At 39.8% G+C, this 71832-nt stretch overlaps 2 protein-coding genes across 4 annotated transcripts; one reads left to right on the top strand and one right to left on the bottom strand.

Annotated features, from left to right (window-relative positions):
• The first annotated feature begins 16705 nt into the window (after positions 1-16705).
• EPX (eosinophil peroxidase) lies at positions 16706-29940 on the top strand. 2 transcript variants are annotated; one of them, XM_074220525.1, is made up of 14 exons: positions 16706-16751; positions 17050-17130; positions 17305-17392; positions 18029-18204; positions 18432-18555; positions 19270-19399; positions 21653-21859; positions 24779-25097; positions 26319-26479; positions 26769-27024; positions 27363-27533; positions 28560-28797; positions 29039-29251; positions 29537-29940. In XM_074220525.1, the coding sequence occupies exons 2-13, from the start codon at positions 17052-17054 to the stop codon at positions 29238-29240; spliced, it is 2151 nt and encodes a 716-aa protein (XP_074076626.1). In that variant the 5' UTR covers positions 16706-16751; positions 17050-17051; the 3' UTR covers positions 29241-29251; positions 29537-29940. The 2 variants fall into 2 exon arrangements, with proteins under 2 accessions (XP_074076626.1, XP_074076627.1); XM_074220526.1 differs by lacking the exons at positions 16706-16751; positions 17050-17130; positions 17305-17392; positions 18029-18204 and adding an exon at positions 18229-18287.
• A 509-nt stretch (positions 29941-30449) lies between these two features.
• Positions 30450-44886, bottom strand: MKS1 (MKS transition zone complex subunit 1). Of its 2 annotated transcripts, none has more exons than XM_074223626.1 (18): positions 44761-44886; positions 43576-43685; positions 41503-41573; positions 39436-39591; positions 37980-38077; positions 37156-37284; positions 36765-36869; positions 36021-36129; positions 35721-35777; positions 34667-34709; positions 34141-34203; positions 33385-33455; positions 32963-33032; positions 32589-32696; positions 31851-31984; positions 31343-31425; positions 31155-31252; positions 30450-31066 (listed from the first exon to the last, which is right to left on the bottom strand). In XM_074223626.1, exons 1-18 carry the CDS (start codon positions 44838-44840, stop codon positions 30984-30986), a joined length of 1668 nt encoding a protein of 555 aa, XP_074079727.1. In that variant the 5' UTR covers positions 44841-44886; the 3' UTR covers positions 30450-30983. The 2 variants fall into 2 exon arrangements, with proteins under 2 accessions (XP_074079727.1, XP_074079729.1); XM_074223628.1 differs by lacking the exons at positions 43576-43685; positions 44761-44886 and adding exons at positions 42169-42220; positions 42322-43459.
• Between the last annotated feature and the right edge of the window lie 26946 nt (positions 44887-71832).

Raw genomic sequence — 71832 nt, 5'->3', positions numbered from 1 at the left:
TATGGAACTAATACATATTCCCTTACACTGGACTTTGTGGGGGAAACTCAGAGGAGACACCTGGTCCTTTACCTTTTGGCAGTTCTCATTGTGATGGAGGCCAACATGATTTTTGCTTTAGGGAAACTCTTGATCTGATGGAGGAGGCAAGACATTCCCTTGGGAACTAGCAATAAAACCCAAGAACATAGGTTCAAATATGGATAAAGTCAGTGCAAATGTTGGCTGAGTTAACATTTTCCCATTAGGTATTGCCAGAATGGGAAAAAGTTAGAGGAGGGCTGCACATGGTAGAAGAAAGTGCTGGACTAGGGAATCACAAGATCTGGGTTCAAGTCCTGTCTCCAAGAAAAGTAGAACAGCGCTATCAAGGAGGTTACATGTGACCTGCAATACTTTCAAGTTTTGAACTGCCAAATTAAAACAGCAAATATTTCATAAATAAATATTTAACAAAATGAATAAAAAAATAAGATATAGAAAATATTAAAATATAGCTTTCTAAATCAGTATGCATTGGCAGGGAGTGTTTTGTGAGTTTAGAGGCCCTTATTTCTAATTGAGTTTGACACCACCAAAGTAGAAATCTAAACTCAATTAAATATGAAATTGAATCCCAACTCTGCAACTTAGCATCTATATGACCCTTAGCCCCTTCCTGCACTTTAGTTTCTTTATGAGGAGTTTGGTTAAAATGGTCTTTATTCATTCTCCTCATTCTAAATCTTATGATTTACCAAGTCTCATGACTTTGGGCAAGCTCATTCAAGCCTCAATTTCCCCTTTCTGTTAAATAGTAATTATCTGCTCTTACAGAACAAATAGAATTGCTGAAAGTTACCAGAAAGTCTTGGGATATAAAAGCATACAAAGTATTATAATTGTTTTTGCTGTTTTTTTCTGTCTTCTCTAGGATGTCTTGTGCTAGACTTTCTATTGATTCTCATAATTCTGCTTAGCCCTGCCCTGGGCTAGAGACTCTTGGCTCCACTCTTTCCTCCTTAGTCTTTTTGACCTTTCTACTTTGTTTTGCAACTCATTGAGAAGTGTTCTAAGCTAAGCTAAGGAATTGGGCAGTGGGTGCTAAGGCATGAAGGTCAAACTGAGACTGAAATACAGCACTGGGAAGGGCCTGTCCCTCATGGCCTATAAAGGGAACCCTTGATCCCTTGCTTGGCACTAGTCCTACCTGATCTGCCCCATTAGCTTCCTCCTCCCTATATTATCTACTTGTACTACATCAGACTGACTTTATCTGTAATTTCCCCTCCCAGATTCTAATCCTTTACATTTATTACAACACTTTAAAGAGTTTTCTTAGCTATCTAATTTTATCTAACAAGTCTGTGAAGTAAATAGACATCCCTTCTTTATGGGAAAGGTAGCTAAGACCTAAAAGAATGAAAGATCAGTGGTAGAACCAGGAAGCAATTAGTACCCAGGACTCCTGCCCAGGTCTCCACACAGAGGATCTTTACGTCATTTGAGTCCTTAGAAAGTCGAAAGTCCAATTCTCTCAATGAGTGATTCAGGAAATTGAGCTGTAGATATTTCTAAGAGCCCACAGGTAGCAAGAAGCAGAGCCAGAATGAGCATGCATCCCAAATTCAAAGCATTTTTCATTATGCCACATGGTCCACCTCTCAAGTCGGAAACACATCCTCAGTTCTGGGGAACACAGACATGTACAAACATCCCTTGGCAACCAAGAGGGTCAACGCTCTCTCTTTAAGTCAAATTTCTCTTTGTGGCCCTTGTTTTCTCCATTTTTAGTTTCCCAGCTCAACTCTCAACTCATTGCTTTGTCCTCTACACCATATCATCTACCCACTCTACCTCCTTTCTTCCTTTTTTTCTTTTCTTCTTTTCTTTTTTTAGATTTTTGCAAGGCAAATGGGGTTAAGTGGCTTGCCCAAGGCCACACAGCTAGGTAATTATTAAGTGTCTGAGACTGGATTTGAACCCAGGTACTTTTGACTCCAGGGCCAGTGCTTTATCCACTGCGCCACCCAGCCACCCAGCCGCCCCTCCTTTCTTCCTTTTACAAGCTCTCCTTCATATGTTGTCTTTTTCTATAAGAATATAAGCCCATTGAGCACAGGGACCATCTTTTTTTTGGCTCATCTTTGTATCCTCAGAGCTGGCGCATGGGAAACACTCAATTAATGTTCTCTCTATTGTCAGAGACCCTGCTTGGCAACAAGGCATCATGAGAAAAAGACTTGTCAGGGTCATTTTTTTATGCTCCACTGGCATGTACTGTTAAAGCTTGACAATATCCAATTCACATTCCCTTCAACCCTAGAGAACCTAGGCCGTTGACAGTGGGGAGATAAAGAGATTCAATCAGCTCTGTGGCCAGCTGACTACTCCGTTAGTGACAAATCATTCTTGTGAAAGAACATTGCAGAAACCAAGGTTTCCCAATTACTTGCGTTGGCCAGTTGGGGTTGTGGGGGTTGTGGAGGAGGGTGATGATTTTCAAGAATGGTGAGGGACATGAGGAAATAGGGAGTTTTCTAATTACAAATGGTCTTGTCTTTCCTTTCAAGGTTATGGGATGATATATTTAGAGTTAGATGACCCTTTCTCCCTTTCTTTCTTCCTCTCCTTTCCCCTTATGTCTTTTCTCCATTTTTCTTTTTTTCTTTTCTTTTTAAAAATCTCTATTACTACCTCCTAACTCTCCTTCCCTAACACAATCTCTCCCTTTTAAAAATAATAAGTGAATTGCTAAAGGTAAAAAATGTTAGATAGGAAGTAAGTGTGAGAGGCAGAATACGAACCTGGGTCCTCTAACTTCAGAGTTAGTCCATTTTTCCACTGTACTTTCTTCTATATGTAAGAGTAGAAAGAAGAACTTTAGAGCTAGGAGACTAAATCATGAGTAGAGAAGAAAGTGTGAATTAGATATGGAATCAAAAGCCATGGTATCAAATTTCAGCTTTTTTTTTTTTTACTACTGTGTGATCTTACATGGGTCATTTAATCTTCTTAGGTCTTAGTTTCTTCATCTGTAAAATGAGAGATTTAGACTAGATGTGACCTAAGGTGCTCTTTGTTTTGTTTTGTTTTGTTTTGTTTAGCTCTAAATCCTATGAAATGTTATAGGTCTCCCAAGACTCTTGGGGGAGTTAATTTTGGGCACTACCCCTTTTCCCCTTTTAACTTTGTACTCAGACAACATTAATTGAATAACTATTACCATTTACTTGCATAGGGCATGACAATCTATTGACCTATGATTCCACTCACAGTTCCTATGGCTCTGTTCCCTATCCTCAGTTCTCCACATTTGTCTATCTAGATCTAGCACAGGCTGGTGTATTAGTATGTTGAGTGTTGGTTCATCATTTCAATTTATCAAATAGTGGGAGAACCAGGAAGGACTAATGTTCTTAGCAAATACTTATTATGGGTAACCTCTACCTCACTGTGCTATGGAGGTGACATTGAACACCTGAAAGGCTATGTCAATAAACTATAGACTTTTTTGAGACATAGAAGAGGTTTATATTCTAACTCTGCTGTCATGGGAGATGTCCTTCACAGAGTTCAATGAAAAAAGAGAGTCCCCTTAAGATAATGAGTTTATCCAGAGGATCCTACTTGCTGATAACACTGAATTGATTTCACCAAGCCTTAAAACTATTACAAGGCCTCTTCATTGAGATGTATCATTGAAGGGAGTAATCCTAGTAGAGATCCCTACATCCCCACAGCCAATATCAACTGTTGACCAACCACTACCAATGGATAGGTAAACCCATCATTCCCCAGACCAACCCTGCTACCAGTGTGACTCCCTCAAACTTGGTTAGTTGGTTGGATCTTGTCCTTCATTATCAAAGAAGACCAAAATGACATCACTATGTTTGATGTCCAACTGTGCTGATCCAACTGTATCCAACTATGGTTGATCAGATCAATACAAGCTTGTAATGCTCTACCACAAGTCAGGCACAAATAGCCCATGTGAACACATGGGGTGGGCACTCTAAACTTACATTTAGAGTCACGTTTCCTTTGAACTACTTCAATTCTACCATCCTCTTAAGAGTGCAGCACCCTCATTGATGAGGGCACACTATGCTGGGAGGTCCTGTGCCAGTGTCTCCCATGTTGTATGATCAATTCTAAAGTTCTTCAATGAGACCTTCAAGGTAGCTTGGTATTACTTCTTCTAACTCCCCTGTGAGCGCTTGCCCTATGTGAGTTCTTCATAAAATAATTTTTTGGGCAAGTGTACATCTGGCATTCTAATAACATGTCCAGCTCATCATAGTCACACTCTCTGTAGTAATGTAAGAATGTTATGTAGTTTAGCTCAAGAAAGGACCTCAGTGTCTGGTATCTTCTCCTGCCAGGTGATCTTCAGAATCTTCCTAAGACAATTTAAATGGAAGTGATTCAGTTTCCTGACATGTGCTGGTTGACTGTCCAGGTTTCACAGGCATAAACAATGAGGTCAGCATAATGGCTCTGTAGACCTTCAGTTTGGTCTCAGTCTAACATCTCTTCTCTCCCATATTTTCTTTTGGAGGCTCCCAAATACTGAATTAGCTCTGGCAATGCAAGTGTCAACCTCATTGCCAACGTGTAGTTCCTTAGAAAGAACACTGCCATGTAAGTGAAGTTGTCCACAGTACTCAAAACATCTCCATTTGCTGAAATTGATGGTTTAACATATGGATGGTGTGGTGCCAACTGATAGAGCACCTGTGTTTTCTTCTTGTTAATTGTTAGACCAAAACTAGCACAAGTAACAGAGAAGCAATCCATACTTCGTGGCATCTCAGCTTCAGAGACTGCATTAAGAGTACAATCATCTGCAAACAGATCATGCATCAACACTCCTTCCACTTTCGTCTTGGCTGGTAGTCTTTTCAAGTTGAAGAATTTGCTATCAGTTCAGTAGCTGACCCTGAGGCCAATCCTAAGTGAAGGCATTTAATAACATGGCAGAAATATCATGCTAAAAAGCATGGGAGCAAGGACACTTGTTTCACTCCATTGGTGACTAGGAAATCTTGAGAACTTCGTTCACTATCCAGAACCTGGGCATGCATGCTATCCTGAAAGTGTTGTACTATACTGATAAACTTCTCCAGGCAACCAAATTTTGACATAATTTTTCATAAGTCCTCATGAGTGATGGTATCAAAGGCCTTGGTAAGATCTACAAATGTTGTATACAGACCTCTATTCTGTTACTGACATTTTTCCTGGAGTTGTCAGGCAATAAACACCATATCGTCTGTTCCTTTAACCTTTCTGAAGCTCTAGGGAGTTGACCATCTTTCAGGTGAAGGATCAGCCTATTGAGGACTCTGGCAAGAATCTTACTAATATATTTTCTAAATACCCTTGTGATTGTCACAGAACAATTTATTCCCTTTACCTTTATACAGATGAACAATAGAGGCATTTTTGAATTCTTGGGGGATAACCTCTCATGCCTTCATCCAGGGAACAAACCTTGTAGAGATTCTAACTAGGAATTTCCTAAATAAGTGCTGTAGTCCCAACTCCCCAACTTCTCAGTAGATAAGACTACTGAAGACCAAGAGAAGAAAGTTCTCACATTCAAAGTGCTTTAGATATTATTTTATCAATGGAAATGGCATTAAAGAAGCAACATTTGTTGCTATAACCTACAGACCATGGGACCTTTCCATCTGACTTATAGTTGAAACCTGTCTCCCAAATTAGAATGTAAGCAGCTATTATCTATTGTGTTCCTAGTGCTTACAAATATTAAGTTCTTAATAAATGTTTTATTCAGTAAACTTTTAATAATTGGTTTTTATTCATTCATTCAAAAGAGATTGGATATCCATCACACACACACAAAAAATGTGGATAGTTCCACTGTTTAAACTATGAAATATAGTTCAATGAGCCACCGGATTGGTTAATGACTGCATTAATTCATTAACACATAGATCTTAGAGAGACACTGAAGATGATTAACAATCCCAAAGTTGAACAGAAAGAAGAAAGAGAATTAGATATAATCTGAGAAACTGTACAGCACTTTTGGTGGTCCCCAAACACTCCCAGAACCAAGACACCCACTTATTAACATGGATATTTTTTCAGTGATTCCACGTGATTGCAGACATGATACACTTCAATATTCAAAAAATAAAAATTATGAGTGACACAAAATGGCAATAAGAGTCTATAGTAGGCACAAGTAGACTAAAGCATATTGCCATTAAAAGTGACATAAAATGATTGAATAAGTGAAAAGCATATATTAAGTAATAATAATGTGACAAGTCTCAAACACAGTATTATTATAAATGTGATCACAAGTCTATTAGAAGTATAATCACCAAAGCACCAATGAAACAGTGTATGGCCCATCACCTGAAAGACTGGTAATGGATTCCAGGGGGTGGAGACACATTTTTTTGAATACAACTTATGTGGGGATCTCTTTTGTTTGATTATGCACATTTGTTAACAGGGTTTTCTTTTATATTTGTCAAGGGGACATGTCAGGGGGAAGAAAAGAAAATAGATCTTTTTTCATTGAAAGAAAAATAAAATTTAATTTTAAAAAGAAACTATAAGCAAATCTGATGTTTCCATTGAATTCTATATAGTTATATATAGAGGCAGGGGAGGTTTGTTTTTCTTTATCTATATTTTTTATTAGAAATTTGATAATCATTAACAAATATGAAAATTTTGATATGCAGAGAACAAAAAAGAAGATTGTCTATGAAATCATGAACTTCAATTGTATGGTTCATTTTTATTATGTTATTTTATTTCACTTTTTCCAGTTATATGCAAAAATAGTTTTTCAACATCAATCTTTCTGTAAGCTTTTGAGTTCCACAAATACCCTCTCTTCCCTCCTTCCATGGCAGTGAGTAATTTGATATAGGTTAAACATATTCAATCATGTTTAAGATATTTCCATATTAGTCACATACAGTCCATTTATCTATTTATTTTGGGGTTTTTGCAAGGCAAATGGGGTTAAGTGGTTTGACCAAGGCCACACAGTTAGATAATTATTAAGTGTCTGAGGTTGGATTTGAACTCAGGTACTCCTGACTCCAGGGCCGGTGCCACTGCGCCACCTAGCCACCCCCTATGCAGTTCATTTTTGATGAACATTTTAAATTAAATAAGGTAGTAACAAATTGCCCTGTTTCTTTTGTCCCCTGTTGATTTTTTCTATATATATATTTTAAAAACACACCTTTGATGATCCTTTTTTCCTCTCCTCTCCTCTCCTGTCTTCTCTCTAGTCTTTTTATTTTTTCCTTTTTTTCTCATCTCTATTATTACCTAACTCTCCTTCCCTCATACAATTCCTCCTTTTAAAAAAAATAAGTAAAGAAAAACAAATCAGCATTCATTCCAAATCATAGGATGATCTATCTATCTATCTATCTATCTATCTATCTATCTATCTATCTATCTATCATCTATCTATCTAAAACTGGAAATTCAACTGGAAAAGAACTTCGAGGTCAACCAGTCTAATCACCTTATTGTATAGATGAAAAAACTAAGAGCAAAGGAAGGTAAAGAACTTGTCCAATGTCACATTGATAGTAAGCATTGTGGACAGGTGGATTTGAAGCCAGGCCCTCTGATTTGTGAATCAGTATTCTTTCCGCTGGGAAGTCTAATTTCTCCATAAACCCTGATAATTCTCTTAAACTGACTGATCTTTCAGGTAGTTGGTATGGGGAGCCCCTTCACCCATCCATCAGGCTCTGTTTTGATTTTTGTAGCAGGGAAGATTGATTCACCATGCTTGTAATGATGACAACTTATGTTCTGAGGCTACTAATCCAATTTACATTCACACTGATGAATTAGGTACCCCAAAGAATGACTAATATATCCCTAACTGAACTCAGATCTTCCTGACTCTAAGGCAGCTAGGTTGTGCAGTGGACCTAGAATCAGGAAGACTTCCTTAGGAGTTCAAATCCAGCCTCAGGACACTTCCTAGTTATATGACCCTGGGCAAGTCAGTTAATCCTCTTTGTCTCAGTTTTCTCATCTATAAAATAAACCAGAGAAAGAAATGGCAAATCACTTCCGTATCATTGCCAAGAAAACCCCAAATGGAATCATGAAGAAGTGGACATGAATGAACAATTGTAATTTCCGTACTCTAAGTCTGGCACTTCTCCCACCTCACTACCCAGGATCAAATGAGTTAATATTTATAAAGTACTTACAAATGTTAGCTATTATTAATTACATTTATTTTCTCTTGTTAGCAATGCAGGTTGAACCCATAGCTGGTTACTGATGCCACCCATCTCTGGCTAAACAGCATCTAACTTAGTATAATGGTCAGAATACATTGGTAACTCATTGTCCAGTCATATTTTGAATTGAGTTATCACATACATGATCTCAGAGATGGTCCTAGATAGCCTACTTCAATTTGTGGATGAGACAGTGAGTCTCATTACTCATTTTGGCAGGTGTAAAAAGACCTTCTTCTTCTCCTCCTCCTCCTCCTCCTCCTCCTCCTCCTCCTCTCCTCCTCCTCTTTCTTCTCTGGATCATCATTCTCCTGGCAAAACAGAAATCCCAAGCCTTCTAGACTGGTATCATGAAGCAAAGAAATGTAAGGCTCTCAAATGGCAGTACATGAATATAACAGGTGATCAGGTCCTTGAGGGCCTAATCACATTTCTCATCCCAACAATTTGTCAAAGAGTGTCAAAGGATACTAACCACTTTTCTTTTTTGATCCTTTTGTTTCTCCTTTTTTTTCCCCATACACTTTAAACCCACGAATGAGATTATGCTAAAGGCTTAGCAATGATGTTGCCATTCTTCACAAATTTCCAGTGAAAAACTGCTAAATCCTAGAAAAGACTTGGGCACAGTCATGTGATGAACACTTCTATCTTCTCAGGACCAGAAACTCACCCTTGGCTGAGATGCACTGTTCTGCAGATCTAGTACTTGTCAATTGACAGCTTTGGACCAGTGGCTTCCAGTAAATCTAATCTTCTCAGTGTCCTTTCCCTTTGCTCCTCTAATGCTTTTTCAAATATAAGATTGCTTAGGCAAACTGACACTGCTGAATTATTCCATCCAAAAATTGAAGTGGGCTGTCACTAATAAGCACCAAAAATATTAAAACATGACTTGATAAATTATCTAGCTTTATTCCCTTGTTCAAAGTCTGATGATCTCCTAATATAATATCATCCTCCTGAATGAAGTTCTATGCCTTAAATTGGTCAAGTTAAAATCCAAAGAGAATGAAGGAATTAGAAGAGGGGTATGATTGTTGTTGTTCAGTTGTTTTTTTCAGTTGTGTCCATCTCTTCTTGATCCCTATTTGGTGTTTTCTTGGAGAAGATATCGGAGTGGTTTGCCATTTCCTTCTCCAGTTGATTTTGCAGATAAGGAATCTCAGGCAAACAGGGTTAAGGGACTTGTCCAGGGTCACATAGCTAGTGTCTGAGGCTGGATTTAAACTCAGTCATTCCTGACTCCAGGCCAGTACTTTATGATCTAAGCCTCTTCTAGCTGCCTTCTATTTCCAGAAACCTAGAGTTAATCCTAGGCCCAGGGTGCTCTGTTTGCTTAATCCATTGGAGAAGATGGCAAAACCACCCCTTTATCTTTGCCAAGAAAATCCCAACTCTCTCTCTCTCTCTCTCTCTCTCTCTCTCTCTCTCTCTCTCTCTCTCTCTCTCTCTCTCTCTCATCTCTCACTCTCTGTCTCTGTCTCTGACTCTATCTCTCTATCTGTCTCTGTGTCTCTCTGTGTCTTTCTCTCCCTTCCTCCCCTCCCCCCCAAAGCTTAGAACTAACCACAAAGAATTCATTTACTAGCCTCAATCTCTCCTCATAGTAAGGGTTACAGGTATACACCACCTTACCTGGTTCTCTCTTTTATTTGGAAGTAGATCAGAAGTTTATATAGGTATCTTTTGCATTTCCAAGACTACTGATTAGCTAGAAAATAAAAGCATTTCACTACTGTGAATTTCTAGTACTATATTTTCAATGCACATACAAGGTCAGGTTCTCTTGTAATGGCTTGGGCTTCTTTGCATCAGTCTTGTGCCATCTTTGTAGCTGTGATATCAAGACTTCCTCTCCAGGTAACAAATGGGTTTATAACTTTGATTACATTAAATTAAGTAGCTTCTGTAGGAAGAAAATTAAAACCAAAATATATAACACCTAGATCAGAACTTTGATTATATGAAACCTAAAAGTTTCTGCACAAAATAGGTAACAAGCCCTTGAAAACAGCTTTCATTGTCTATAACTTGCTCCCTCACCCCGAGCTGTACATTGTAAATGATATTATATTTCCCAGTCTGAGCAATGAATGTTTAACCCACCTGGAGCTGTTGCTGGTCATTAGCTTGATCTTATTCAACAATAGAAAAATAAGCATTCGGCAGTCTTACACCTATCAGAAACATGGAATTCCACCCAGGATCATTGGACGTTTCAGGGGAAATTTCCAGACCCTCTTTGCTTCTCAGAGAATGGCTATCTCTATTTCCCAGTTCTGTCTCTTTTTGTGAGTGGTAATCACTGCTGGCTTTAGAGTATGTGGATTTATCCAATTAATCTCCGTTTCAAGTCCCATTCATTAAGTCAGCTTCATCCTACTATCTTTTAATAGACTCTCATCCCTCAATCAGGGAAAAACAGGATTGAACACAAAAGCATGGTCCAACCATTTACTGTTTCTGTCCCAATAACCGAAGAAGTAAAAGAAAAGGAATAAAATAAAATATATGAAAATAGTTACTATCTAGGTAAATGTATCTGTATGCATCTTTATGTATTTATATGTCTCTTTTTATGGATGTCTGTATGTGTATGTAAATATGTAAGTATACATTTAAGTATGTGTGTGTATATCTATCTACCTATCGTCTATTATCTATCTCTTTATCTATCCATCTATGTCTATGCTTAATTATATTCAGCCTGAGGGAAAGTGGGAGAAAAAAAATAAACAGTGCCCAACAGAGAACAGAAAAAAATCTACCTGGAAGCAAAGAAAAGATGGAAAATTTTGAACACAATGTATAATATTTATTATGTAGGCTTTCTTGAAATCAAACTTTATTGCTTTATATTATGAATCCTTTCTTATGTTTTGCTACACATATGACAATATTTTTTAATTTTGTAAAATAAAAATTAGAAAACCAAAAAAAAGAAAAAGAAAATAATTGCTGCTAAGGCTGTACACTCACAGTTCCTCTAAGAGTTAGGTACTACTTATCAAGTTAAAAGCACACTTCAAATTCCAGAGTTAATATATCCATTTCAGGGGCATAGTCTCAGCTCCCCAAAAGTCACTTCCTTGGGCAAATATTTCCAATGTTGTAATGAACAAATGTCTCCAATGCTTTCCTACTCATAGCCTGAGCATCCTCCATCCACTAACAGACTCCAGCAAGTTCAATGTCCTGATCAGGGTGCTGGAGGAAGAGGCTCAAGAATCTGCTCCTGATGCTGTTTCCTGGTTGGCTCATAGGATGAACTTTATGAGATCCTCCTTAATGCAGTAGTAGAGTAAGGTCAAGATTGGGTTAAATTTAGGGAGAAACTCCTCAGGTCACCACTCCTTCCTTTCCAATTTGAATCACTTGTGTGTGAATTTCTTGTATGTTCACATCATTTTTGGAAGTGGATCAGTCACCATTAGTTTTGGACAACCTCAAATTTATGGGCAAGGCTGATCTGAAACATGGGGCCAGCGGCTTTTCAAAATATCTCTACTACGTTTATACTATGATACATACTACGTATGTACATGATACTGCCCAAAGAGGAGGTCATCAATCTTGGGGTCACTGGCTATTGAAAAGCAACTCCTTTAGGAAATGCCACAGTGGATAAAACTCTAGACCCATGGTCAGGAAGTTGAGTTCATGTCTTGCCAGGGCAAGTCACAATCTCTGCCGTGCCTCAGTTTTCTTATTTGTTTTTCTTATATTGTGAGGATCAAATAGTTATAAAGGGCTTAACACAGTGTCTGGCCAAGAGGCAGCTTCTTAAAAAATACCTTTTTCCACTTTCCCATCCCTTCTTCATAACAGGACTAGAGATAAAAGGAAAATTCAGAGGCTATTCATTTAACAGACAAGGACACTAAGACCCAGAGAATTTAAATGGCTTGTCGGTCACCCAGGCAATAGAACATCAGAAGTAGAATTTGAACCCAGGTCCTCTAACTCCAGATATCCAATCAATCAATAAGCATCTACTGAATCAGATACTGTGTTAAACATTGAAGATAATAAAAAAGGAAAAGACAATAGTCCCTTGTCCTCAAGGAGCTTATCTGCTCTTTCCAGGATGCCATAACCTTCCCCACAGCAAGCCTTGTATATCTCTCTTGGTCCATCTAGATCTCAGTTCCCCAGCTACTAATTATTAGCTCTTGGGTCTTAGGAATATATTTTTAAGTTCTCCCCTTGTCAACCATTTCTTTGGGAATCTAGAGTCCTAGCCAAAGTCCTAACCTCTTCCTTAATGCAGGCATTGCTTGGTGTATTATATCCCCTCAAAAGAGTTCACAATTTGAATATATATATATATATATATATATATATATATTTTTTTTTTTTTGTTTTTTTTTTTGCAAGGCAAATGGGGTTAAGTGGCTTGCCCAAGGCCACACAGCTAGGTCATTATTAAGTGTCTGAGACCGGATTTGAACCTAGGTACTCCTGACTCCAGGACTGGTGCTTTATCCACTGTGCCACCTAGCCACCCCTCAATTTTAATATATATATTAAGAATGTTTGTATGTATATAAATGTATGTATGTGTGTAAAATATATTATATATTACATATTTTAAAATTTAAACTAAATTAAAATTTATGAGATAAATTTAAATTTAAATTCATAATTTAACCTGGCATCCATAGATTACTTTATTTAAACTTCACAAAAAATCTGTGATTGTGTGGAAAGCTATGTAAAAGTTGAGGTCTAGGTACATTAAATTCTTTTTTTAATCCCCAAATATCATTTTATTTATTTTTTGAATATTATTTTATTTACATGCAAAGAAAGTTTTTAACATTCATCTTTTTGTAAGCTTTTTTGAGTTTCACATTTTTCTACCTACCTTCTTTCTTTCCCCCTCCTCCAGATTAAGTAATCTAATATAGGTTATACATGTGCAATCATATTTAACGTATTTCCATATTAGTCATGTTATAAAAGAAGAATCAAAACTAAAGGGGAAAAACATGAAAAAAAATAAAAAAACAAGTTTTTAAATTGAAAACAGAATATTTTCATATGCATTCTGACTCCATAGTCAGAATAGTGGATGAATAGTGGATGACTCCATAGTCAGGAATGTGGATGAAATTTTCTACCACAAATCTTGTCCTTGATCACTGAGCTGCTGGGAGGAACTAAGTCCATCATAGTTGATCATCACACTATGTTGCTGTTAAGGTGTTCAATGTTCTCCTAATTCTACTCATTTCTCTCAGCATCAGTGCAAGTTTTGCCAAGCTTTACTGAAGTCTGTCCACCCATGACTTCTTACAGAACATTAGTAATTCATCACATTCATGTACCATAATTTGTTTAGCCATTCCCCAACTGATGGGCATCCCCTCAGATTTTAATCCTTTGCCACTACAAAAAAAGCTGCTATAAATATTTTTGTACTGGTACATTAAATTCTTTGACCAAAGTCACAGAAAAAGTCATTGGCAGATGAGAAATGACTAAATAAATTGTGGCATAATAAAATGGAGCATAATTTTACCAAAAGAAGCAATGACTTGAAGAATCCAGAGTAGTGAAGACATATGATACAGAGGGAAATCTGCTGAATAACAGGACAAAAAAATAAAACTGAATGCTGTGGAATTAAAATGACCAAGAAACTTGGTCTCAGAAAAGAATTGAGAAAGTGTACCTTTGTTCCTTTCTTTCCAGAGATGGGAGTTTATGGGTGTGGAAAAATATATATATATATATATATATATATATATATATATATATATATATATATATATACATATACATATATACTTTCAGATGCTGTTGACAGGTTGTCAGTTTTGTTGAACCATCTTTTTTTTTAATTCTTCATTACAAGGAATGATTCAGTGGGCAGAAAAGGAAGGAGAAATTATTTAGAAAACAATGCTAAGATAAATATGATGATGTTAATAAAAATTTGAAATGAAAAATAAAGAAAATGACAAAAAGAAAAACGTCTTTGGTGGGCTGGGACTAAACCTCTGGGTATCTGATTTTTCATTAAAGTTTCTTTCCCCAGCACCATGATAACCCCCAGGAAAGGGAGAACAAGTTTCTCTCTTGCCATAAACTTCCTTCTGCTGAACAAAGTAGAATGTGAACTTTGAAAGAACTAGAAAAGGAGTCCTGGGCAAGTCATAGGCTGATCATACCTTTTTCCCTTTGAGGTTGGCTGGTTTCTTTAGCTCTATGGACAGTGGGTTGGTATCAGACCTTATTAGTCTATTTTCCTGTTCCTATATGGGGGGGGGGACTAACTGTTCACTCCCTGTCCCCCTCCCCAACTCTAAGACCTCTTTTCCAGGGCAAAGGGCCTGAGGACTGCAGATAAGGAGATAAGATTAGGGCATGCTCTACCCAGTTGGACGTTTCTTGTGAAAGTGGGTTGCAGAAGTGGGTATTTCAAGAGAGAGGCTGAGAAGGCTAGTTGAGTATGTGGGGGTGGAAGGAATAGAGTTTTTTGGGAAATGGAGTGGCAAATAAAACTGGTATCTAGGACAAATTCATTTTGAGGAGTCCACGGAGGTATTGGTTGTGGTCCAGAAGTCCCTTTCCTTAGTCAATACTCAAATACTCATCCTAAGGACTCTTAGCTTTTCTTTCCCTGTGGAGCAGTCATGATCCTGTCTTTGAAGTGGGGTCTAGGCCCCTTCTTTTCCAGGGGACCACGGTCAATGTGCTGCTTGCCAGTCTGTTCCATGTCCTTGTGTCATCTAGTAGCTCAACTTGGTTTAGAGAAGTCACCAGGGGACCCTCTCCTCATCTGTTCCTCATCTCAAGATGAACCCACTGGAGTCTACTCACACCCCAAGGAAAAATCATCCTCTGTCAAAGCCCTGGGTCAAAGCCCCAGTGGCCCCTCCTGATTTCAGAGATGTTCTCCAAGTCACCATATAAAATGAAGCGGAAACATATGGCCAAAGGAAGGAAAGGGTACAAGACCAAGCTCTCCTCCTCCCCACAATTCCTTCTCCCAGTTCTCCAGGTTTTGTCTCCCTAAGAGCTGACTGCCTCCACTACAGGTAACCTGGGAGGGAGGCACAGGGGTTCATGGCTTCAGATGGAAGGGAGAGGCAGAGGAGGGAGGTAAGTGGAGGCATCATCAACAGAATTGGGAAATGCAATGGAAGAAGCATTGGCTATGACATCAGAGAACCTGGGGTCTAAATTCAGTTCAACTAACGACTTGAGCGATCTTGAGTAAGTCACTTCAACAGCTTTGTGCCTCAGTTTCCATCACCGTAAAAGACTTGAATGATCTCTAATGACCCTTCTAGCTCTAATTGTATTATCTTATGATCTCAGTGAGCCTAAGAACAGGGGAATGGGGCCAGGCAACAATTCCAATGAAACCACAAGAAAGGGAAGACCCCAAACTCCACCTCAAAAGGAGGGGCTGCCTCAAACTCCACCCAGAATCTCCTCCCCTTCCCCTCAACCCAGAGGACTTAAAAATCCCTGCTAAGAGACCCCCTCAAGAAGGAGCAGATGGAAGGTGAGTTATGGGAATCTCAGTTTTCTGAGGGGAATTTGGGGTTTGGACAAGAGGTTGGAGGGGATACCCTCCCTAGGAGTGAGGTGAGTGATAGGTCTCCTGGCAGGGCCCTTGATGTATTGGTAAGATCCCAGTTGTTCTTTTGACTAGCTATTTCACTCTACCTAGTGAAATCATTTAATCTCAAAGAGCCTCAGTTTGTTCATCTATTAAGTGGGGATAGTAAAATTTGCACTCTATATCATAAGGTGGTGGTGAAGAGCAAATAAGATAATGTGTATGAAATGCTTCCCAAACCTTAACGGATATCAGGATGGTAAAGTGTTGGATTATTGTTGTTGTTGGTTCAGTTGTGTCCTACTTTTTGTGACTCCAATGGGGATTTTCTTTTTTTAAAATTTTTTTCAATTGAGGTTTTCTTGACAAAGATGTTTGGGTGGTTTGCCATTTCCTTCTCCACAGATGGAGAAACTGAGGCATATGGGGTTAAGTGACTTGTCCAAAATTAAACAGCTAGCAAGTATCTAAGGTCACATTTGAATTTAGATCTTCTTGACAGAGCTCTATCCACAGTGGTCTCATTCTTCTTCTTATTAAAGTATATGTAACCATGCAAAAGTAATATAACATATACTATAACATAATATATGTAACTATATGTAATAATAAATAAATAATATATAATCATGTAAATGTAATATAATATCACATTGCCTTGTAATAGATAATAATATGTAATCTTGAATAAATCATTTATTGCTTCATTATTGTTTTGTTTTTAGTGTTCCAAACTCAGAATCTTAAGAATATTTATAGTTAGGTATTTATAGTTAGGAGAAATGTTCTAATGGCTCATTACTCCAATCAATTTACAGATGTTTTAGTCTCTTGGTAATTTTTTTTTTTACTTTTACTTGTTTTGTAACTTTGCAGAGTAGAAGTAGCCTGACTCTTAAAGAGAAAATACTAGTATTCAGGTAAGGGGAGAAGCAGCCATGGGGTTGGGTATGGCAGGAGGATGGGGTTGGGTGTGGGGTGGCAGGAGGATGGGGTTGGGTGTGGGATGGCAGGAGGAATGGGGTTGGAATTCTAAGTCTAGGGTTAGAATCCCAGCTCAGCTCCATGATCTCGAGTTCTCTTGGTTTCCAAATCTACTCATTTGTAAAAAAGAGGTGATTTCTAAGGTCTCTTCCAGCTTTAGCACCTATTGTCCCTGCTTATCAATGATATCCTCAAATGAGGCATCTGATCCTAGAATGAGCATATCTCTTTCAGATATGAAGCTACTTCTGCCCCTTGTGGGGCTTCTGGTGATGCTGATTCTGTCCCAGGGCTCAGATGGCACTGCCTCCACTGGTAATAGTCACTTGAGTACCAGAATGGGGTGGGGAGGGGGGTGAAGGAGGGCCTGGAGACTTTTCCTAGTCTGTGTCTCACATTGTCTTAGTCAACATCAGAGAATGAAGTGAGGAGCAAGGGCACTGGCTATCTATGGGACCTGACCCCTTTATCCTCTGGGCATTTGGACAGTGGGTAACGTGGAGACCTCAGTGGTCATGAGCTGCATGGAAGAGGCCAAGAGACTTGTGAACAGAGCCTACAAACAGACCCAGGAAAGGTGAATAATACTGTTGCACAAGCATTGGAATCCGAGGGAAGAGGAGAGGAAGGGGTCTGGGGAAGGAATGGAAAGGAGATATGGGAGAAAGACAGAGGTGATGATAACAAGAGTTAGACTGTGGCTCAAGCTGAGACCATCATAATGCCCATCTACTGTCTTTTTTCCAGACAGGATGCCCTCTAACTTGAATGTGTGGGGTCCATTTGTTTTGGGGGAATAAAACCCAAAACCCTCAATCAGAAAGTTCCTGACTTTTGGTTCCATGTCTGTCTGCTTACATCCTGTCTGTCTGTCTATGCCCTTCCTCTAGTCCTGGAGTGTTGCTCTGGCCCTTGCTGCCTATTGCCCTGCTCTCCCCCTTCATCCTCTCCGGGTCTAGAAAAGCTGTGGATAGTGTACAGGGGGAGACCTGAATTCAAATCTTGTCTCAAACACTTCCAAACTGTGTGACCCTGGACAAGTCACTTTATCTCTGCCTGCCTCAACTACAAAAATGGGGATAAGGATAACACCTTTCCATCCTGGTGGCTGTCAGGATCAAATGAGAAATTATTTGTAAAGCAGTTGGTACAAGGAGAAGTTTAATAAAAGTTTATTCCCTCCCTCACTCTCTCTTCTGCTATTTCTGGTCAGCATAAAGCAACGGCTTCAGAGTGGAACTGCGAGCCCCATGGACCTCCTGGCCTACTTTAAGCGACCTGCAGCCGGGACAAGGATGGCTATCAAAGCTGCTGACTATATGCATGTGGCCCTGAATCTGCTGGAGGAGAAGCTTCAGCCCCAACACCCAGGATCCTTCAACCTCACAGGTTCTGCCCTGATCCAGCCCAGCCTCTCCCCTCTCCTCAGGGAACCCCACGGACTCTCCCCCTCATCCCAACACCACCCCAAGGTGACAGCCTGGAGGGAAGAGCCTCAGGAAGACGAGGTCTAGGGAGGGAGGAGCTAGCAGGTGTTGGGGGAACTTAGGGAAGGATTGGCTGGGTGGGAGAGAAGGATCCAGTTCTCCATCCCCTCCTCTCCCTGCCCTCCCCAGATGTGCTGACTCCTTCTCAGATGGATCTGCTAACCAACGCCAGTGGTTGTGCCTCACAGGAGGTAGAAGTGAAATGTGCTCGAAAGAGCAAATACCGCACTATCACCGGGCAATGCAATAACAGGTAAGAGAGGGGAGGGACTAGCAGAAAGCCAACCAGAACCCCCAAGACTGCTCCCTGCAGCACTTTTCTATCTCCCCTTTTTGTTCTACCCACATTAGAATGGAAGCTCCTAGAAGATAGAAGTGGTCTTGATATATTGTATTATATGGAACAGCTAGGTGGTGCCATAGTATATAGAGCCATGAATTCTTCCTAGCTAAGAGGCCAGTCAATTTACTTCTTTTGTTTCAGTTTCCTCATCTGTAAAATGGGAATAATAATCACAGCACCTACCTCCCAAGGTTTTTGTGAGGATCAAATGAGATAAAGAATGGCAAAGCAGGGGGCAGCTAGGTGGCACAGTGCACTGGCCTTGGAGTCAATTCAAATCCTGAGTTCAAATCCAGCCTCAGACACTTGATAATTACCGAGCTGTGTGACCTTGGGCAAGTCACTCAACCCCATTGCCTTACAAAAACAAAAAGGAAAAAAGGAAAAGGAAAAAAATTGTCAAAGCACTGAGTACAAAGCCTGACACATAGTAAATACTTAACAAATGCTCCCTAGCAACTCTCTTTACCCACACAGTTGGTAAAAAAAGTCCTGGCTCTCTTCCTGGCCCTTAATCTTTTTTCTCCCTTTCATTCCCCTCCTGCCCATCTCCCCCCCCCCCATAACACACATGTATACACAATACATATGTGCAAACATACATGCATACATTATTGTTTCCAGGAAGAAACCTTGGCTGGGAGCATCTAACAAAGCCTTGGCCCGTTGGTTGCCTGCAGAGTATGAGGACAGGCTCTCTCTTCCTTTTGGTTGGACTGCTGGCAAGAAGAGGAATGGATTCATTCTCCCACTGGTAAGGCTGGAGGCCAGCTAAAGGCATCTAAATTCTGCATCTAACTTCTTCTCTGGGACACCTGGTAGGTCCAGGTCCAGGCAATGGATTCCATTATATTTATTTCCTTTTTTCTCTTCCTCTTTAGAGCTCAGCCTAGTCATATAACTAAAGCTAGCATTTATAGAGGGCTTTAGAGTTTGTAAAATGCTTTCTTTACAAATACTATCTCATTGGAGCCTCACAATAACCCTGGGAGGTGGGTGACATTATTATCCCTGTTTTACAGATGAGGAAACTAAGGTTGGGAGACCTTAAGTAATTTGCCCAGGGTCATACAACTATGAAATGTTTGAGCCTGGAATGGATCAGTCCAGGGATCACCAGGGACCTATAGTATAAAGAATAAGAACTTTAAAAGGCTTTGACTCCCAGAGTTAGTTTAGGAACTTACCCTTAAGACTTCACCAACTGGACATCTCATTGACATGTCAGAGGTTAGAATAGATAGGATATTTGTTAAATATGAGGATTTCATCCTCATACTCTGCAGCAGTCAATGGGTCAAAGCTTAGTTATATGCTCCCAGCCAAGGTGGTCTCCTGGAAACAAAAATGCATGCATATATATGCATGTATGTATGTATGTGTGTATGTATCAATGCAAGCATGTGGAAAGGGGAGGTAGAGATAGGAAGGAATCCTAAAATTCAGTGAATGGAAGGAAGCTGCTTTTTGCAAGACAAGAATGACAAGCACAGCTGATCATTGAGAATTTTTATATTTCTGGCAAGAGGTAAAAGAAAAAAAATTTTCACTTTCAAGCAAGACGTGGAGAGTGTGTAGGGAAGGGTTCACCTCTGTGGCTCCTCTAGTAATTTCTACTCTAATACATTGCAATAAAATCAAATTCACTGGAATTCAATAAGCCTTTATTAGCCATATATTAGCACCAAGGATATAAATTCAAAAATGAAAAAGAGTCCCTGTTCTCAAGGAGCTTATATTTTAAATTTAGTGATACAGAGGAGAATATCACCCATATCATCTAACATATCAATGGAATGTCCAGTTGATGATGTCTTGCTCCTGTTCTGGTGGTGCAGGTCTAGAACTTGGGAGAAGGACAAGAGTTAAATGGGAAGATATGAGAATTACAGGCAAAGAAATGATCAGGAGCCTGATGAAATTGCAGAGAAACTGGGTGTAGAGAAAGAAGAGGGCCTAGGATATTGCCTTGAGTTATGGCCAGGAGGAGACTGAAAAGGAGTTATTAGACATGCAAGAGGAGGACTGGGAAAAAGAATTGTTACAAAAGCTAAAGGAAGAGAGAGAATCCATGAGGAGGGCAGTGACCCCACAAGTCATCAAGAGGTCAAGAAGAATGAGGATTGGTGTTAGCATTTCAAAGATCCTGGGATAGTTTCAATCAAGAGATGGAGCCAAAATTCAAGGGTTGAGAAGTGATTGGGAAGAAATATAGATTGCTTTTTCTGAGTTCATCTGTGAAAGGGAAGAGACAGGATAATGTTGTTGTTGAGTCATTTTTCAGCCTTATTTGACGCTTTCTGATCCCATCGAGGGTTTTCTTGGCTAAGATACTAGAGTAGTTCACCATTTCCCTCTTTTCTGTAAACTGATACAGATGAGGAAACTGAGACAAACAGGGTTAGATGACCTGTCCAGGATCCCATAGCTAGGAAGTGTATGAGATTGGATTTAAACTCAAGAAATTGAGTCTTCCCAACTTCAGGTTGGCACTCTATCTGCTGTGCCACCTACTTGCCCTGAGCAATAGTTTCTATTTTAATTACTTAATCTTGCTTAAATGGGGGTCTAGGAGGACACCAACATATCTTTTTACACACCTGTTTCTCTTTCCCATCAACAGTATCCTTGTCCCCCTTAATTTGGATTGCATGAGTTACCCTGTTGGAGTCAAAGTTCTCCTTAGACCCTGGAGGGTGGAGCACAGAAGGGAAGAAGGCAGGGAGCAAACAGTATTCACTATTAAGCCCCAAGTGTTGGTGGTCCTAACCATCTTTTTCAGCTTTGTGAGCAACTTGGTACCCTCTAAATTCAGACCCACATGAGGCTTCACCATATTTGCCCCACCCTAGTTATAGCTCTGGGATTAAGCAAAAGACTTCAGATACACAAATTCAGAATCAATGAATTTTGTTTTCTCTACTTCATGCCAGGTCCTACCTTAAATCTTGGGAGGCTCTGAACAAATTATCAACTCCACTGTCCTAACTTGAACTTTTCTGTCTAGGTCCGGGCTGTCTCCAACCAGATTGTCCGCTTCCCTGAAGGAAAGGTCACTTTGGACCGGAATAGGGCACTCATGTTCATGCAATGGGGTCAGTTCATTGACCATGACTTGGATTTCAGCCCTGAGTCTGAAGCCAAGGTGGCTTTCACCAAGGGGATCGACTGTGAGAAGAGTTGTGCCCAGCTACCCCCTTGTTTCCCTATCAAGGTATGGTTCTTGAGAATAATACGATGCAGGGTCCATCCATTGACACTCTTCTGTGGTTAGTGCTTTATGAGACCTTCGGAGAGTTGAGGGTGTTGAGAATATGACATAGCCCTTGCTCTAAGGGAGCTTACAGTCTGTTTTGGGAGACAAGAGATAGAGGTGGAACACTATCTAGGATTCATTCAATGAATCAATTGCCATGTAGACACAGGAAGGACAATGAGAGAGTCAGAAAAATGAAAGTAGCTGGTCTCGAGGAGGAATAGAAATAACATAGAAATATGCATATTCATAATTGAGTGTATGTAAAATGTATAGAAAATAAAAGATAAAAAATGGAAGTAGGGATGGGGAGCACTGGTAGCTGGGGGATAGGAAAAGACTTCATAGAGAAGGTATAGCTTAAGCAGGGTTTTATAGGAAACAAAAGCTCTTCATAGGCAGAGCAGCTTGTCAGCAAACATTTACTAAAGACCTACTATATGTCATATATAGCACAACATCTACTGTAAAGACTGTGCTTAGTGTTAAGGATACAAAAAGGACAGTCCTAACTCTCAAGGAACTCACAGTCTAATAAAAAAACAACTATGTTCAGTTATTTCAGTTATGTGACCCCTCTTCATGACCCATTTGGGATTTTCTTGGCAAAAGTTATTAGAGTAGTTTGCCATTTCTTTATTCAGTTTATTGTATAGATGAGGAAACTGAGGCAAATAGGGGTAAGTGACTTGCCCAGGGTCACATAGCTAATAAGTGTCTGAGGCCAGATTTGAAGATGAATCTTCAGGATCAAACCACCAAGCTGCACCTAAATAACATATATACAGGGCAAATTGAAGATAATCTCCAAGAATAACACTAGCATTAAGATTAGTCCAGAAAGGTTTCTAGCAGAAGGTGGGATTTTAGCTGGAACTTGAAGGAAGTCAGGGAAACCAGATGAGAATGAGGAAAGAAAGTATTTCAGACACAGAACAGTCAGTGAAAATGTACAGAGTCTGGAGATGGGATGAGGATCAGCAAGAAGGCCAGTGTTATTAGGTCACAGAATATCCAGGTGGGGTAAGGTATAAGAAGACTGGAAAGGTAAGATGGGGAAAGAAGACAAAGGGCTTTATGGACCAAACTGAGAATTTTATATTTGATCTTGAAGGTAATGGAGAGCCACTGGGTGTGGGTGAGGTGAAAAGGAGGTGATGAGCAGATCTGCTGAGTGGAGGATATATTGGAGTGGGGAGAGACTTGAAGTGGTAAGACCAAAGGTGTGATCAAGGTATGAGGTGACATGGGTCTGTACTAGGTGATGGCAGCAGCACAGGAGAGAAGGGGACATATCTTAGAGAAGTTTCAAGAATTACAGGTAGGGCAGCTAGGGCGCAGTGGATAGAGCACCGGCCCTGGAGTCAGGAGGACCTGAATTCAAATCTGACCTCAGATACTTAATAATTACCTAGCTGTGTGGTCTTGGGCAAACCATTTAACCCCACTGCCTTGCAAAAACCTAAAAAATAAAAAATAAAAGAATTACAGGTCTAAGTGACAGATCTGTGAAACAGAGTGAAGATTTGAGGATGACACCTAGGATGTAAGTCTGGGTGACCATGAAGATAGTGGTGTCCTTGCAATAATAGGAAAGTCAAGAAGAGGGCAGGGTTTTGGAGGAAAGATAATAAGTTCAGTTTTTGGACATGTTTTTAAAATACCTATGGAACATGCAGTGAAAGATGTCTATTAGTCAGATATGTGTGACCTGAAGACAGAAAAGACCTTAGAGTTGGAGAAATTGATCTGAGAATTATCTCCATAGAGATCATCATTGAATTCATGGAAGCTAATGAGATCAATAAGTGAGATAGTATTGGGGGGAAAAGAGAAGACTAAGGATGAAGCCTTAGGAATAGAGGCATGACCAAGTTGATGATCCAGCATAAGAAACTGAGAGTGAATGATTAGGAGGAAAACCAAGAAAATGCAGAGTTGCAAAAATCTAGAGAAAATGGAGTATCAAGGAGACAGGTAAAGAAGACAGAGATGGAGAGACAGAGCCAAAGAGAGAAAGAGATAGCAGATATTCTCATCTCCATGTGAATTTTGATAATTGATAGTTGAAGCTTCACAAGATATCTTGGTCTAAATTTCGTTTTTAAGGACCATACCTTAGACCCAAATCACTCCGACACTCATTGATTAACAATAGATCCCAGCTCAAGCCTCCTTTGGTTATTCTGATAGCTTAGAGTGACTGGAAATAACAATTTTTTCAGTTTTGGTCAGAAATTCTGAGGGTCTTCCCCCCCCCCCCGATTGATTTTTTTTTGGGGGGGGACAAGTTAAAAGATCCATTCTTTGCCTCATTTCTTCTTATCTAGCCTTAATCCCTGAATGGGCATTGCTTCAGACAAAGAAACCTGGAAAGAGTTTATCTTTAAAAGCCAAAGTCTTCCATTGCATCCAGGGTCATCTCCAACTATCCTGATCTATATCTTGCCTCTGAACCCAGATGGCTCTGGAGGAGAAAGTGAGGTTGGTGACTTTGCACAGCTCTTCCTCACTTAAATCCAATTCACTCTCAAATCATGGTATAACCTTTCCAGTATGAAAGACAAACAACAGCAATAATAAAGAACCTGAGGCTCAGAAAGGAAATTTGCCAAGGATCCCAACTGTCAGAGACAGGATTTGAACACAGGACTTTCCTGTCTCCAAGTCCAACAAATCTTTCCACTATGCTCTTACAGTGGGATTTCTTAGGATTCCACTCATTTCATCTCTCTAGTTCTATGATTTTTCTAAAATGAACAAGTTGAACTGGACTTAACTTTTAGGTCTTTCTAGTTCTAAAGTTCAATGAGAAGAGTAAGATTCCATTAGTAAGCCAGAGGAGGTGAGTTAGTCTTATCCACCTTCTTTCTTTAGATCCCACCAAATGACCCTCGGATTACTAATCGGAAGGACTGCATCCCCTTTACCCGCTCTGCACCCTCCTGTCCCAGGAGGAAGAATTGTGTCCTCAATCAGCTCAATGCCCTCACTTCCTTTGTGGATGCCAGCATGGTATATGGTAGTGAGAATGCTCTTGCTGCCCAACTCAGGAACACATCCAATCAGCTGGGGCTGCTGGCTGTCAACACACGGTTCCAAGATAATGGGAGGGAACTTCTGCCTTTCGACAACCTGCGGGAAGACCCTTGCCTGCTCACCAATCGCAATGCTCGAATCCCCTGCTTCCTAGCAGGTAAGGCACATGGGCATGGAAGAAATGGCTTGGAGTACCCATAAGGATTGTGTGAAAGTGAGGGCCCTGGATGGTCATCAGTGTAGTTATCCTACTGGTCCTAATTATGTCACTCTTTGAGATACAACATGGCACATGAAAGCAAGTATGACAGGGAGGAAAGAACACTGGGTCTGTAGTCAGGCGACTTCTGGCAGATTCTGGTTCTATACCTTCCTATGTGAACCTGGGCAATTTGCTTCTCTCCAAGATTCTGTTTCCTCATATATAAAATAGAAGGTTGGATGAAATAACTTCTAAGGTCCCTTCATATTTTTAATGCTATACATCTCTTATTTTTACTTATAACAGGACTAAAGGGACAAAAGCCAATGTTTCCAGCAAGAAAAAATAATTTACAAATTTGCTAGAACATTATTGTTTGCTAAACTAGGACAATTACCCTGTATAAAATTTTATTAGTAGGTAATAAATCCTTCTCAGGTTGGAAAAGATGACAAGAAATTGGTTAGTTGTGGAGATAACTTTGAAAACAAAGTGCTATCCAATAGTTCCATTTCACAGCAAAAAATGTAAGGAACTAACAACTGATGCACTAATCTACTTCACATTCCTTTTCCCCATCTGTACAAAGTTATAGATTTATTTATTCATTTATTTATTTATTTAAAGCAATAGGGTTGAGTGACTTGCCTAAGGTCACACAGCTAGGTAATTATTAAGTGTCTGAGGTCAAATTTGAACTCAGATCCTCCAGATTCCAGGGCTGGTGCTCTATCCACTGAGCAACCCAGCTGCCCAGCATGCATTTATTTTTGTTCATCAAGTTTAAAAGTTTGAAAAGAGTATAAATTGCTGTACAGTAGGAGTCAAGTTTTCAAAATTCATTTATGTCCATTTTCACCACAATTCCTCCGGGTAGTGGATTTAACCTCTGGTCATTCTCACATGTTACAAGAAGAGGATTTCTTTTGCAGAGTCTAGGCTCCTAGATTTTTGCATGAATACACAGAACAAAGTTCTTTTCTAATATTTTGGGACCCAGGCCCTCAGAAATCTACTCTCTCCTTTCAGACCTTGGGGGTGTGTTTAGCTGAAGAAACAAAGCCCCAAAGACCCAGGAGATCACAGCAAGTTATACATCTAAAGAAAGGGCTTTCAATAGGCACTGAATGTTCTTGGGAGTGGTCTGATGGTCATCTGAATTTGGGCTTTTCAAAGGTGACAGTCGAGCAAGTGAAACTCCCAAACTAACAGCAATCCACACCCTCTTTGTGCGGGAGCACAACCGACTGGCTAGGGAGCTGAAAAGACTGAATCCCCGATGGAGTGGAGAGAAATTGTACCAGGAGGCCCGGAAGATTGTTGGGGCCATGGTCCAGGTAGGGTCTGCTGAGTGACCACAAGCTACCTGGTGAAAAGTCAAGATGATTGAAAACATATGAATATTTGTTATTAACTTATCCATGTATACATTGTTTCCATATAAAAGAGTATAAGTTCTTTGAGGACAGGAACAGTTTCATTTATTTCTTTCTATCCCCAGTTCCTAGCACAGTGCCCAAGAAATGTATGGTAGGCATTTAAATACTTATTGAATGAAAGATTGAATGAATGAGCAAAATGAATTCTTAGTACAGGAAATGGAAATCTGGTTGTCTTTTTTCCTAGATCATCACCTACAGAGACTTCCTCCCCCTCGTTCTGGGTCAGGCCAGGGCCAGAAAAACTCTGGGTCACTACCGGGGCTACTCTTCTCGAGTGGATCCTCGCGTTTCTAATGTCTTCACCTTGGCCTTCCGTTTTGGTCACACTCTGATCCAGCCCTTCATGTTCCGCCTGGGCAATCGGTACCAGTCCTTAGGATCCAATTCTCGGGTCCCTCTCAGCACTGTATTTTTTGCCAGCTGGAGAGTTGTAAATGAAGGTAATTATAATTATTGGAGATCTTTGTTCAAGGGGGCAGGTGGGGATGGGTCTCTTGGGTAAGATTCAGTGGCTCATACAGACCTCTTCTCTCTGAGAGTGTGCACAGACAGGGTCTCCCCCAATTCCAGTGGGAACATGTACCACTGCCCTCCACTGACTAACCCCGTCCCCTAAGAAAGTTTTCTCTCCTATGGAGGCTGAGGCTGGTAAGTGATAGGTAAGGTTTTTAGATTATCATGACTACAAATCCTAGTGAGTTGAGGTCCCTCTGAGCAAGGTTGTCCCAGGAGTAACATTTTTGAATATTAGCTCCTTTCAGTGTTTGGTGTCTTCCAGGTGGAATTGATCCCATTCTCCGAGGCCTCATCGCCACTCCAGCCAAACTGAACCGCCAAAATGAGATACTAGTGGATGAACTCAGGGACAAGCTATTCAAACAGATCAGACGCATCGGGCTGGACTTGGCTGCTCTAAATATGCAACGTAGCCGGGACCATGGACTCCCAGGTAAGAGAACTAGACCATTTTTTATGTCCATAAAGGGATTCAAAAGGCTATAATAGCACAATGGGAGAGACTTTGGCATTTGGGTTAGCTCAGGAAAAGACTTTCCCCCAGGATGTCTCTTCTCACCAGCAATACTCTTCCTAACCTTCAGAAACACAGTACTTCTTAATCCAGGTTGCTTAAAGAGTTGTTGTCAAGTTGTTGTCAAGGGGTTTGATCCATAATTAATTTTAAAAATGCATAAAGGGTGGGGTGTGAATAGTAGGTCAGAGCTTGGTTACTTTGGGTCTACTGAACTATAGCATCAGTTTTACCTGGTTCCCAAACTAGGAGGAAGAAGAGAGACAGAAAGAGCTGGAGGGACAGACAGAAACAGAGAGACAGATACAGAGAGAACCTCTACTCCACCTAGTATTGGTGGCCTGTATTGCATAAGGCAGGGGTGATCTGTAGCTGTGATTGGATCTGTTTGAGAAAGACTTAGGAGAAAATGATTCATTATCCTCAGAGATATCCATAATTTGGCATAGCTGGGGGGGGAAAGCAATGGATTTGGAATTAGAGAGCCAGCTTTTTACAATTGAGCTGTGACAATGAACAGGTCATGTTATATTGAGCCTACCTAGTATCTCAGAGGTAGGGGATTGGATCAGATAAATCCCTTCCATCTCTAAGTCTATGCCTTTGACCTCCTCTTACATTACCCTTTATGCCCCATTATCTTGAAGCATAATGATCATTAGGCACATGGCTATGGGTCAGGTGAACTTGACTATATGATGTGATTACTCAAGGGGCCGTCCATATTTGTATATGCTTATTGCATAAAAACGTAAATGTTCTCAATTTAATGAGGCCAGCTGGACCTGTGCAAGGTAGCTAAGCTTTCCAGAATAGTGGGGTCCAAACCAGAAGGCCCTAGAGCACTCTGAGTCTAGAGTTGGATGAGCAGAACTTCCTCCCTGCGAGTGAAGCTTGGTGGGAGACAAAGGGAAGAGATTGGAACTGTTCCCTTCTTGCCCCTAGGATACAATGCTTGGAGACGCTTCTGTAGGCTCTCCCAACCTCGAACTCTGTCTCAACTGGCCCGGGTGCTGAAGAACAAGGATCTAGCAAGGAAGTTCATGAGTCTGTATGGGACCCCAGACAACATTGACATCTGGGTTGGCGCTGTTGCTGAGCCCCTTTTGCCTGGGGCCAGAGTGGGGCCCCTCTTGGCCTGTCTTTTTGAGAACCAGTTTAGAAGAGCAAGAGATGGAGACAGGTGAGTGCTCTTTGACGGAAAGGAAGAGGATTTTTCACCTGAGAATTAAAGTGAGGAATGAGAGCAATTGATGTGCTTCATTTCTTTTGAACTGAAAGCACTAAGGCAAGCCCAAACTGAGAATCTGGTCCTTGGGTGGGTATTCCAAATTTCCTCCCCTCCATTCCTGCTGCTACCTTTTGCCTTCAGGGTCTTGTGGAGATGCTCTCTTTCATCCTGCCTTTCCACATTTTCTTTGAAGGTTTTGGTGGCAGAATCGAGGTGTCTTCACCCGGAGGCAACGCCAAGCCTTGAGGAGAATTTCTTTATCTCGAATTGTCTGTGACAACACGGGCATTACCAGCGTCCCTCGGCACATCTTCAGGGCCAATACCTTCCCAAAAGGTTTTGTGAATTGTAGGAGAATCCCCAAGCTGAACCTTTCGGCCTGGAGAGGCAGATGAGGACCATGCAGGTAAAGGGGGCACCTTCCTCTTTCCTGGTGAGTCAGGAAACCCAGGTTTCTGGAGGAGGCAGGAAGGGCTGAGGTTCACACTCTGTGTGGGATGGATAGAAAAAAAATCTCCCAGGGATTTACCACATACTCTATTATATACCAGGGTTGCTGTTAATTCCAAGATCTAGGGCTTCGGGAGAGAGTCCATCACACACCCTGGACTTTGTTAGAATATACTCAGATGCATTATTTCCAGATTTATTGTCTAGCTACATTTTTAATCACTTCTGCTTGTTCCCACAGAAGTCTGACCAAACCTCTTCCCTTAGTGGAAAGGAATGGTGGGGGATAGAGTGGTCAGAGGCATCCAGAAGGAGCCCCACTCTCCTCTGTTCCCACTTCTTGCTGATGCTTCCACTGGCTTCACTCTCAAAGTCAAGCTTATTGCCTGGGATTGGCAGTATGAGTTCACAGAGGAGCATGTGCCTCCCCAGCTCAGATGCCATCTGGTATCAAGCTTCCCAGACCTACAGAAACTTCAGGGCCCCAGGCCAGAGATGGAGTTGTAAGTCTCTTCTTCTAGATCTGAGACCCAGCCATTTCACAGTCCCACAGATCCCTACAATATCCCTCCGCTGAGGTTGAAACAGATTCTTGGCCAGTGTGTTAAGTGTTCCATCTTGCTTCTGCCAATAAAGCACAGCTGAAAGCAGAACTGTGACTATTAATGGGTCTGGGGAGGGACGGTCTCACAATGTACTCCAGTGGGGGGGCTGGAGGGAAGAGAAAAAGTGAAGAAGGGAGAAAGGGAGGGCGAAAAAAAGAGAGAATTTATCATGAGTCTCCTGTGTGCTAGACTAACAAAACAGCCTTCGGTTATGGTGATATGGCCAGTCTCTTATCCTTGGGAAAATTAGAGGCAGATTCAGCCAGGGAAAGGTGGTTCAAGGGCAAGCGCATTCTGAGTGTATTTCCCTATAATTCACTGAAACAGTTGTTGCACCTTTTGTCTCTATGCTCCCTAACTAAGGAATAAGTCCATACTGGGAGATCTTCTGAAGAATGTGTTAAGTAGTAGGTTTGAAAGGAAAAAGGCGTTAGAATCTCTTACGCAAGGCTAGCCCACCACTTCACATAGTTCTGAGAGTACGAGTGTGCCAGCATCCGGGGTAGAAAACCAAAGAGAAAACATGAAAGGTGTAAAAAGAATGTTTTATGTTTAAAATCTACAAGTAAAAATCCAGACACATGCCAATGCATATCTCACAGACACAGCTCCTCCCCACCAGAGACCCACCCACCTTCCTCCATTCAACCCCAGACACCCCTCCCATATCTTCCCCACTACCATACACAATTTGCCTAAGGAAAAAGTGAAAAATGAAGATGGTTTTGAGAGAGCCAGAACTCTGGTGGTGATGAATATCCTTATTCAGTGTATTTCTTCTTTCTTCCTGGCTTCCCCTCTTAGGGTGTGGAATCACCAAACATATCTGCTGCCCCTGCCTGCTGCAGGGCAGGCCAGACCAGCATTCCTTGGAGGCACCAAGTCGGCAGCAGAGTCCTCTGTCTGTGTAGCCCTCATGCCTGCAAATGCTGGCATCTGCCATAACAGGGTCCAGACACAGATGAGCTGCAGGGCAACCCATGATTTCAAAGGGTTGAGTAGCTCTTATTGATTCTCATGGTTCATGACAGGAGAGGAGGCTGGAGGAGAGCACCTTGGCCAGGGCTGCTGCTGGCTTGGAGACTACAGCTTCACAGAGCTCACTAGATCCTGAGGAAGGTTTTCCCGAGCCTCCTGCATACGGCGTCGGGCTCGATGGAAGGCCTCTGAAAAAGCAACAAAAGGACAGGGGTGAGCTTGCCTGGTCAGGAGAGGATAGGCTTGAGCAGGAAGCCAGTCAAGTAAGAAACCTACCCAGCACATTAATAATGTTGTTCTGCTGACTCAATGTTCCCATGTGGTCCAGAACATTCTGCCTCTTCTTCCAACTGAAGCCAGACTTCAAAAAGGCCCTGTTGGGGAGCACCAAAGATAGTCAGTAGAGTCTGGACCCTCTATCCAAGAAAGCACACTATCTAGCTATCCAAGCCATGGCCACTTACTGAGACTGATGGAGACAGTGAAAGCGGAAGGTGACGCTGCCTGTCGTCTCAGTGCGGAACCCAAAGCGGCTCAGACGGTCCCCCTAGGGAACAGACGAAGAGGAGCATCAATGAGCTACCCCAAATACACTTGACCAGCAGTCATCCTCTCCAGTATTCAGGTAAGACTGGGCTATGTATCCCAAGCTGAGGAACAGCCCCAATTTCACAAAGTCCAAGGCACCCAACACAGATGGCTGGCTTCCTGTAGATACTTTTTCCTGTCTTAGACTAGCAACCTTTAGGGAGGAGGGAGGGAGGAAGAAAGGGATTTCTATTTTCTGAGGCTGGAAGTACACTTGCATCTTATTTTAGAAGGGCATCACATTGACTAGGGGAAGGAAAGAGATCATCCCTAACACCAGAGCAATGGACAAATGAAGATGGAACTTGTCTCATATTTCATTTCCAATAGAATGACAGAGTGGACGTGTAAGGTTCCCTTGGACCTAGCCAGGGGAAAACTCACCTTGAAATTCCCTGGTATTCTCACATAGGATAGGTCTTCCAATTCCAGAGAGCCCCCAATGAAAAACCTCCTCAATTCTGCCAGAGTTCCTAACTCCACTGGTCTCCACGTTGAGGTTGTTATAGTATGTGAACCTATTTTGCCAAAAGGACATTAAGAACATCCAATCAGAACACTGAAACAAAGAGAACAACTCTGATATATACCTTACCACCAGTGAGTCAGTAACAAATAGCTGGATCAGTGATGACCTGGCTTTTAGTGGAATCTCAAAATAGAACATCCCTTTTCTCTCAAGGCCCCAAAACTAAGGGAGTTTAGAAGAGACCCTAAAGGATGTTAAAATAAGCTGAGGAAGTTACCTCCAAGAGCTACCTCTTAATGGAGGAGGAAAATATACTGTGACTTTATGAAATAATTCTTTTTTTTTTTTTGGTTTTTGTAAGGCAGTAGGGTTAAGTGACTTGCCCAAGGTCACACAGCTAGGTAATTATTAAGTGTCTGAGGCTGGATTTGAACTCAGGTCCTCCTGACTCTAGAGCCTGTGCTCTATACACTGCACCACCTAGCTCCCCCATTTATGAAATAATTCTAATTCAAATATCTTCCAATTCCTAACTAAAGTTCCTTTACCCCACAAACAGAATCACTCTTTGGAAAATCTTCAGTTCTAGGATCTGCTTATTGAGGGCCTAGAGCCTTTCAACATTAGCAAAGGGAAGGAATGGGTGGATTTACCTGGTTTTGAGGGCAATACTATGGACCCATAACCTTCCACTCGATATCTCTGCCAGAAATCCAGTGAGATGACTTCCAAGTACAACACAGGCCACTGAGTGAGTTCATCTGGGGGCAAAGAAGAGTGGTCCCCAGTTATTGCTGAGGACTAGTTTCTGAAATAGAAGATAAGGCAATGTGGAACACTACAAAGAGTGTGGGTGTTAGAGTCAGAGGAATCAAGTGCAAATTCTGATTTTGAGCTTTGAAAATTTCCATGACTCTGGGCAAGTCATTTCCCTTCTCGGGGATTCACTTTCTTCATCTGAAAATAAAGGGCTGCTAACATGGGGGCCCCTTCCAACTCTAAATCTATAAGCATATGACCAACTTACCATGAGTTTCATTCTCATGGAAGTATGAAGCTTCAAATGTGAAAGGGTAACAGAAGTAAGCCACTTCTTCCTGGAGGGGGCACAGAAGGATCATCAGGCTAGAGGAAGGCTCTCAGAGCAGAAAAAGCAGCCTCCTTCCCTCAGAAATGTTCACTTTCCTAAGGTTGCTGGAGTCCAGGGACACAGGGACACAACAACTTAGAAGCAAAGTGGAAAAGTCTCCTATACAAACCACAGCCACTGATGGCTTCATGTTTGGCACCTGAATCCCCAGCACCCAGCACAAGAGCCTGTCACAGAGCTGACTGGTCACCTGATTTTTCTAGAGTCGTCTAGAGATGGCACCCAACTCCAGTCTCTGAGGGAGAGCCCACCCCTGGGTCATACACCAGCTCTGTTCCCAAGATTCTCCTTCTCCTTACCATTCCTACTGACTTGGTGACACAAGTCTGCGTTACGCCCGTTAGTTGCTGAAATGATGGACTTGACCAAGCTAGGAACCCAAGACCAGAAAGTAGTTAGTTCCCTGACCCTTCAGAGGTTGGAGTCAAATGGCCAAGAGCAAGACTTGTAAGCCACAGGACAGATCTCAGAGGAAGCCTGGAGGAAAGTCAAGGGAAGTGGCTGCCCCACCCCCCCCCCGCCAGGACAGGAGCAGGGATAGCAATGATGGCACCTTAAGGTTTGCAGGGCACTTTATAAACATTATCTTATTTTATTCTCACAACAACCCAGAGGGAGGTGGTATAATTATCCTCATTTAATAGGCAAGGAAAGTGAGGCAGAGTCCCTGGCTAGTAAGTGTCCAGATTCCTTGGCTCCAAGTTCACCATTCTATGCCTGTACCCCTAAGTTGCCTCAAGGCTGAAATCTGAGTAGACCTGCACTTTCCAGCACAGTCCCTGCTTATATTTGTGTTAAATCATAACTGTTACTGTGTTAAACTGTAAGAAAAAGGAAGAGGACATCCTCCCTGGCCCTAGGAAACAATAGTCAGATACTCCATCTGCCCTGAGCCACTGACTCCAGGGGGCTTCCCCTAGACATTCTCATCCCAGCTAAGGACAAACTGAAAGGAAAGTACATACTAGCAACTATTTTGTCTATATTTTGAGTTAAGTGGCAACATGAGTCCCTCCCAATGGATAACTTCCTTCAGAGGCTGTGGCAATACTTACACTCAGGCACCTCCACAAAGAAGTGCACATAGAGACTGTCATACTCATAGCCCTGGGCTGACACTGAAAAGAAAGGGAACAATGAAGATGGGCCTTACATTATGCCTCCACCCAACAGGGTCATTGGTGGGACTGCAACATGTCCTTCAGGTGAACCAGAGATGCCTAGTGATCCAGCCCTGGAAAGCTCGGTGCTCCATAACAGGTGCATCACTGGCAATCACAAGTGCCTCTGACTTCTGTGGACTAAACGCAGGGTCTCCCCGAGGGTATGGGGGGCTCAATGACAATGTCAAGTGCTGCCTAAGGGGACTGCCAATGATCACAGATGACTCATATAGCGTTTTAAGGCTGGGAAACACTCAACCTAGAGCATCCTCACAACAGCATGAGATGGCTGCCATGGGTATGACTATCATCACTTCAGAGATGAGGGGCACAATGACTTCCATGGTCACAGAACTTCCAAGTGATGGGTGTGGGTAAAGTCAGGACTCTCCTGGCTCCAAGTCCAGCAGCCACTTACCTACTTCTCCGTTTACAAAGAGCCGAAGGGAGCCATGGACAGCCTAAGGCAGAGAGAGTGGAGAAAAGATTAGGGTGTCATAGAAGATGCTGTCTACTAACCAGAGCCCCACTTCCAGGGATCACAGGTAGAAGCCATTAAGGGAAAAGGGGCTTAGAGCTACTACCTGATCCCAGGTGTCAGGACCCTGGGGGAGGGGGGGTGACTACTACCACTCACTAATGTACTGTTCTCAGTTCTGAAAAGTGGAAAAAGAAAAAAGCATAGAAGGTGAATGAAAAGGATTAAAGCAATGTGGGAGATCAATAAAAACAGGTCAAGAACTGCGACAGCAGCTGACTGTCCATCGAGGTACCCAAACATCCTTTTTTTTTTTTGCAAGGCAATGGGGTTAAGTGACCTGCCCAAGGTCACACAGCTAGGTAATTATTAAGTGTCTGAGACTGGATTTGAACTCAGGTACTCCTGACTTCAGAGCCAGTGCTCTTTCCACTGTGCCACTTAGCTGCCCCTAAAATTCTCTTTTTCTTGGATGGCAGAGGGCAGGAAACCAGTAGTGGATCCCACCCACAAGAAAGTCATCCATTCTTGTATACTTAGATTTAGGATTCAGAGCCAGAAAGGCACTTGGCAATTATCCAGCCCATCTACTTTATTTTAAAGACATTTTTACTTACTCAGTGAAGGAAACATCACTGAGGCCCAGAGTGACCAAAGGCATGTAACACAGGGATTACTAAATGAAAGCACTGGGATCTAATCCCAGATCTTCTCACTCAAAATTCAGTGAGCTTTCTACTATTCTGTACAGCCAGATTTGGAAGAAGGACTTCTGGATACAGGATAATGGAAAGATTCCAGCATAACTAACTTAACCTGGTTTTTTTTAAAAGTCAAGAAGCTGTTGATGGATGATACAGACTTCACTCCCCATTTCCTGGAACTTGAAAGAAAAATGCTCAGGAGGTGTGACAAACATATACTTGTTTAGTCACAGCTATCCTGCTCTGAATTTATGCAATTCGTCATACTGCAAGGAACTGAGGCTACTCACCATCTCAAAATCAGAACCCACAAGGCTGCTGAGGTATTCCTTGTGTCGGCCATAGAGCTGAGGAAACAAGCCAAAAAGCAGAAGTTTAACCCCTTTTCTCCTTAGGTTTTAGCTCTGACCACTAAGAGGTTAAGAAATAATGAAGGGGGTAGGCAGCAGGCCCTGGTTCCTCGGCTCAAGTCACTATCACAACAACTCTGAAGGACAGAAACTGCTGCCCCCATCCTTGGACGAAGTCCCAGCCCCAGGTCTCTGAGGCCCACCCCAGAGAGTTACAGGAGCAAAGGAGGCCTTACTTACATCCTTGAACACACGCTGTTCCCGCTCTTCTTCCTCTCGCTGTGCAGGTGAGGACACGTTGCTAATTGTGTACTTCCATAGTTCCTGCTTCTCCCCCTCCATTACAATTCTGCTTAGATCACAATCAAGAACCAAAGGCAGAGCAAAGACATTAGGTCTGGGCAAAGCAGATGTGACATCTCAGGTCTGATCTAGTGTATTTGCCTAGTTGGAGGAAGGAGGGAAGTGGAAGTGTGGCAAAGACTTAGTAGCTTAATTTACACCTTCCACAAGGTTAAATATGACTAGTTGTCAGTTAGTATAAGACAATTTAGGATGGGGTGGAACAAGATCTGACCCTCAGCTTAATTTCATTCATTCCTTAAAATAAAGCTGCTCCAAGGAAAGAAGTTCAGAAGGAGATATAGATAAGCAGGATAGTTTGTTTTCTATTATTATATTAAACATACACATTTTTAAAAATGTCACAGAATTTCACAGTTCCATATACACCCCTCTTTTTATATTGTCTGTTGAAATTTTATAGTTGATAAATTAATAATTAAAAAAAGTTTTAAAAAGACCTTGCTTTAGTCATTGCCCCAAGATAGGCTATTCCATTAAAAGTAGAGCCTCTAAAGAGAACACTAGAAAGGAATCGGTCTTTCTTAAAATCTCAACTTCTGAACATTTAAAAAAATGAAGTCAAGGAAAAAGATTTCAGGCCACTGCCCTCTCCCCAGTAGTCCTCCCCCTTTTCCTCACCTGTAAGGTCCTTTGTTGTCTGTGAAATCTGGTTTTATTGTGATCACTCCATTGCTATCCACTTTCAGAGTACAGAGGATTTGTTCATAATCCTTCTGCCCAAGCCTACAGACCAGAAAATTAATACTCATGCTCAGGGGTTTACATCAGCACCAAGGACAGAGAGGTAGCCATCAAAAGGCCAGAGGACAGGTGAGGAGCAGTTCCCTTTCTAATTTTCTTCAGAATATAACAACCACTATTGCATAGATTTCCAAAACAAAACTGAGAGACAAGGGTTCCTCCTACTCACCTCCACAGTGACAATGATCTTCTTTCCCCATAGACAAATATTAGAAGTGAAGGAAAGAGAGGACAGGGATCTGGGTAGTGTGGTCAAGGTCTCACTCACTTTCCATAGGGTCCCAGGTCTGCCATGATGTACATGGTCTGAAGTGGTGTGTTGATGACATGGTTGTTCCTAATGAATTCTTCTGATGGTTCCCAGGTGATCATTCGGGACTTGTGTACACTACTTTCCCTGCAGGGAACATCACAGGAACACTCTCCTATCTATCTCTAGGGACTCCTTCAGACAGAGATATGGGGCAAAATAAAGACTGGATACATCAGAGAGTTGGACAGGGGAATCCCCTTACCCCTCAAAGCTATCCATTCCACTTTGGGTCGACTCTACTTCTTTCTGCCATGGAGCCCAAGTCTGCCTCTTTCCTACTTTGACCTCTTGAGGGGTCAAACAGAATAAATCTAGTCTCTCTTCCATGTGACACTTTCAATTACCTCAAAGACAGCTATCATATTCCAGTCTAAGTCCTTTTCATTATGAAATGACTTCTATGCCCTTTGCCTCTCTAGTTGTTATAGTTGTATCCACCTTTTTGTGAATTTATTTGGTTTTCCTGGCAAAGATACTGGAGTGGTTTGCCATTTCCTTCTCTAACTCATTTTACAAATGAGAAAACTAAGGCCAATAGGGTTAAGTGACTTGCCCAGGATCACACAGAGAATAAATGTCTGAGAATCCCACTGCCCTGCAGTTAAAGGATCAGCTTTCTAAAATATGGCATTCAGGAATTAATCTAGATTTGGTCTGTTTAGGGCAACAGGGTGGTCATTTCCCTATTACCCATGAGGATAAGAGACTACAGGAGGCAAGAAGCCCAGGTCAGCTTCACCAAATTAGCCCATGTTCCCATGGCACCGGCTTGTACTCACAGCCTTCGTCGGTCCTGACGGCGATGCCTGACACTCGCCATGCGTTCAACCAGGAAGGAGGGCACCTCATTCTCTGCAGTGGTCATTTTCTGACAGTGCTGGAAAAAGACAATAGCCATATGTCATCCATTTATTCATGATAACCTGAAGCTTAGCAACCAAGGGAATATTCTTGCTTTGTTTCCAATCCCAGGACCTAGGTCTAGTACACAGTCACCACACAATTTCTTTTGGTAATGAGGAAAGAAGTGACAGAAGTGATCCACAAATGATTTCCTGTTGGCTTTATTTTGCTTCATAATGTAGGCAGCAAAACAACCTTCTTATCTAAGATTGGATTATACTAAGACTATAATCAGTTTGCATTCTCTGAGCACATGTCAACCAAAGGCAGGGTGAGATTACCCAGTAATATGCTATTTCATTAGGGACTGGGGAAAGCCAGATAAAGATAAAATCCATTTGAGGATTTTTACACACAAATAAATTGAGCATTAGCAATATTTTGATTTGATTTGCAAGAAGAGAATACCCAGGGCCTAATTCATATCCTGTTTCATAGCTATCCTAAGGACATATCTGATCCAACCAAAGCATTTTTTCAACACCCGCTGTGTACAGAGAGCACCACAGCCAACATTTCAAGGCCATATGGTAGACTGGACAGAGCACTGAGTTTGGGTCAGAACTGGAACAGAGTTGTCACTTTGCCATTGGTTAGTCTTATGATGCTGTGGTCAAGTCACTTAAACTCCCTGAGTCTTAGTTCCCTCTCCTATAATGTAAGAATTACAACTTTTTGCTTCCCACAGGGTTGTGAGGAAAATGTTTTGTGAATAAAAAACAACATAATTATTATTCAAGATGATAAAATAAAAAGAAAAATGATTGGATCCTTGAGCTGGAGTTACAGTCTCAATGGAGACAAAGAAGACGTGCGTGTGTACACAATGAATGATAAACATTCCCAAAACAACTATGCTAACAAGTAGATATATGTACTACAAACTCAGCCCCCTTAAGTTGTGAATTGTGGACTAGATCCAGTCTCACAGCTCTTCTGAACCTCTCACTTAGAATGCCCACACAGAATCTTGACTTAACTTTTGAGGGAGTTCCACATTCTAATTCGTTATCTTGTGCCAACCTAGAAGAATCCTAGAAGACATTTCTCCCCTTATACAATCCATATGCCTATTTTTTGTTCCTCCAAGTCCTCTAGACATGGTATCAACATCAATAGAGAAGTAAAGAAGTAGGCACACTCCCTGAAGCCTGGGGTCATTTTACCCCAACCTGGCTGCTAACCCAGAGCAGGAGATGCCAGGCTCTAGTCAAGTATATCCTAGTGGCTAGAATGGGTGCCCATCATATCCCTAAAGTTTGGAATCTCCCCAAAGGGAACAGGCAGTTAGAAGAGGGGGCAAGTGTGGAGATGGCAAAATGAAGACCATACCTCCTCCAGGCTGGTATAACTATCAGAATCAGTGTAAGTGAATATCCGGCGATTCTTCCTTCCCCCAGAAGCCTCCAGCTTCAAGATCTCCTGGTGATATTGGTGATCCAGTGGGGTTTGACAGGCTGCCTTATGCTGATACAGGTTCACTTCAAACTTCCAACACAGGAGATAGAGAACAGGTGACCCTTGAGAAAACCCTCAAAAGCAGTACATGTTGTTTCTCACCCTAATTGATCCTACAGAATTTATTCTCCTTAGCACATTTATATAGTCAACTCTCAGTTATCAAATCTAAAGAATATGAATCAAACAGAAATAATGTTGAAAGGTCTGCTGAAAAAAAAAGGCACAGTGAATACAATGCAAGTGGAGAAACAGTGAAATAATCCATGCATGAAAATAATTTAGAATTAGACTTGAAAAGGTTGGATGTATTTTAATGCAGAGGACCTGACGCTAGTAAAAACTCCGAGGAAGACAAAGACCAAATAAAGGTTTCATTTACACCAAGACATTCAAAGTAGCACTTTCTGGAGGAAGCAAAGAAATAAAAACAAAGGAGGTGTCCAGGGATGAGGGAATTGTGCTACATGAATGTAATGGAATGTTATCTTGGCATATGAAGCAATGAATATGGAAAAATTCAGACTTAATGCAGAGTAAATTAAAAGAAACCAAGAGAACAATATACACGACTACAACCATATAAACAGAAAGGAAAAAAAGACCAAAAGTGAACCCTATATAATTATCATATAAACACTTATAAGAACCAAGTATGGCCACTGAGAAGAATAGAAAAAAGTGAATTTCTCTCTTGAAGAGATAAGTGTACACACTATCAGATACAACTGATGCGTTGGTCAGTCTTACTGAAGTGCTTTTCTTTTTCTTTCTTTTTTGATCTTTTTCTCAATAGGGCATTCTGCTGGGAAAGGGAGGTGGGTAAATTAAATTTGGAAATAATGGGACTTGGAACTGGACCTATGATTTTGTTGCTATAGGGAACTCCTGGCTAAGGAAACTCCCTACATTAAGGCAAGTCAGACTTTCTTTGACCTTCTAGACTTAAAAACTGCTCAGAGAGGGAAGTTAGGTGGCGAAGTGGATAGAGCACCAACCCTGGAGTCAGGAAGACCTGAGTTCAAGACCTCAGATACCTAATAATTACCTTAGCTGTGTGACCTTGGGCAAGTTACTTAGCTCCCATTGCCTTAAATAATTTTTTTAAATTTGTTCAGAGTACTGAAAGGTTAAATGACTTGCCCAGGGTCACTTGGCCAGGGTAACAAAAATCTTCCTGGCTCTGGGGTCAGCTCTCTATCTACTATACCCTACTGCCACTTGCTGGGAGATAAATGTAGGATAAAAACAAAAGGAACCACTAAAGCTTAGATATATCTTTCTTAAAAATAAAAAAGAATATAAGACCAGGTATTGATGACTAAAATCTGCAAACTTCATTTAGGTGAAGACCTTTGAGGTTCCTCTTCTATCTGTTCTTCTCTTGGAGCTGCTCATTAGAAGGAACAGTGATGAGTGGGATGCAAGTTGCCCTCCTTTTCACTCTCCCTCCCATGGGGAAAGACTAAAAATGACAATGAGAAAAAAAAAGGAAGAGGAGAAACAAGGATCCTCATGTCATATGAGAATAAGTTGAAGGAACTTGGCATCTTTGGTGGAAGAAAAGACTCAGGGCATTCTCAAGTATCTGAATGTGGAGGAAAGACTAGACTTGTTCTCAGGAGCAGTAGTAGGAAGCTATAAAAGGCAAGCTTGAACTGGATGTTAGAATAGTGGAAGAGGCTGCCTTGGGAGGTCTTCGGGCAGAAGTTGGCTGACCCCTCGTTCATAGGTTATTATAAGTATGTCCATTGTGTATGGGTTGGACTAGAGGTCAATGACATTATGTGGGACTGGAAGCTGGCTCATCAAGTCAGAGAGTAGTTCATATGTGTGCATCTGCCGAAAAACTTCCCTGATGCAGCAGCTGACTCTCCAGACAGTCAGCAGTCAAGTCTGAAGAGGGAGAGGGGGAAGGGGAAGTCAAAGCCAGTGATTTACCTGACTAAAGAGCTTCTCCTGCCAACTAATCACCATCACTTCTTCATCTTCTTCATCTTTCTGGGGCCCACCTACAAGAAAACAGGAGTCAGCTACCTTCTCCCTTCTAACTCTACAAAGGACAACCAAGCATTTCCTTTCATTCACCTGCCAAACTGAGATTCTCAACTGGCCAACATTTATTATTATTATTACCCTCCCACACCCTTCTCCGAACTCCCCAAGACTCAGCTCCAATGTGGCAGCAGGAGATAAACTTTGGCAATAAATGTTGAATACCACCACCTTGGAGTTATTCAAAAAACTGCTCATCTTAACTGGAGGAGAATCCTAGCTCTTTTGATCTTCCCAGATCATGCTTATAGCTGAAACACTTAAGAGAAGAAACAAATATCCACAGAAAGAGGGAGCTGAAAGGAATGGCACAATGGTTACTTCCAAGAAGAATCCAATCCAGTCTATTCTCAACTTTTTCCAAAGAGAAAAGTCATCTCAAAGGCAAATGTGTAATAATGTCCAAATCACATAAACTGAGGAAGGGAGGGGAAAGGAGGAAAGATTAGGAGAAGGGATACAGGGCTGGCTAGGTGGTGTAGTGGATAGAGCACCATCCTTGGAGTCAGGAGTACCTGGGTTCAAATCTGGTCTCAGACACTTAATAATTACCTAGCTGTGTGGCCTTGGGCAAGCCACTTAATCCCATTTGCCTTGCAAAAACCTAAAAAAAAAAAAAAAAAAGGAGAAGGGATACAGTAAGGGAGACAAGAGGATGAAACTTAGAATTCTAGGTTTAGGGCTAAAGAATTCTTTAGAGCTCACCTGACTAAAGGGTTCTTAACGTTTTCTGTGTTGTGGACCTTTTCAGCAATCTAGTGGAGTATAGACCATTTCTCAGACTATTTTTAAATGCCTCAAAAAATAAAAATAAAAAGGATTCCAAGGGAAATCAATTTAACTGAAATAAAATTCATGAATTTTGGGTTAAGCTCTTAGTCCAATACCTTCACTTAATAGATAAGGAAACTAGGCCAAGAAGATACTTGACCAAGGTCAATCTGTATACAGAACCAAGCGCAGAAACTAGGACCTAGGACTCCAAATCCAATGTTCTTCCCTTCTTACCATTTGTTCCTCCTTCTCCCTTGAGAGATTTTTACAAGAGAAGTAAGAAAAGTCTAGTTACTTACTAATGTTCCTCCCTCATCCTTTAGTCAATGAAAATTTCAGATGTATACCTGACTCAAAAGGGTGAATTACATAGCAGCCACCAATTGCTAACAATCTATGCATTGGTTAATTGGAAATCAGAACTCACTTTTCTATAAACATATTAAAAATGGAAATCTTCATTCCACAAAATCCATTTAATCAATAATGTCACCACATTTACCCAACATTGTAAACATTGTTTCTATGGGAAAATCGATCTTAACTTGAGATAAAAAGACAACCTCCAGGGTAACTTCTCTAAGTCCCCAAAACACTGTTGCAAAAGTCAGTGTTTTTCAACTGTATGGTCAGGTTCCAAAGGTCTGAGATCTAGAACCAGAATTCTACTAGAACTCTTGGCAATCTAGTCCAAATTTCATCTTATAAATGAGAAAACCAAGGCCAACAAAGGATAAATGATTTGTCTAAGGTCACGTAGCCAGTAAGCGGCAGAGCCAAAATTTAAACAACTTCTCTAATTCCAAATCCAAAGCACTTTTCAAAGTTTTAGGATCTTGAAATTTGACTAGTCACATAAACGGGAAAGCATATGAATTTCTTACTTTTGTATAACAATTTAAATTACATTAAAATACATCATCTCATTTAATCATAAATGCTCTGTAAGTAGATCTTTTACAGAAGGGAAAATTGATTCTCAGAAGTGGGCAATGCATCATTACAGAGTAGGAATTAGCAAGGGCTAGAACTATGTGGGGGCAAATTCTCTGATAGAGCTGTGATTGATAAGATCTTCTGGTGTCCTGATCTCTTCATCACTTGCCCCTTCCACCCTACCCTGCCCCTACTCCCAGCACCCTCCCCAAATTCCCCAAACAATTAAATCAGAATGTTAATACATACTGGCTAAGGCTTGTGAGTTCTTGGTGGCTATGTTTTTTCTTTCCTTTACCATGGAGGCGGTAGAATGATGGAAGAGGAGGTCGCAGGAGCTGATTCTACGGAGATGAATTCTGACAGAGAGAGGGAAAAACCTAGTACAGCCGTTACGATGACGGGTGGCATATCACAGTTTGGAAAGAGTACCATAAATGGGAAGGGGCAGGGAAGGCAAGGCTTTACATGAATGTGTTTGGGGCAAGGGAGGGAAGAACAGGGTTAAAGCAAAGTCTGTGATGTGGGGAGAGGGGAGGAGGAATGGGCACCGGCAGACTCAGTAATCATAGTAGAATCAAGTCTGAGGGAAATCACGTCTGCTAGAGGAAAGGGGACTTGTGGTAGGGAATGGGGGAGAAGAACTCAGGACTCAAAGAAGGGATGTCCATATGGTGGGCCCCAAAGAGCGTGAGATAGGAACTGTGTAAATAGATACAAAGGGATTTAGAAATCTAGACCAGCCACCTCATTTTACAAAGGAAACAGGCCCAAAGGAGGAGAGCCCCACTAGAACCAGAATGCAGACCCTTATTTTGGGGTTCTTTGAGCTTCACCTCTCTCTGGCCTGTTTCCTCATCTACAAACCCCCCCCAAAATACAGGAAGAGATGGCCTTTATTTTAGGGCTTAGAGTTGCACCAGGAGACACCTCAGTTTACCTGAGTTCAGATCTGCTCTCCCAAACTTGCCAGCTGTGTGAGCCTTCACCCACCCTTGCCCCACTTCCGCCTCGGTTTCCCTATTTTTACAAATAGGGAAAATAAAAATACCTACTTGTTTTGAGGATTAAATATTGTCAAGTGTTCAGCGCAGCACCCCTCCCGTTAGCCATCTGTTATCATCATCGTATTATTTTTACTATTTGTTTTTTTTCTAGTTTTTGCAAGGCAATGGGGTTAAGTGGCTCGCCCAAGGCCACGCAGCTAGGTCATTATTAAGTGTCTGAGGTCGGATTTGAACCCAGGTCCTCCTGACTCCCCGCTGCCCCCATCATTATTATTGTTATTGTTGTCATTCTCATCCTAGTTTGGGGCTGGAAGGAGCCTCAGAACCGGGGTCCAACCTCATGTTCCATAACCCAGGGCTTGTCGGGGCGCGCCCTCCCCTCCCCCCACGTAACACGATGCTACAGCCATGGGGGCGGGGCCGGTACCGGAGCTTGAGGTTGCGCACGGGGTCCCGGGAGCGGTACACGGCCTCCCCGGTGTCCGTGCTCCAGCCCCGGTCGGCCATGGCCGCGGCTCCTTGCTGCGCCTGCGCGGGGAAAGCGCGCCGCCGGGCGCCTTCGGTTCCCCGGGCAACGGGACACGCCGGAAGCGGCCCGAGGCGGGGCGGAGCGGTGACGTCAGCCGAGCTCGGGCTGCCGCTTCCTCCCACCAGCCCGCGCGCGCCATCCGGGCCCCGGAGCAGGCCTGTCCGGAAGAGCCTGGGTAGATGCCTTGCCCGGCCTCGCCGCTGCTGCTGCTGCAGGGGATCCGGGGCACAAACCAGGGTTAGGGATTGCCCAGAGCAGCTAATCCCCCTGCCGTGCTAGTAGGAGCTAAGTGAACTTTGCCTGCTACATAGCTCGGCCTACAGGCAATCGATCCATAAATCGATTCATTAGGAAATATGGGGCAGCCGGGGCCGTTTGGGCCAGATCTGTGTGCACATGCCACCTCATCAGCTGTGACGCTGGACAAGGCTTTTAAACTTTGCCTGCTTCGGTTCAAAATGGGGATCACAAAAATCCTGACTTCCTAGGGTGGTCGTGAAAATAAAGTGGGATGAAATGTGTGAAGGGCTTTGTAAACCTGAAAGTACCAAATACTGTTATTTATACTATTATTTATTATGTCATCTGCTGGGGCGCGTGGTGTGGATACAAAATAATGAAAAATTAAAAGATCTTCCCTGCAAGTAGCTTACTTTTTTAAAAAAACATTTTTAATTTGCATTGATATTTTTATATCACCTTAATTTCATAACAATGAAAAAAAAGAGGGAAAAGAGAGCTCAGTAAAAGAATCAAAACCAATAGTCTGACAGTATACACCTTCATGCCCTCTGAAAAGAAGGGAGGGAGAAGGCTTTTCCCATTGCATTCTATGGAACATTGGACATTCTTTTTCCTTTTTTGTTTTTTTCTTTAAAAAAATTTTTTCCCCTTGAATGATTGAACTCTAGAGAGGCGTGGAACAAGTTACAGGAACTGATGCTGAGCGAAGGACCTGAGCAAGAGAACTTGTACACATTAACAACATTGTGAATTGACCAACCTTGATGGCTGCAGAGAGTTAGGACAACCCTAGGAGCCCGCTTTGGACAGTGCTATCCCAATCCAGAGGGAGGAAAAACAAAGCAAAACCAAAAAACCTTACAGAATTTGATTGAACATTACATTCATTTTTTAAAATTTTCTCTTATGTATTTCTTTCCTATTCCTTGGTTTTCTTTCTTTTCCCTTAATCCCAATTCCTCAGACTGAAAATGATCAATCTGTAAATATGTTAAACACAAATGTGTATGTACAATATACACCTGACTATTTGCTGCCAAGGAGAGGGTGGAAGGAAATTAAGTAATTTAAAAATATACATATGTATATGCAGGTGGATGAATGTTGAAAGACTTACATAACATGTAATTGGAAAATTTTTTAAATTTTTAATTAAGAAATTTTTTTTATTAATCTGTGACTCCACTGACTCCCAAATGAGAAAATTAAAAAAATAAAAAATAAATAAAATTCTTTGTTCATGACTGCCTAAACCAAGAAAACAAATTCTCATGTTAGCAGAGTGTCCTCAAATATCTCTCTTTCTACATTTATATTCATTACATTTCTGCCAGGAGGTAAAAATTGTTTTGTTTTCATTCTTACGGAACTGTGGTTTCTCAATGCACTGATCAGAATTCTCAAGTCTTTCAAAGTTCTTTTTCTCTTTAATTCTGTTATCATTGGGAAAAATAATTTGTTCTTTTTCTGCTCAATTCTCTTTTTGTAAATTCATGGATGTTTTCTCAATTTTCTCTGAAAAAATCTTTTTTGTAATTCCTTATGATGGGCACAGAATTTTTGTTTTACACTTATATATCACATTTTGTTAAGTCATTTACTCAATAGGATATATATCTCTTTAGTTTCTAATATTTGGCTACCATGAAAAGAACTCTCATAGATATTTTTATACATATAGATCCTTTTCCACTTTCTTTGACTTCTTTGGGGTTTTGGGCCTAATAGCTGGATCAAAGGAAATGCAGTTTGAAAACTTTCTGTGACAATGCCCTATTGCTTTTCAGAACATTTGCAACACTTAAAATAATTAGCAGTATCTATCTGAAACCATCAACAAGCATTATATTCAATGGGGAGAGGCTAGAGGCATTCCCAATAAGATCAGGGGTGAAACAAGAGTGCCCATTATCACCACTACTATTCAATATTGTATTAGAAATGTTAGCATCAGCAATTAGAAAAGAAAAAGAAATTGAAGGAATTAGAATTGGGAAGGAGGAAACAAAACTCTCACTCTTTGAAGATGACATGATGAAAATCCCAAGAAATCATCCAAAAAACTACTGGAAACAATTAGCAATTTTAGCAAAGTTGCAGGTTATAAAATAAACCCTCATAAATCCTCAACTTTTCTATATATGTCTAGCAAGATACAGCAGGAAGAGCTAGAAAGAGAAATCCCATTCAAAGTAACCTCAGACAATATAAAATACTTGGGAGTCTATTTGCCAAGACAGACTCAGAATCTTTTTGAAAACAATTATAAAACACTTCTCACACAAATTAAATCAGATTTAAATAACTGGGCAAATATCAACTGCTCATGGATAGGTAGAGCTAATATAATAAAAATGACAATTCTACCAAAACTAAACTATCTGTTTAGTGACCTACCAATCAAAATTCCAAAAAATTACTTTAACAAGTTAGAAAAAATTGTAAGTAAATTCATATGGAGAAATAAAAAGTCAACAATTGCCAGGAGCTTAATGAAAAAAAGTGCAAAAGAAGGTGGCTTAGCCCTACCTGATCTAAAATTATATTATAAAGCATCAGTCATCAAAAGTGTTTGGTATTGGCTAAGAAATAGAGTGGTGGACCAGTGGAATAGACTAGGTTGAAAAGCAGGAGATGATTATAGTAATCTGCTGTTTGATAAACCCAAAGAATCTGGCCATTGGGATAAAAACTCCCTCTTTGATAAAAAGTGCTGGGATAATTGGAAGTTAGTATGGAAGAAACTTAGATTAGACCAACACCTCACACCCTTTACCAAGATAAGATCCAAATGGTTACAGGACTTAGACATAAAAAACAATACTATAAGCAAATTAGAAGATCAAGGACTAGTTTACCTGTCAGATCTATGGAAAGGGGAGCAGTTTATGACTAAGGAAGTGTTGGAGAACATCACCAAAAACCAATTAGATGATTTCGATTACATTAAATTAAAAAGCTTTTGCACAGATAAAACCACTGTAACCAAAATCAAAAGAAATGTAGTAAACTAATGATTCTGAAAAAGGACTCATTTCTAAAATATACAGAAAGCTGAGTCATTTTTAAAACAAAAAGCCATTCCCCAATTGACAAATGGTCAAAGGATATGCAAAGGCAATTTACAGATGAAGAGATCAAAGCAATTCATAGCCATATGAAAAAATGCTCTAATTCGTTAATTATTAGAGAAATGCAAATTAAAGCTTCTCTGAGGTACCACCTCACACCTCTCAGATTGGCCAATATGACCAGAAAGGATGATAATCATTGTTGGAAGGGTTGTGGGAAATCTGGGACACTATTACACTGTTGGTGGAGCTGTGAACTCATCCAACCCTTCTGGAGAGCTATTTGGAACTATGCCCAAAGGGCAACAAAAATGTGCATACCCTTTGACCCAGCAATACCACTACTGGGTCTATATCCTGAAGAGATGATGAAAAAGGGTAAAAACATTACTTGTACAAAAATATTTATAGCAGCCCTGTTTGTGGTGGCAAAGAATTGGAAATCAAGTAAATGTCCTTCATTTGGGGAATGGCTTAGCAAACTGTGGTATATATATATATATATATATATATATATATATATATATATATATATATATATATATATATATATATATATGTCATGGAACACTATTGTTCTATTAGAAACCAGGAGGGACAGGAATTCAGGGAAGCCTGGAGGGATTTGCACGAACTGATGCTGAGTGAGATGAGCAGAACCAGAAAAACACTGTACACCCTAACAGCAACATGGGAGTGATGTTCAACCTTGAAGGACTTGCTCATCCCATCAGTGCAACAATCGGGAGCAATTTGGGGCTGTCTGCAGAGTAGAGTGCCATCTGTATCCAGATAAGGAGCTGTGGAGTTTGAACAAAGTTCAAGGACTATTCCCTTCAATTTAGAAAAACACAGATATCTTATTGTCTGATCTTGTTACTTCTTAGACTTCTTGTCTCTTCTCTAAGGATATGATTTCTCTCTCATCACACCCAATTTGGATCAAGGTATAACATGGAAACAAAGTAAAGACTGACAGATTGCTTTCCGTGGAGGGGTGGTGGGAGGGAAGTAAGATTGGGGGTAAAATTGTAAAACTCAACTAATATCTTTAATAAAAATTAATTTAAAAAAAGAACTCAAAATCTTGCAAAAAAAAATATCAATCATGGGGCGGCTAGGTGGTGTAGTAGATAAAGCACCCACCCTGGAGTCAGGAGTACCTGGGTTCAAATCTGGTCTCAGACACTTAATAATTACCTAGCTGTGTGGCCTTGGGGAAGCCACTTAACCCCATTTGCCTTGCAAAAAAAAAAAAACCCAAAAAATAAAATAAAATATCAATCATCAAAAAATATATTTGCAAAAATTCATAGATTCATCAACAGTTCATTAGTATGCCTGTTGGGATCAACTAAATGGTACAATGGATAGAAATGAAGGACCTAGTGTATGATTTAACTCCTGCCTCAGTCACTTATTAGCTGTGTGACCCTGATGAAGTCAGTCTCTTGTTTGCTTCAGCTTCCTCATCTGTAAAATGAACATAGTAATATCACCTACTTACCAGTTTTGCTGTAAGTCTCAAATGAGATCACAATTGTAAAGATCTCTCAAATGTAGTAAGTGCTATGTAAATATTGGTTATTATTACTATTTCCCTCCTGGTTCCTCCAGTATGTGTCATTTGCTATTTTTGTCATCTTTGCTAGTCTGATAGATTGGAGCCTCAAAGTTGCCTTAATGTACATTTCTTTAATGTTTAGTGATTTAGTGCATTTTTCATATGATCGCTGATAACTTAGATTTCTTCTCTCTATTCATATCCTTTGATAAGTTTTTCTGTTGAAGAATGGCTCTTCAATAAAATTGAATGAGTTCCTTATACATCTTGGATATGAGAACTTTATCAGAGAAATCTGTTGCAAAAATTTATTCCCAGTAACCTAGTTCCCTTCTAATTTTTATTATATTCACTTTGCTTGCACAAAAACTTTTAAATTGTCTAAAATCAAAATTGTTTAATTTATCTGTATAGTCTTTCCTGTTCTTTTTTTGATGTTGAACTCTTCCTCTGTCCATTGATCCAAAAGGTAATTTCTTCCTTGTTCCTCTAATTTGTTTATGATGTTACCTTTTATATCTAGTGTATCTTGGTGTATAAGATGTTTGGTCTAAAACTAATTTCTACCAAATTGCTGTACAGTTTTTTCAGTACATTTTGAGAGTCCTTGCCTTAGTAACTGAGGTCTTTAGGTTTATCAAATAGTATATTACCTAATCTTTTTTTACAGATCCTCCTTTCTATTTTTTAACCAGTGAATTACTACTGTATTGTAAAGTTTGATAGATCTTCTTCTTGAGAATTTTGATCTTTTGTTCCTTCACTTGAATTTATTTATTTGAATTAATTATTATTGAATTAATTATTATTATTATTTTGGTCTAGAAAATGCTCTCTTGAGAGTTTGGCACAACACTGAATAAATAAATTAATGTAATCAATTATCATTTTTATTATATTGGTTTGACCTACCCTGGAACAATTAATGTTTCTCCAATTACTGTCTTTATTTCTCCAAATCTACTTTTATTTTGTTTTTAAGGAGCCTCAAAGCTCCTTTGGAGAGAGAATGCTATTGCTATTGGGAGAGAGAAAATGTATAGAGATTATTAAATATAAGTTACCTGCAAAAAAAGTTCAAAGTAATTAGGGTGAGGAATGAGAGGGGTATAATAATAGAGGAAAGTTATAGGAATGTAATCTGTGATGAAAGAATAAAACAAAGGTTAACTGATCAGTATGGTAATCACCATAAAACGAAGAGTTTGGGTTTGAATCCAGGGCTTTTCCCATGATATATTCTAGAATCAAGCTAGACCTTAGAACTCAAAATCCAAATGCATTTCTCTTTCCACTTTGTCTGATGTTATCAATGAACAATAATATGGATGAAATATTTTGATGAGCAGTAAGTTTGGGCAAAACCCAATGGGAGGTAGACAGTGGAGAAGAGTAAATCAAATACCCAATCTAGAGGCAGAGAACCTTGAGTTCAAGGTCCAGTTCTGCCCCCCCCCCCGAACTTTGGGCAAATCAATTGGCTTCCATGGGTCCCAATTTTCTCATATATGAAAAATGTTGAGGTTGGACTGGATAGCATCTAAAGTTCTTTTCAGCTCTTTCTCTTATATCCTAATGTAAACAAAGCACAAATAGGAGTGCCAAAGGTGGTTTGCCTAAAGGCCTATTCAACTGGTTGAATGAAAGAAAGGTTTTTGTCTTCCTGGTCCTGGGACACCCTTTTATCCAGAGCATTCTAGTTCCCTAAATAAAGGCTAATTGACTTGTCTCAGAAGGATTAGGATGGGATACAGACTGCCCTGTGGTTTGAAATCTTATGTATTACTCCTGTCACTAAAACATTTGGAAAATTGAAATTTTCAATTTGGCTTTCCATGCATTTGACTCTTTGAACAAACGAAGCATTCTTCCCAAGAAGGCCAGGGCAAGGATGATGACATGAACCAAGACAGGGGAATAGGTTCTTGGAAATTTTAACAAGAGGCTCACTGAGCAGTGCAGTGTATTTATTCACCATGCAAGAAAGAAAAAAAAAAACAAGGAAGTTATCAGGAAGATTTTAGAGGAAGTTAATAGTGCCTGATATTGTATTTTTTTAGAATCAGATTCTTTCAGTCTAAGTTCTTGGTGATTGAGCAATCAAGCCTGAAAGCTCTGATTTTTTTTAAAGGCCATCAGTGTTAGTGTTTCAGCTGACTAGAAATGCTCTCCCTACTGAAAAATATCCATTCAAGTTTGTTAGAAACAAATACACAGCTTCAGGAACAATGGAAAATGTACATAATGAAACAAAATTTGAAACTACCAATATATTATTTTTTAAGAAACCCTAAGATTCTTATCAAGTGAGTTGAGTCATTAGAAGGTGGAGTCATTAGAAAGATGGCCTTGGGGCAGCTAGGTGGCACAATGGATAGAGAGCACCGGCCCTGGGAGTCAGGAAGACCTGAGTTCAAATTTGACCTCAGACATTTAGTAATTACCTAGCCATGTGACCTTGGGCAAGTCACTTAACCCCATTGCCTTACCAAAAAAGATAAAAATAAAATAAAAAAAATAGGATGACCTTGGAAATAGGAAGATCAGGGTGCAAGTGATGTCTCTGACACCTACTAGCTGGGTGTACAAATAAGCAAGATATTGAATCAATCTCTCTGACCCTCATTATACCACACTTTCCCTTTGGCTGTATGGAATGTCCTCTAGCAGTGACTTTAGAGCTTCAAGGATGCAACAATAGCTGGAGAAGACCTTCAAGAAAATAAGTACTCTTCCAGGTACAATTGCTACCGTAAAGGTGACAAATTTCTGGCTGAAGTGGTACTTAGAGTCAACTGCTGAGGGGAAGTAGAACAAAGAACCTCCCTGGATTCCTGGGCAGTGCAGGAGGTTACCATGATTATTATGTCCTGTTGGGCCACCCTCATCTCATAACAAATGACTTTGACTTAATTCTGAAATTCACCCTCCTAGGGGCACTTGCTTCATTCTAAGGTGATCTGAGAAGAGAGAAAGTGGATATTTATGTGAAGGGTTGGGATTTTTGCAATAGTGCCTTTGTAGATGCTGTTGTAGATGCTCTGGTAGTCACCAGGTGATCACTACTCAGGGGGTCAATACTTAGCTTGAAAGTGTAAAGATTGATGGTTTGCCCAGCAGAGGGAAGGGGCAGAGATGGGGAAGTGATATTACTGTATATTAGATTGGAGACAAATCCTACAATTAGCTATTCCTGGGAGGGTAGGATGCAACTCATCTTCCCAACTTTGGATTGGTTGATCATATTCTGTTTGCTTTTTTTTTTCTGCAAAGCTCCCTCTTTGTTTTTTGTTTTTCAATTGAAGAAATGTTTGCTAAGATCCTGCTATGAACTACACACAAAGATAAAAACTTAGCAGTCTCTGTCCTCAAGGAGTTTACATTCTTTCAGAGTCAGGTCCTCAGCTTATTCCCTAACAAAAATTAAAAGAAAATAATTACAACAAAAATAAAATTAAATAGGTAAATAAGATTATTGTTTAATGTTCTTCAGTCATGTATGACCCTACAAAAGAAATGAGAAAATGCATCTCCTCCTTTCCTATCAGAGATAAGGGACTCTTTGGATAGAGCATTATATACACAATTTCATTATTGATAACATTGGTCAATGGAAAGACCCATAGAGTAGGGAAAGGGGGAAAGAATATAGTCAGAAATACAAATGAAGTAAGACAAGAGGATAGCAATAAAAATGATCAGTTCTAAAGAAAAGAAAAAAGAAAGAAAACACAATAGCCCCCTATTTGTTAATGTAGAGGAGTCTTTTTAGGAGTTCAAGGTAGTTTTGGAAACTTGGAACTGAAATTGTTAACCAACAGATTTGCTGTCTCTCAGAGGCAGGTGACTAAAATAAAATACTCCTCTTTCACCTGGATACTAAATAAGAATTTGAATGGACTTCCCTGTCCTTATATGTTATTTTTTTTGGAATTTGGCTCCATCTATCTTTGACAAATTAGCCCAAGTAGATTTGGCTACTGATCTGAATAGTCATTCAATAATATGTTCTCCAGGCCCTGGACTGAGGAAAATAGCATTCTTTCAGCCCACTTCAGAGTCCAGGTTGAGAATCAAACATACCACTCAGACTCACCAAGGATGACCTTTCAACTTCTACCCAGTCTTGGAATCACTGTTCCAGTCTATTGCACTATTCATTTCTGTTCCTAAACTTGAATTTCCAGGCCCCTGGGTATTATATATTATCCTTGTAATCTTGATGATCTTGTCCTACCCCAATGGATTTGAATCTCCCAGAAATTTCCGCACTTTTCTGGTAGGACATAATAGAACAGTGGGGAGTCTACATTTCTGAAGTCAGAGAATAATGGGTGGAGTCTCCCCCCAACTCCACAAAGGACCTGTGACTTTGAGAACTACCCATGTTTAAATGATAGGTTTTCTGTCCTAATAGGATACTCTATATTTTTCTACTGAATCCTGGAATCAGCACATTTATTTAATAGCTAGAAGAACCAGTTCTTCTGGGTCCCTGCTTTGACTTATCTAGTTTTACAGAAAACAATTCATCATTATGGAGATTGACATGTCCTGCACTTATTGTCCCCTTTTGGTCATGCTGTCTTCTCCTATTCTCTGGTCATGAGTTTGTTTTTCCCATAAATTGATGGATGAATTGAAGAACTATTTGAGTTGGGAGAAGGAATGATTCTAAGGCAAAACCACTCTCCAGGTATGGCAATATGGAGGTTCTCCCTCTCTTGAGGAGAACAGTGTTTCCATCATCATCCAAACATATCATAAGAATAGGGACCCCCTCTGGGTCATGCAACATTCCAATCATTCAGTCAATCAATAAATATTTATTAAGCACCTTCCATATGTCTGGCACTATGTTAAGCAATTAGAGTCTATTCTACTTGGTGCTTTTCTTTTTAGTAAGTTTAACTTCACTATTATTTAGGATCCTGCACCTAAGGTGAATGTGCTGTGGCAATTTAGGATACTTGGCACTCTATGCCAAGCACAAGCAGACCTACTTGTGTTTATCTATTGAGAGCAGACCCTCGATGCCCATGCTCAGGTCCTCCCACCTCCCATGGAAACATGAGAGTCAATTTAGTAGATTTAGGCTTGTACATCCCTCCTGGTAAGGCTGGTGAAACAGTAGTCCATCCACCTCAGAGTTTACACAAGGTAGTTTGAAACTTTGGATGGATAAGATTATATCACCTCTTCTCAGACTGTCAACAATTATTTTATTAAGGTTTTTATTATGAGCCAGTTGTTGTTCTAAACATTATATGAAGAAATGAAAAAAAAACACAGTTCCTGACCTCAAGAATATCTTATAATATGTAAATAACATGTATATGTATTCATACAACATATACACCAGTGTAAATGGAAAGTGATGTCAGAGGGGAGACTCTGGCAATAGTGGAGACTGAGAAAGACTTCCTGCAGGAGATGGAATTTAAGTTGAATTTTAACAGAAACCAGAGAAGCCAAGGGCTTCCAGACATGGTAGATAGTACAATGCAAAGGAAGAGTCAGAAGATGGTCTCATCACAGGAATAGCAGGAAGGCCAGTATGGCGGGATCATATTCTGTGAAGGTAAAGAGAGGTAAAGTACAAGAAGACCATAAAAGTAGGAAGGGACCAGATGAGGAAGAGCTTCATATACCAAACAGAGGTAATGACTATGTAATTAGAGAGAAGGGGAGAAATTTGGAAGATATTGTAGAGATAGAACCAATAAGTTTTGGCACTTTATTTGGATATATAGGATGTGGGAGAGTAGAGGAGTGGGTAATTAGGTTGTGAACCTGGGTGACTGGAAGGATAGTGGTACCCTCTAAATAATAAGGCAGTTTGGAAGAAGGGTGAGTTTGGAGTGAAAGAATGTAATAAAAGTTTGGAAGATCATGACCCTACACTGCCTACTCAATCTGTCCTGCCAAAAATGGGAAAAGGGGGGGGGAGCAAGGCCCTTACTCATTGATCACTGCCCTCAGACCACAGAACTCACTCTTCACCTGCTTCAACCCTAAGATGATATGAGAGGAGAGAAAGTAGATATCCATGTAAATGGATGAAATTTTTGTAAGAGTGCCTTTGTAGCTGCTATTATGGGTAGTTTGATGGTCATTATATTATAACTATTCAGAGGGACCAATGATCATCCTGGAAGGAGTGAGGTTAAGAGTTTACCCAGCAGAGGGAAGAGGCATAATTGGGGGTGATTGTGTATATTAGATTGGAGAGAAGCCCCACTATCAGTTATTCCTGGGAGGATAGGATGTAACTCATCTTCTCATCATTCACTGTTTGCTTAGTTTTTTTGCAAATTCCCCATTTTGTTTATTATTTTTCAATTCGAGAAATAGTTGCTAAGACACTGCTATGATCTAAACACAAAGACAAAAACAACAGTTCATCTCCTCAAAGAGTTGACATTCTTTTGGAGTCAGGTCCTCTGCTTACTTGCAAATACCATCCCTATTATCTCAAAGCATATTTATCCTTATGGAAGGTCATAACAACTTGATGATCTTTTAAAAATTAACAAAAATCAATTTTCTCTCACTTCCATCTCCATTCTTTCCATTCCTCATGGAATAGGGATAGTGGGGAAAAAATCCTTATAAACAAATATTCAAAATCAAACAACAAAACCATGGCATTAACCACAGCCCTCATTTTGTAGACTGCTATTCTAGCTGATATAAGGCTTTTTTTTTTGCTAAATCTGTGAACATTTATTAAGTGCCTGCTGTATACAAGGTAGGATGTTTGGTGATATAAGTCTTTCATCAGCAAGTTACATCAGGGAGGAAGTATGGCATAATGGGTAGAATATTAATCTTGGAGTTCAGAGATTTGGATTTAGTCTCACCTTAGATATTTGTTGACATTTTGACCTAGGACATCATTTAACTTCTCTAGATCTCAGTTTTCTCATTTATAAAATGAGGGGTTTGGATCTGATGACTTATAATGTTCCTAAATCTGTGATTTCCATGAATTATATCTGGTAATTAATGTATAAAAAGAGACTGAATGGTAGATCCCAGTTTGAATTGATTAATAATCATTATATATCACCAAGTCTTTTACAATCCTTTTCAATGAACTTACAATGACATTATTTTTACACCTACAAACTACTGATAGTATTAAGAGATTTTTTTATGTCTTTATTCTTTTTGCAATATGAACCTTCCTTAAAATTTCAGCCTCTATTTTCTTCTATTATAACTTGAATTTTAAAACTAATAAAAAATAAAAAAGAGAAAAGGGAAATGTAACAACATATACAAATAAAAACAATGAAATATATATGCAAATAAGTACTACAACAAAGCAACAGACACAGAATCATTTGCACAAGCAATAGTTGCACAATATATGGAAACAATTAGCATATGAATAAAAAAGCAATATCCAGTATGTCAGCACTGTGGGCAAAGGAACAACAGTCATATCATTAATGCATAGTTTGGCATATTAATTATCTAGAGTAGTTGTGAGTACTAGGCATTTGCATACTAATCTAGCAGGTAGATTATGACTGAGGAAATTTCCATGGTGAAATAAAATTTAAATGCATGATTTAAAAAATTAAAAAAAAACAAAAAAACTAGGTGGAAGAAAGCAATTCAAGTGGAGAAAAATTATAGAGTCAAGAATAATGTTTTATTAAAATAGCAAAATATTTTAACTGGAAAGCAAATATTCTTCTACCCTAAAGTAGCACACAGACAAAATCAATAATGTTCAATCTTTCTTCCATATAACTCCAATGTGTTTTGAGGCAAACCTGCTTAAATAAATAAGCTCAAATAAAGCAAGTAAATAAGCAAATGAAAAAAAGTCACAATACTCCCTATGAATCCCAATTTGTGATAGATTTGGTATAAACTGGGGATGCTTTGAGTAAAAATCCTAGGTAATATGAGATACTACATTGACAGTGCAGCCAAGAACCAACTTGGGTCCTTTTTGCAGTAGGCTTATAGGAAAGTATATTGCCACTGGTAATTATTTAATCAAGGAGGGAAACTTTCCCATGTACCTTCACAAATGAACTTGTGTAGTGCACTAGAATCTTCCAAATACCCTGGTAAGTTACTGTTTCAGATTTCTGGGCAAGGAAGAAATCTTCTTTGACCCAGATTCAGTGTCAATTTAGGTTCTGGAATTTAGAGTTATGAAAGTAAGGCTCTGCTTCATTCTCATCGGAAATGGCTCAGGGAGGAAATGACATACACACTTAATAGGGTGAGGAAATCTATCTTGCCCTGGAGAAGGATGGGAGGAAAGGGACGTGATGAGGGGGAATAGGGGGGGGAGAAGGGGGGAACAGATGATAGAAGAGAGGGATGATTGAGGCAGAGGGCACTCAGATGCAACACACTTTTGGACAGGGCCAGGATGAAAGGAGAGAGAGAATAGAATAAATCAGAGTGAGGAGAAATAGAGTGGAGGTACAGCTAGTAATAGCCACTGAGGGAAAAATAGTGAAGCAACTTCTCTGGTGGACTTTTGATAAAGAAAGCAACTCACCCCAGAGACAGAGCCATTGAAATCTGAACACAGACTGAAGTACAATTTCTTTTTTCTCTCTCTCTATTCTTGAGGTTTCTCATCTTCTTGGGGGGAGGGTATGTTTATTCTTATGTTTACTCTGATAACATTCAATTTACATCAATGTATGGCATGGAAACAATGCAGAGACTGTCAGACAGCCTTCTGTGGTGGGGGGAGGGAGGAGGGTGGAAATTGTAGAATTCGGAGCCTTGCAAAAAATGATGGGCACATATTACTATTGTATATAATTGGAAAACAAATAAAATGTTAAAATGTTGAAAATGGGGGCGGCTAGGTGGCACAGTGGATAAAGCACAGGCCCTGGAGTCAGGAGTACCTGGGCTCAAATCCAGCCTCAGACATTTGATAATTACCTAGCTGTGTAGCCTTGGGCAAGCCACTTAACCCCATTTGTCTTGCAAAAACCTTAAAAAAAATGTTGAAAATGAAAAAAAAAAAAGGAAGTAAGGCTCTGAATTATTGGACAGCTATAGAAAACCCATGGTCTCTACTCATGGTTTCTACCTAGGAAATTTCCTAGTTCTATTTGACCCTTTGTGACAAAAGTAATATAGATCTCACTGTGGTCTTATAGTTTATTGAACATAGTAAGATTAAAATCCAAAGAAATGTCAATCATTCCACTTCTTTGAGGTATCTGGGAGATAGTCCAGTAATAGATCAGATGTTTTCCCCATAACATGGAGAGGGAAGAAGAATAAAGGAGAGGTTTGTGTTTATCTATTTATGTGTTCATTGCCCTAGTTCTGGATCTCAGAGCTTAAATGGGAATTTGGAAATGGCAATGTGGAAAGAGAGATCAGTCATTCTGAAACTGGTTCAGTCTTCCATTGTTTGTGGTATCTGATAGACTCCTGGATTCTAGACTCTTAATCTAGCTCTCTCTTAGGTAAAGTTTTGGACTAAAGCCTTTGCTCTGTGACTCAGAATCCATACACAATTCTCCTTTCAAGAATTCCGTTCATAGTGGATAGTGACTGATTCTCTCCAATCACAAGATAACTTCTTTATGGCAGAATTACCTTTTATCCAATGATCTACAGTTCCTGTGCTCCTTTCAAATCAATTAAGGACTAATTCAACTTCAATTCACTTTTGATTTGTTGATTCAATTGAAATGTCTCTATCTTCTGTGATTAATTGGAGTGAGGATAAATTCCCTCCCCCTACTGTAATTCCATTGACTAACAATACTTTAAAATGGTTTCTCAGGCATTCTATCATAGTTCAAAGTGTCTTTTTAGATTCTTTTGAGAACAGATGGAAGTTGGTGAGTTGGATCCTGTGGGTTGGGCATATCTCAAGCACATTGCACATCCCACTCAAGCAGTGAAAACATGCCCATGATTTAAAGGATTATAACCTTGATAAGCATCAACAAACACAGACAATTCTTTATAAAAAGAACAAAAAAGGGAGGATTGTATAAGAACTCACGGATCTTTATTCTATATAGTTTGTTTTTCTAAAGTATATATTGTTTGACACATTAGTACCAATATTATTAATAGTACCAATATTAAAAAATGTTTCATTGTTAGACATTTTCCTTTTTCCTTTCCCTATATTGTCCTTTAAAAGTACTTACTAATCTCTTTCTCAATACCTTACTTCCCAAATTTGATTTACGCTTTTCTTACCAACACAACTCTTCCTAAGGTCAGAATCAAATGCATCCTGGATAGCAAACCATAGTTCAAGTCTGGTTTCCTTTATTCGAAAACCAAGCCTTTTGGTGAAATTAAAAGAAAAATCAGTTGAATGCAATAATTGCACTCCATGGTAATTAGGCATACACATCTTACATAAATGAATATAATTAATATTATTTTTATACAGTCAAATCAAATCTCTCTCTCTCTCTCTCTCTCTCTCTCTCTCTCTCTCTCTATATATATATATATATGTATGCTTTTTTCTTTTTTCTTTTTAGTTCTGTAGTATCTCTAAATAGTACCAGTGTTGTCACTCTCCTTTCATGCTAGGTAGTTTAATCCCCCTCAAATATGTCAGCATTCATATTTTAGCCAAATTTAGTTACTCCTCAGAAGCTAGGTTCTCTTTGCACTGCTCTCCCCACTTCCCACCTCCAGATCCATTATCTCCATCTAGTGGTTCCAAAGGGAAGTAGATGCCCTAATGCTGTCCACCATTTTCTTACCTAATCCAGATATTGGGTTCCCAGTGGGAAGAAGGAATCACAAGGCTGCTTCCCCAACTTTCTTCCCAATCAGGGGCTGTCAGTTCAGGGATTCTTGGTTTCCTTTTGCAGAGAAGGGGGATAGTGGAATCTGTGTCCAACTAAGAGAACAAAATGGCCTTACCATCTGCAATGCTCCAAGCTTATCACCATCTGACTAGCCAAAGAACACTAGGGATCCCTGGACCTTGCCATCTGTCCTTTAGTTACATCTTTTGGAACACCAAGCCCTTCTCTATATGCTTGCTTTCCCACTTAGAAAATGATCTCCTTGAGAGCAATCTGTCTCTGTTCTATTTGTACCTCACAGCATTGAAAACAGTATTTGGCACATAGAAAGTGCTTAATAAATAATCTTTTTTTCATTTATTCATTCATTCTCATTAATTTCCCAAGGCTGATGCCCCTTATTATCTACATATTTTGTATTTTACATTATCCTATGATTTTCCCATCCCAAGAGGTCTCTGATGTAAGCTAGTGGCTTCTCATGTTTATATAGTGACAATCAATTTTTTAAAAATGGTTTTACCCCATTTTCATGAAATAATTATGAAAATAATCAGAATTCACATCTTCAAATAAAAAGTATAATTTTAAAACAACAGACACATTTATAGATTAATTTATTTCTATTTTATATTTATATCTTAAAAAGAACCTCCATAGAATTATTTTTTTTTATTTTTTAGGTTTTTTTGCAAGGCAAATGGGATTAAGTGTTTTGCCCAAGGCCACACAGCTAGGTAATTATTAAGTGTCTGAGACCGGATTTGAACCCAGGTACTCCTGACTCCAGGGCCGGTGCTTTATCTACTGCGCCACCTAGCTGCCCCCATAGCATTATTTTTAAAGCATTGTTTATGACTTAAATTATTTTGATATAAACTTTCTCAAAATGGGATGATATTGTTACTAAAACTCATCTAAAACCATTCACCTAGACTGACATCTTATTTTATAACAAATATAGCAGAAAAGCTTGCTTCACAATCAAAAGTTGAAGATCAATAAGAAAGGGAATTATCAACAAAGTCAACAACACAGAGCAGCTTCCCAACATCCCTAAGATATGTTAGAGACATGTATAATCTATAAGATTCTGTGTCTAAATGTAGTAAGTGGAGTATGCTCTCCCAAGAAAGCCCCAGAATAATCTTAAAACCAAAAAAGTCTGGACCTTGGAAACCTTGGAGAGAGAGAGCAGAGCAGTAAGAGATAAGCATGATGTCCCAAAACTCAGACTAGAACACCCCAAACCCAGCAGCAATATGGCCCCTAATACTCTGCCTTGATATGGTACTAGAGAGCAGACCAAAAATCCAGCATTCTGAACCTGCAGAGATCCAGGGATACCTAACTTCAGGAGGTGGAGGTCAGTGCAGGAACCAGGTGTCTCAGGACCCGACTAATCAAGGCCAACTGCCCTACCCAAAAGTTCTGGCTCCAGTTCAGGAACTAAAGTGGGAGAGGCGAGTAAACCAAAGAAAACATTAACCAGTATAAAAATGATTGCAAGTTTAATGATCATCAGAAAGATGAGAATAGTTCCATTAAAAACTAAAAGCAAATACTGAGAGGAAAAAAAATGTATTTTTACACAAAGACTAAATGAAATAAAAACTCTATAAGAAAGAACTAGAAAGGGGGGTGGTTAGGTGGCACAGTGGATAGAGCACCCAGCACTGGAGTACATTTAATAATTACCTAGCTGTGTGGCCTTGGGCAAGCCACTTAACCCCATTTGTCTTGAAAAAACCTGAAAAAAAAAAAGAACTGGAAGGAAAATGCATAGCTTAAAAAGCAAAAGTGGTAAACCTTACTCAAGAAATTAACTCTCTGAAAAGTAGAACAGGCCAAATAGAAATCAGTAAGTCCATGAGAAAGCAAAACATATTGTAATAAAATCAAAAGATTATAAAATTTAAGGCATCTGATATTTTTTAAATGATTTGGAAAGAATTCAAGGAGAGATAATTTAATAATCATTGGATTCTCTGAAATTCCCTGGGCACTATGTTTCAAGAAATCTTAAATGAAAATTGTCCAGATATGATTGAATTTATGGAACAAAGGAAAAATCCACCAGTCACTTGATGAAATGAATCCCAAAAGAAAAATCCCAAGAATGTCATACTCAAAATTAAAAACTCCAGGGGCGGCTAGGTGGCGCAGTGGATAAAGCACCGGCCCTGGAGTCAGGAGTACCTGGGTTCAAATCGGGTCTCAGACACTTAATAATTACCTAGCCATGTGGCCTTGGGCAAGCCACTTAACCCCATTGCTTTGCAAAAACCTAAAAAAAACAAAACCAAAATTAAAAACTCCATATTAAAGGGAAAAAATACTCAAATATCCAGGAGGAAGAAGAAAGACCCAAAGAAAGAAAGAGCCAAAGAAACCACAATCTGGATCAGGCAGGACTGGTCAGCTTCTACTTTAAATGAGAGGAGATCCTGGAATACAATATTACAAAAGGCAAAAGAAATATATTCTTAAAACCAAGAATAACTTACCCTACAAAGATGAGCATGATCCTATGAGGGAAAAAATGTATCTTTAGGGGAAAAGAAGATTTTCAAGAATTTCTGATCAGCAGACAACTGGATTTGAATAGGAACATTAAAATGCAAATTCAAGAATTCAGAGACTCCTAGTAAGGTGAATTGAGCAACTGGAAGAAGCTCCATAAAGATCTAATGTTAATATTAAGAGTGTAAGGATAACAAATGATCTTTCAGAACCTTAATGACTTCAAAAGTTATTGAGGCAGTCAACAATTTAAAAAAAAACCAAAGATCCTAAGAGTAGATTAATTTAATTGTGATAGTTTTAAAAGGGAAAAGAGCAGTTAAAATAAAAGAGGAAAAAAATTACAAAAGGAAGAGTGTATATAACTTGATATTACTCACATTTGAGGTGCTTGAAGAACTTAAAATAATGTGGTGGCACAAATGTGTATAAATTTATAACCTTTGCTACTAGGAAGGCTCAGGATGGCAAAACTCTTGAACTCAAGAGTTTTGAGCGGCAGTGGGTTATTCATGGCATTAATATATTCATTAATCTTATTTCTCTATACAATGGTCCACAAAACATCAAATATAAAATTGTAATAACGGGGATAGCAACTTGTCTCAGGATCATTTCTTTCTAAACTCCAACAAAAATATGAAAATTAAGAAATAGCAATAGTAATAATAAAATAGAACCAATGTATGAATGTGACACTTACCAACAAAGGGGTCAGCTCCATACAGGACACATTGAGCACAAATTTATCAAGGAATGAGTTGCAATTGTTTATGTCATGAAAATCACAAGGTCCAAAGCTAAAATTTAATGAGGGTAACAGATTTAGAGCAATTAATACCTTTGAAATACTAATCTTAATGAATACTTTGGGAAAAGTGGATAACAATGATATAGAAAATATTTAAACAAAAACTTGGACTCTATTTTAAAAAATTTATGACCTACTATAAATAGGCAGTTAAGGAAAGCTGAAAACTTACTCATCAAAAAGGAGGAAGGAAACTGATCAGTATTTTTCAGGATGCATGATAAACATGTTAAAAATTCATAGAAATACTTCTTGAACAAATAGATGTCATTTTACAGAGCAATAATAAAAGCTGATAATAGATATATGCCATTGGATTTATAGAATGTAACTGTTATATGAACCTAAGAGATGGCAAAGATCCAAAATGCAATCAAAAGTCCCCTCAAGGTGAATCCTTTGAACAATATGTCATTAAAGGAAACATTGAGCAAGTGGCTGAGTCTGGCAGATGAATACAGAGGAGTTCATTTTAGTTATAAAAGATCAGATCATTACTTCTAGAAAATACCAGAAAATAGAGAGCCCAGATTTATTGCTCAATAAAAACTTTTCAAGGAAACTATAGAAACTGTGAAATAGATCCTAGATTGCCAAAATTTAGCCCATATTGAATTATTTACAAGAATCTGCTATTTTTTATAAACTTATTGATGACAAATTCTTGTTTTATAAATCTGGTGTAGAGTCATCCAGCCAAGACCATTGCTGATTTATGTTAATTCCTGTTCTTTACTTTCCATCATGATCTGCTTGATTTATCAAGAGGGGAAGTAAGATTACTTTACTTTTTATATTCATTGATTTGTCATTCCCATCCTGGTTACTTCAGAAAAAGATGCTAATAGAGTTGTTAATTATCAAATGGTTATGGGCTCAAAGTCTAGGGTTTTCTCAAGCAAACAGGGAAGCTAAAAAAAAAAAGGTACCAGAATATAGACATAATTAAGTATGATATAGGTAAGTTATTCCCATAGAAAGAAGGGGATGTTAAGCAATAAAGAATCAAAGAATTACTAGAACAGAATTTATTAACTCATATAATTAGAATATTAATGCTTAAGCCTTACTGGGACAAAAAGAATTTGTTTTTTGCAAGGCTGCTAATTTTCCAGTTAACATTACAGCTTTACTGAATACAGACCAATGAAATGCCAAGCACAATCAACATGTGGTTTTAATTTCTGGGGGCTTCTTTTCTGTCACAAACCTAATCCTGCTGCTATTATCTAAAACCATTCTACTAGATGTTGCCCTTGTCTTCAGCACTGGTAGGCCTTAACTGACATTTTAATGTTCACAAGAATCATGGAAGCATAAGATCATAAATTTAGAGATGAAAGAGACCTTTGAGGCCATTGATTTGAACATATTCATTTACATAAAAGACCAGGTAGGTAATGCATGTATATCCTTTGTTTAAATTTGGTTTGGGAATGGACTTTCATAGATATCTTGGAGATCTTGCCCACTTCTCTTCCAGAGAAGCTTTAATGAGCCTGGACACTTTACTCTCCTTAAAGCTAGATGGTGCAGTAGATAGAGTACTGGATCTAGTCTCATCTTCCTGAGTCAAAATGTGACCTCAGACACTTACTATTTGGGTAACCCTAGGCAAGTCACTTAACTCAGTTGGTCTTAGTGCCTCATTTATAAAATGAGCTGGAGAAGGAAATGGCAAACCATTCTAGTATCTCTGCCAAGAAAATCTCAGATGGGATCATGAAGAATCAGAAAACCCTGAAAAACAACTGAGCAATAACAACTAGACTATAATTTATATATATATGTCAGTTTCACTAAATATTGCTATTCAAAGGAAATGATTTTTAGGTTCAGGCTACTTTGCTGACCACTGTATCATAAAAGAGGAGTATCACAAGCTGAAGATTTGACCCCTTCCCAGTGAATGCTAGTTACATAAAAAACCATCACTAATAGTGACTGGTGAATAAATCCATTTATTCAAACAGCTAGCAAACAGAAATTAAAAAAAATTATACAGATTAGCATATTCCAGACAATACATAGAGTAAATGAGCTTTTTTCATTGGGATTAAGAATTCAGCTCAACCAGTCTCCTCCAAGGGAAAATTCTCCAAAGTCTTTAGGGAGGCAGTCTGGAAACCAGGGACATCATAAGGCACAAATTCTTCTGTATCTGTTGCTTCTTAAAGTTTTTTCTCTTTTTCCTTAGGTCTCACCCTAAAGAAGGTTTTGAACTCTCTTGAAGTAGGAAAGAAGGTCTCTCCTCTCATGCCAACTCCATCGCTCACTCAGACACACGATATAGAGTCTTTTTTCTCTTTACCAATAAGTACATATTTCAGGCTTGAGCCCAGTATGCCATGTGCTTGAGACAACTGAGGTGATGAGGATGATAATGATGATGATGATGATGAGGAGGAGGAGGAGGAGGAGGAGGAGGATGATATTTGTCCTTCATTCTCAAAGAAGGCCATGACATCAGGAAGGTGATGCCATGACAAACCCATGAATTGGATTTAAGTGTGTTGTACTAAGTCACTGGTCTCACTTTCTCCTCCAGAGCCATCTGGGCCCAGTGTCCAGATATGAATCAGGATGACTATAGATGACCCTGAATGTGAGGTAAAGAGAGTTAAGTGACTTGCCCAAAGTCATATAGCTAGTGTCAATTGTCTGAGGCTGGATTTGAACTCCCATCTTCCTCACTCCAAGGCCACCTAGATGCCCAAATTAATTGGATTTGAGTGAGGGGGTGCTGTGCTAAGTCTCCAACATCATTTTCTGTTCTGGAGTTAACTGGGACCAGTGGTCAAATATGAATCAGAATGACTGGAGATAGTCCTTAGATGGTCCTGGATACAAGGCTATCAGGGTTCAGAGACTTGTCCAAGATCTCACAACTAATAAAGCTCAAGTGTCTGAGGCCAAATTTGAACTCAGGCCCTCCTTACTCCAGGATCCATGCTCAATCTAGCTGACCTAGGCAATTGGGTTACAAAAAGGCTAAATGACTGAATAAATCTGAGGTAGCATGTGTACTAAGATTTCCCATGCTTTAGAACTCTGTCCATTATATAATGCTGTCTCTTAAGTTCTATGCTTGAAGAAAAGAAGCATGAAAGGAGAGGAAAGGTGGTCAAGGTCCTCCAATATTAAATCTGGTTAAATGCATTCACATGATTTTTGAGAGGCAGGAGTCAAAGCCCCTATCCTGCCATTTCTCTAAGGTGGGAAGGACTCACCCTTCTTCCAACTTGGGTCTAAGTACATTGTCAGCAATCAAATATCCAGAAGTCATCTCTTCTATTATAGTATGGCATCCCAATCATCAACTTTCCTAGCTCAGCAAAGAATCCATGGCCATCCATAAGCCATCCATAGCTGGAAATAAGCAAAAATAAACTAAAACATCCTTTAGAAGTCAACAAAGAAACTATTAGCTTAGTAGCATTATTGCAGGCAAAGTTGCTGTCCATAATTGATTGAACATGTCAATGAACTACTGCAATTAGAGAACATTTTAAATGGATTGTTAGGGACTGCTCTGTATAGGTGCATTGTAAATTTTCATCACCTGGTGTCCTTGAGCACTAGAGTCTTATCTTACTAAGTGCCATGGGAGTGGGAGTGGATTAGAGACTGGAAAATATTTAAGCACTGGAATTTTGGTAAATAAATGGAGTACTTGCAGATCTTGATGGAGTACTTGTCTCCCTTGTCATCTTTGTCTCCCTCCCCTCCAACGCTGGCCTGGGGAAGATTGAGGGAGTACAAAAGTGAGTCTCAACATAAGACTCCAGATAGGGACTCAACATATTGGTGTCTGAACTGGGACTGTACTAGCACCACAAAATGGATGCGGAGGACCTCCTTGTTGCTCTTTTTGGCCAGGGCTTCAGGCTTGACTGTGCTATCGATTCAAACCCCTAAACCTATGGGCAACTTTAGAGACTTCTCCTTGTTAAGGAAGACTTTGATGCAGACCCTGTTGCTGCAACAAATACAGCTAGTCTCACTTTTCAGCCTACAGCCGGGAGCGTAGAGACCATTGCTCTGGCAGCAGAAGACTGTGAATTCTGTGCTTCCTGTGTTGACAGCATAGGTGTCACATGCTGTTGGACAGTTTGTTATGGTGATGGCTACTGTTCACAAGGTGGGGCAATTCCAGGTTGTACTGGTGTTAACCACTTAGGTGATTTCAAATGCTCTCTCTCATTCTCTGCTTCCCACTTTCTGCAGAGGGAGGAGGGAAGGAGAAGGAAATCTTCCTTTTTGGAACTTCGAAACTCAAGTTTATGTCTTAGATGGAATGCAGGCTTTGCTACAAGGACAAGACTCCTCCAAAAACTTATTCTAGAAATAAAGGGACCCCCAGGCCTTCTGGTTTGGGGAGGAAGGGGAGCGGTTTGGGCAATGACTATGTTTTTCAATAGGTTATTGATTGGGAAGCTTCATGGTTAATTAGTCAAAGAAAAAAGGGGGAAGAAAATTTTTTTCTGGGATTGGGAAATTTAGATTTTGTCTTTTGAAGGAAGCCTGTGCTTATGGCTAATATTTTGGGGGGTGTGTGTGTGTATAGTTAATCATCAATAGGACGTTTTTACATCTTTCCACTGGCTTGGAGAGGTGGGAAAATAGTTCCATAATTTGAGATTTTTGGTGCTGGCCAGGGTGTCCAACAATCTCACTTTGATAAGTTTGAAATACAAAAGAGTTGTTTTCTGTGTTTGTGTTAGTGTCTAAACTCTTAAATAGGTACAGTTAAATGTTACTCCTTTCATTTTGGGTTTTGAATTTGATTGCTTTGAAAGGTTTTTTGTTGGCAAAAGAAAAAAACTTTGTAATCTTTGTCTTTTTGTAAGTTGGGGATAAAATGTATTTCAAGGAATTTAGGAATATTGGTTTTTACCATTGGCATTTGTTTATTTTGGAACTTTTGTGGGATACATTAGGCACTGTTGTGTATGGGAGCACTGTAAACTATCAACACCTGGTGTCCTTGAGCACCAGAATCTTATTTTACTAAGTGACAGGTGAGTGGAAGTGAATTAGAGACTGGAAAGGTATTTAAGCACTGGTGTTTTGGTAAATAAATGGAGCACTTGCAGATCTTGATGGAGTACTTGTCTCCCTTGTCATCCTTGTCTCCCTCTACTCCAACACTTGCCTGGGGAAGATTGAGGGAGTCCAAAAGTGGGACTCAACATAAGAGTCCAGAAAAGGGACTTGACAATAGATGACACCATTTAGAAACAGAGCTGAAAGAAAAGCTGATCTGGAGGAGCTGTCTATGATGGTGCTATTTTAGTATTGGCTTACTAGTCCAATAACAGTATATTCACAATTGTTGGTGGTAATGGTAGGTACCTTCTCCAAAGGAATTATAACTTTGGCCTTTAACCAAGGGCTTCCAGTCAGACCGGTAGTAGGGTGAGTGACCTGTGAGGCATAGTTATTTCCAGAGCTCTTGGGTATAGAGTCTTGTGTCCACTAGGATTTGAGGGGAGGTAATGGTAAAAGTTATAGCAGCTGTTCCCTATTCTTGGAATTTGCTGCCTCCCTCTTTGAAGTGTTGCATACACAGATAACCCCATGTAGCAACTGTATTGATTGCTTTTGCATTTCTATGTTATTAGGAAGGTCTAATTTAGTATATAGAAGAGAATCAGGGGTATATCCTGAAGTGACTTTGGTGTAAAACTAAAAGACAAATAAAAAGAAGCAATGTAGTAAAGTTAGGTCTAGGTTAGAGGGCCAGGATCCAAATCTACCTCCTGATATTTACTACCTATTGATGATTAATTTACTACTCAGGTAGTAAATGATAGGACAAATCATTTAATTTTTCGGGGACTCAGATACTTCATCTGTAAAATAAGGGCATTCTAGAAGATGGTCTCTGAACAAGTGTAGATTTAATGAGCTTATCAATAAAATAGAATGAAGTCTTTGGACTACTGTCATCAGTTTGCTTGGTTATCATTCTTAATTCTTGAAGAGGATCCAACTGATATCACTATGTTGGAGTCAAGAATCAGTATGTCAATCAGACTGTGGCATGAGCTCAGAAAGGTCTCCTTTAGAGAGGGAAGGGAGTATAAGATCATCATTTTCATTTTGTCAAAACAGACTGATAACTTAAGACATTTCCAAGGACATATAAATAGAGGTAGTATTTGAACTGAGATCTCCTATGTAAGATCATTTCATTTTGCCAAAACAGCTCCAGAGAATTTAAGATTTGCCCAAGAACATGCAAAAAAAGAGGTAGAATTGAACTCAGGTCTCCTGTGTAGGCTTCCATCTAACTCTAAAATTCTATGTCCCTGATAACTGAAGAGTAGGAAAAGCCCAATACCAGATACTTTTTTACTGTTAGCTTCATTTCAGAGTAGAGAGGAAGGAAAGGGTGCAGAGAAAGAAGGGTAGGGAAGTGACAGTCTGCTTCAGCACTTCAGTTTTGTCCAGTGTCTCTCTTTGATACTACCTGAACAAATAAAATTTCTACCAGAAGCTAGTTGAAGTAATATGCAATAGACTATCAACTTGGAAGGAGTATTCCTCTTAAAATCTCTTCCCCTGGGGGGGGGGTGCTAGTTGGCACAGTGGATAGAGCACTGGCCCTGGAGTCAGGAGTACCTGAGTTCAAATCCAGCCTCAGACACTTAATAATTACTTATCTATATGGCCTTGGGCAAGCCACTTAACCCCATTGCCTTGCAAAAACCTAAAAAAAAAAAAAATTCTTCCCCCCCTTTTTTTTTTCCTTCTTGTAAGGCAATCAGGGTTAAATGATTTGCCTAGGGTCACATACAGCTAAATGTGTCAAGTGTCTGAGACTGAATATAAACTCCAGTTATCTTGACGCTCATACACTATCCACTGCATCACCCAATTGATGCTTAAGATGTCTTTCTTATCCTTTTACCAGTTAATAATATTTATTATCTACTCTGTATCAGATATTGTGCTGAGAATAAAAGAAAAAGAAAAAAAGTCTCTACTCTCAAGGAGTTTTGGGAAAAGGAGAGACAATGTGCAAATAACTATACAAGAGGCTATTTTTTTGCTTCATTTCTCAATCACTGAATGGAAATTGCTTCAGTCAAAGTGAGACTGGCCATCAACTGAGGAATAGCTGAACAAATTGTGCTATAAATATTATATATATATATATATATATATATATATATATATATATATGTTTGGGGTTTTTTTTTGTTTTTTTTGTTTTTTTTGTTTTTGCAAGGCAGTGGGGTTAAGTGGCTTGCCCAAGGCCACAGAGCTAGGTAATTATTAAGTGTCTGAGGACAGATTTGAATTCAGGTACTCCTGACTCCAGGGCCGGTGCTCTATCCACTGCGCCACCTAGCTTCCCCCTGTGCTATATATATGTTATGGAACACTATTGTTCTATTAGAAACCAGGAGGGATGAGATTTCAGAGAAGCCTGGAAGGATTTGCATGAACTATTGCTGAAAGAGATAAGCAGAACCAGAAAAACATTGTACACCCTACCAGCAACATGGGGGCCTTGCTAGACTTGCTCATTCCAACAAAGCAATAATAAGGGACAGTTTTAGAGTACCTGCAATGGAGAATACCATCTGCATCCAGAGAAAGAACTGTGGAGTTTAAATAAAGACCCAAGTCTATTACCTTCAATTTTTTAAAAAATATCTTATGTACAACATAATTTTGCTATCTCCAATAATTTATTTTCTCCTCAAGAATATGATTTTTCTCTCAACACATTCAATTTTGATCAATGCATAGCAGGGAAACAATGTAAAGATTATCAGACTGTCTTCAGTGGGGGATGGGGAGGGAAGGGAGGCTGTGGGAAAAACTGTAAAAATTCAAAACCTAACAAAAAATGATAGGTAGAAACTACTATTGAATATAATTGGAAAACTAATAAAATATTTTTAAAATAATGTGAAACTTGGAAAAACCTCAACTTAAAAAAGCTAAGGGCCATCT

The sequence above is a fragment of the Macrotis lagotis genome, chromosome 2 (assembly GCF_037893015.1).
Source record: "Macrotis lagotis isolate mMagLag1 chromosome 2, bilby.v1.9.chrom.fasta, whole genome shotgun sequence".
Lineage (NCBI taxonomy): Eukaryota > Metazoa > Chordata > Mammalia > Peramelemorphia > Peramelidae > Macrotis > Macrotis lagotis.
The sequence above is the reverse complement of the archived record's forward strand: the minus strand, read 5'-3'. Positions and strand labels throughout refer to the sequence as shown.

What these genes read in the sequence shown, in the direction of transcription:
- MKS1 (XM_074223626.1), bottom strand. Translation starts at nt 44,840, where the DNA reads ATGGCCGACCGGGGCTGGAGCACGGACACCGGGGAGGCCGTGTACCGC. An exon ending in GTGCGCAACCTCAAGCTCCG is followed by an intron (nt 43,686 to 44,760) that starts GTACCGGCCCCG and finishes TCTCTCTGTCAG; the next exon opens with AATTCATCTCCGTAGAATCA. An exon ending in AGGAGAAGCTCTTTAGTCAG is followed by an intron (nt 39,592 to 41,502) that starts GTAAATCACTGG and finishes CTGTGTTGGAAG; the next exon opens with TTTGAAGTGAACCTGTATCA.
- EPX (XM_074220525.1), top strand. Translation starts at nt 17,052, where the DNA reads ATGAAGCTACTTCTGCCCCTTGTGGGGCTTCTGGTGATGCTGATTCTG. An exon ending in ACCGGGCAATGCAATAACAG is followed by an intron (nt 18,556 to 19,269) that starts GTAAGAGAGGGG and finishes TATTGTTTCCAG; the next exon opens with GAAGAAACCTTGGCTGGGAG. An exon ending in ATGGATTCATTCTCCCACTG is followed by an intron (nt 19,400 to 21,652) that starts GTAAGGCTGGAG and finishes TTTTCTGTCTAG; the next exon opens with GTCCGGGCTGTCTCCAACCA.